Source organism: Triticum aestivum, chromosome 3A (assembly GCF_018294505.1).
Source record: "Triticum aestivum cultivar Chinese Spring chromosome 3A, IWGSC CS RefSeq v2.1, whole genome shotgun sequence".
Taxonomy (NCBI): domain Eukaryota; kingdom Viridiplantae; phylum Streptophyta; class Magnoliopsida; order Poales; family Poaceae; genus Triticum; species Triticum aestivum.
In genome coordinates, this window is record NC_057800.1 from 547,543,174 (window position 1) to 547,615,262 (window position 72,089).

A 72,089-nucleotide genomic window follows, 5' to 3' on the forward strand; every position below is an offset into this window, starting at 1 on the left:
GACGTACAGTTGTCACAGCAACTGGAAATGGTCCAACAAATCATTGTCTTCAACGAGTCACTGGTTTCATCTTCACTTCCCTTTACTTATTGTTACTCCTTGTGAAGTCATTGTATGTTTGCACTATCATTTGTCTTCACTGAGTGACTGCGTGTTCTGTTTGGCTTCACAATACCTTCCTACCTGATCCTTACTACCTAGCTGCTATTAGTCTTTGTGCTTTCACTTCATTGAATACTTGACTATGGTTTGCCTAGTGTAGTCTACCTTCCGCTGCATGGTAATAGGTTTAATTTTATCATTTGTCTTCAAAACTTCTATGTTCTGAAGACTTTCATAAAAATCGCCTATTCACCCCCCTCTAGTCGATATAACGCACTTTCATCATTACTCACTATTAATGTGGTGCAACGACCAGGCTGAGTCTCCCATGCGGTTGTGCACTACCTCCTCGGTTCTTAAATATACTCCAGAGTATTTGTGTTTCTAGAGATTTCAATGACTACTCTCTCTCTCTCTCTCAAATATTTGTCTTTTTAGAGATTTCAAATGGACTGGCACATACGGATGTATATAGACATATTTTAGAGTGTAGATTCACTCATTTTGCTCCGTATGTAGTCACTTGTTGAAATCTCTGTTAAGACGAATAGAATATTTAGGAATGGAGGGAGTACACATACGAAGCAAAATGAGTGAATCTACACTCTAAAATATGCCCGTTTGAAATTTGTAAAAAGACAAATATTTAGGAACGAAGGAGTATAATTTTGTGCACGGCACATGGACCCGGATGATGAAGAGGCTTCTGGCAATGCTATCAAGCTTCCATCATTTGTTTACATAATTGACGTACTATACAAATAATTTTCCAGCGACATGAAATTGTACAATGGTGTGAGCTTTCAGCTTTTGTTTCGCGTGTCTTGCCATCGATGCTCTTTCGGAAACAATAAAAAACTAACTTCCTTGCTAATGCATGTCAATTATTAGCAGATCAGAGCTAATAATTACATCACAACTGAAGACAAAGTTGTGAGAAGGTGTTAAATTAAAATTGATCCATGCTTTCATTGGCAGCAATGTCCCCCCAGCTCTGTCTAAATCAACAAGGCATGTTGGAAAAAAAAGTAGCTGTCTGGAGCATGCAACATTCCGATCATTTTCTGCAGTTCCACTAAAATAGAGCTGAGCGTCCCTGTTCCAAAGATATCAAGTGTGATTACGATAATAGAGGACTGCTGATGAAATAATAAACACACAAATAAAAGCCGGTCATCTTTGCAGTCTCTCTTAAGACTAACTAGTTGGAGAAGATTAGGCTGGGAGTTGGATGAGGAGGATAGAGTAAAACCAATCTCCCTTTGTGCAGTCGCACTGAAATGTAGGGGCGTTGCCCGTGTGACATTTTAGTACAACTGCACAAAACACTCTTAAGAAAAAGTGATTTGTGCAGTTCACCAAAAGGTCACAATAGCAATGACGTGAAATGGATAGCCCTGTTTGCAAAAAAGAGGTAGAAAGGAAATAATTACTAGCCAATAACAGTTGATGACACATGCGACGACAAAAAAGAAGCATATTCCTTGTCCTAAGGGAAGATAACAACACGGTTGTGTTTGTCTAAAACGGTGTGAGGACGAGAATGCAATATGGAAAGTACGTCGGACGAGCGACGTTTTGGGCAAAGAACTATGGAAGATCCACATGCAGCGACGTGGGAAAACGGGCAATGGAGCAAGGACGGAGGGGATACCTGGAGGTCGTCGAGATGTAACTAGGTGAGCGGCGGCGGGCGGAATCTGCGAGTAGGTGGCGTAGGCCCTGCCGCGCCGGAACTTGGTCAGAGAGAACGGCATGTACCGCAGATCGGGACGTGCTGCCTCGGCGCCGTCGAACGGAGAAACGATGCACTTCCTCCCTTTCCCCCGGTGGACGGGATGCGGCCGGATTAGTGACCAACGGTGAGAGAGAGAGAACACCGGAGCCTTGTGTGAGATACTCTGAAGAGCGGACTACCTTTTCCTCCATAAAAACCATTTTATATTCTGTGTACGTGCCATTGAGCGCTATAACTTTATTTAAAAATAATGCGGCAACGCGTCAAGTCGAACTTTGTTTCGTGCACGCGTGGTACACGACCTCCCTAGGTAAACAACCGCTACAGGCGTTCAAATTAGCACGTGGGCTGCCATTTTCGTAAAGAAATGAGCTCCACAGTGTACCCGCATGGGTGTGGCTGGGCACGAAGCGTGAGTACATGCACAGTGCACCTATTCTCTTCTTGTATACGTACACCACCTGCGTGGGGTTGTGTCAGAGAGATACAAACCTAGAGAGAGATATAGTGTGTGGGTTCTTGAGAGTTTTGGGGGGGGGGGGTCAATCAAAAAATTTAACATATGCAATGTGTGTGAAATAGAGTCCTGGATATAACATATATATAGAGGGGGCGATCCACGAGAAGAGAGTGGAGGTATCATCGGCTTGAGGTGTCCATAGAATCGAAGAGAGGGATGATGTGTGTGTGTGTGTGTGCGCGTGCGCGCTGTCGATAAAGAGTGCCATCGAATTTGTGTGTGCCCACGTCAAAGATATAGAGTGGTTGGTCTACTGGAACGTGAGATGGGACATGTGCAGTTTGTCTCTGTGGCATGGATACCTACCTGCAGCGCTCGACTATCGGTGTGTGGTGGGGGAAGAGGGAGGCCCAATTAACTATAGAGGTACAATGGCTGGTATATGTGTGGAGGAGGAGAGAGGCCTACCTCATGTATTAAGGAGATCGATCTGCCTCATGTATTAAGGGAGATCGATTGACATCCATGCATATGTGCAGGAGATGAATAAGGTTGGGAGAGAGACAGAGCTAGAGTGTTGGAGGGGGTGGTAGTGGAGTTGCTTCTAACAAATGGTGGGATAGGCTTGCTAGACAAACGGAGGGCACGCCCGCAATATCAATAAGAGAGGAGATGGCTGCTTGTTGTCTGTGCACGTGCGTGTGAGAGACGGGTCAGGAGGCATGCACGAATGATGAGGGGGGACAATGTGGCTGTGGTAAGCAGACATAACTACATAGGAAGATCAATCGCCCTTTGTAAGATAAAGGAGAGACATAACTTGTGAGGTACGTCGATCGATGGGGGGTAGTTAAAGTCGATCTAGGTATATGTTGGGAGATCGATCGGTATACATGCATGTGTGTGTTAGAAGAAAATGAGGCACGAGGAGAAGGATAGAGAGAGAGGGATGCATGTAGGAGGTGGTACGAGAGGCATACTATATCGAGGGGGAGGAGTGTGCGAGTAAGAGAACGATGAAAAGAGTGGTGGGAGTGAGGCATGGACGGTAATAAGAGAAGAGGGGAAGCTTGTGTTTGTTCTAGGCACACCTGGCTAGAGAGGCATATCGATCGATGTGTGTCGTAAAGAAGGAGCAGGGGGGCCTACACACACCGTGGGTGAACGACCTAAAGTGAAAAGACGAATTTGCGCGATGGAGCTAGAGAATGCTGAGGGAGGGTGAGAGGGATGCGGGCGTGTGCATGCACAAGAGAAAGTTAGTGCTAGCTACAAAGATAAGAGGGTTGTGTGTGTGTGTGTAAAAGACGAATAGAGATCATATATACTTCATTATAAAAAGTGAATTCAGATATTTGAAGAATTTATCATAGTGTTCAAACCGACGGATGTGTGAATATATATAACGATGATACACATGGTGTGGTTATGAACATGGTATACTGCATTTAATATGTTTTATCTCTACTCTTATAAAAAATGGAGTTGTTGATGATGGTGTGCCTGCCATCCTGCATTATAGACCGTCTGATTTATATCTGGCAGATAGCAAGGAAACTATGATGGTTGAAGTTGGCAACAATCATGATTGTAGATTCTTATTGAAATAGAGAAACGAATTCAAATTTAGTTCGAATTGTAGCGGTAGTATAGACATTTGGAATGCACTAAAATGTTGGTATGAGTAGGTTACATGCATTATACAGCAAGCGAAAAAATTTAATCGGACATAACATGGATTCATACTCCCTCCTTCCATCTATATAGGGCGTAATGAGATTTTTAAGACCACCTTTGACTATTGACAAGTTTAATAGTACATGACATGCACAATGTGAAAATTATATCATTGAAAGAACCTTTCTCAGATGAATTTAACGGTGTGCTTTGTGTAAGTTGCATGTCATATATCATTGCTCTAATATTTGGTCAAAGTTAGCATCAAAAAACGCATTAGGCCCTATATAGATGGAAGGAGGGAGTAGCTTTGAATAGCATTTGTATAGTAAAATGGGGCAAGACTCTATCTTTGTGTGGTGTGAATAGTTTTATTTTTTTCGTTTTCTTTTTGGTTGAGGGAAGTGCGAATTGATTTGATACGTACAAGCACAATATTACTACATGTTAGGCTTGTCCCTAAAATTCAACCCGCGTCTTGTTATATCTCGAAAATTCAGATATCGTGCTCCCAAAACTGGCGCCTTCACAACCCGCGCCTTGCTATCCCTAAATTACAACGCGCGCGAAAACTACCTCCTGCTGCCAAATCCTGACATGCGAAATCCCCCTTCTAACCCTGAGCCGAAAGGGCCGCTAGTTCAAATCGGTGGGGGGTACTTTTGTAACACACCCTACATTTTGACAAGCGCGTTCCTAAGTCATGCTTCACCCCCTCCCATCGCCCACTTCTCGCCATTCGAAATCCCAGGCCGCCATAACCTCTCCGCTCCAGCCGCGAAACCCCACCCTCCTCCGTCCGCCATGTCACCGCTGCCCAGCCGGAGCCTCTTCCCCGACGACGTCGTCCAGCGCAATAGCTCGACGTCCCTCGTCCACCTCCCCGGATGAGGATCATCGTCCATCTCGCCGTCCCGCCGGTTCAGCCGCCCCGTCCTCCACCTCCAAGGAGCTACTCCGACGATCGCCTCGTCTATCGCGGCTGCTCCATCCCCATAGCGCCGCCTTAACCTACTCCACCGGAACCGCAGCATCCTCACCGACTCCTCGGATGAAGCCGATGCCTACTCGGCACCACCAAAGAGGTTGTACACTCATCGCATCGCACCTTCTCCTCAACTCAACCTCCCGGCGCCGACGGTGCTCCATCCCGCACCCCCATGGAGCGGCTACCTTGAAGCCGGCGCCGCGGGCAACATCTCCACGGCGGCTCTCCCCCAGTGTGAGGCCCCTTCGGCGGCGGCGTCCATACCAGCTGGATCTGCTGCAGCTGCTCCGGCTCTCGCTCGATCGCTCGCTCGCCCAGCTGCTGCTGCTGCTCTCCCCCTCGCTCATGCTCCTGCTCTGCTCCGATTAAGCCGCACTTCAGTCGACTGAATTGACTTTTGGGTCAGTCAATTTTCAGGGGTTGGGGGGCTCGCCGGAGTTAAGGAAGAACCACCCGCAGTGGGGACGGGGGCTCGCCGGAGAGGTACCCCACTATCTATCTTAGGGTTCAGGGTGGGGGCGGGGGCCTAGAGGGCTGGCCGGGGCGGCGAGGCGACACTGGGGCCGGCGGTTCGGCCGGTGGTGGCTGGCAGCTCACGGGGTGCAGGTTGAAGATGAACTGTGGGCCCTCCCTAAACTACATGTCAAGTGCCTCTCTGCTACCATTGCGTTCAGTTTCAACAGTAGCATTCAGATTCCACAGTAAATTTTAGTTTCGACAGTTAAGTTCAGAGTCAACAGTTTTTACCTCATCTGTTGTAGTTAGGTGGTTTTTGGTGATGTTAATTTTACATCCATTTTACATCATCTATTGGAGATGCTATTAGAGTCCCACTTGAGATTGACGATGTCTGTCTTGTACTGCTTCAGCCTTGACGTCTTACGGCTCACCGGAGCTGCTCCAATGACAGAATGATCCGTCACAACAGAGCAGTGCCCTGGATGCCATCTACAGATTCCTCAGATCTTCCTCCACACCTCCGACAGCCACCTCTGCCTCAACTGCTTCAGTGACCAACCCAATGATGTTGAGGTCGACACGGCTACGGCAAAGACGTTGTACACTTGTTGCATCACTTATTACTATACATTCACGTCGATCCATTAGGGCTATTTTGGTTCAACGGAGAAACATCGATCCACTGGTTGTTACCATCACTCTAAATTTCTGCATGCTCTCCTTACATAATCTCACCATATTTTTTTTGTATGCATGTCAAATATTGTACACAGTCATGTTGAACATGTAGAGAAAAGAGAAGAGTTTTGCGCGGCAATACAATGTCATGCAGACATCGCTCCATGGTGGGTTCAATGGCAAACCCTCCCCACCCCTCTCTAGATTGTAATCCAGAGGAAGATATCTGTTTTGAGGTGGATTCGGATGCCGCTGACCACTCCTATTTACCCCCCAAGGTGTTTGCTCTACCTTGGCATGATGATGTTAGTCATATCATGCATATGTTGCCTTGCAGTGCCTACTTTTAACATCATATATGTCATCTGCTTAGTTTAGACATGTTCTGTAATGCCACCTGTTTAGTTTCTATATCATATATAGGAATTATGCGGTCTCATGTCTTTTAGCCAGCCATAATATATGTGAAATGTGGAATGCCATCCTGTTTAACCAGGCATCATATATTTGAATGATATCTTGCCCATCCTTTTCTTCATTACATTTCCATTTGTTGTCAATGTTTGTACATTAAACTACTCTTCCTGTGAATCAGCCATTTGGGTGGGAGATGGAAAAATCTGGAGTGAAAACAAGGCCTTCAGAGTAGACAGTGCCACTTGTCGAAGCTGATCTCTTGTTGGGTCCCGATAGCTCCTCAGAGATGGATTCAGAGACAGATGATCAGTCCTATTCCCCCACTGAGGTGTATGCTCTAACTTGGCACGGTTATACTACTCATATCATGCATACGGTGTCTTGCATTGCATAGTTTAGACATCATATACACAATATTCAACACCATGTTCTTAGTTCAGACATCATATCGAATGCCCTCTGTTTAGCATATAAATCACATATGTGAATTAAATGATGCGATCCTGATTACTTAGATAACATGTAGGTGAATTATGTCATGCGATCATGTTTAGTTATTCATCATATCTTTGAATTATGTTATGCTATGCTATCCAGTTTAGATAGACATCATATATGTGAAATTATGTCATGCTATCCGTTTTAGTTAAACAATATACATGTCAACTATTTCATGCCCTCTTTTTTCCACACTATCTATTGCATCTGTCTCTCATACAATGTCTGTACATTCAACTATGTTTCCTGTTTATTAGCCATTTGAATTGGAGCGGGTGATGCCAGTATCTAGCGGACTAAAAACATGGTCTTCAAATAAAATAGTGCTACCTCTTGGTGGAGATAGCACCCCGGTTGTACATGCACAAGAACCAGCCCTACCACACATAACCCAAACTCTCGCAGATTGTACCCCTACTACGATGGACAGAGAACCAGCTTCACCCAATCTAACCCCAACCCTAGCCGATAGTAACCCAGTTCCTGTTGACACAGCACCATCTCCACCACAGAGCTCCCAAACAAGAGCAGTTAGTAAGGCAGCTCCAGTGCCCATAGGGCGAGTACTATCACGGCGAACCCCAACTCCACTAGTTAGTACGCCTATTCCTGTGGAGGAAGCACAACCAGCTAGTCGTAGTTTAGCATCTATCGCATTTGATGTTGTTAAATCGTATGTGCATATCTTCCCATCTTGGAAATATTATACTGAAGATGAAGGAAAATGTCAGTTGCAGGTGTTTGTCCAGGAGTTATGTGTAAGTAATGTTATTCATGGCAATTACTTTGCTTCGTCCCATACATCCTACCTCCATGATGGTTATAATACAGCAAATTTTCCCATTTTTCTCTATAGAGAACGACCGATTTGGAAACTCAGGATGAGGTAACCTGTGCTAATACATCTGCTATCTTCAAGAATGCTTGGTGGCAGTATCGAAATTACCTGAAGAAAACGTACTTCACCGGCAAAGAAACTCATCAAATTCCCTTACACTCTCCCGAGACACATTTACTGGACGATGACTGGGAACGCCTTGTTCTGTACTGGTCCTGAACCAAGAATGTGGTAAGGTCTATGAGCTCATTTTCTATTTTTAAGTATTATATTCTTGCGTCTTACTGTACTCTGTTCATGTAGAACAAGTGCCTAAACCTGAAGAACAACTGTTCTAATTTAAGATTCCATTGCTACCATAGGACATAGATATATGTTTGTTTGATGCTTTTATTATGTACTAGTACTTGGCAATAGAAGACTTGGTAGTTTAATCCTGTCCACCTTACTAATGAACTGGTTCACCGAAATGAGTTTCATATACTAGTACATGCTAAACTTGTTATGTGTCTGCTTGTTTTTTCTTTTAGAATGCTGACAGAGTATTGGGGAAGAGTGCCTTATTAAGCAACAGTAAAGGAAGTAATGCAAATAAGGTTCAGGATAGTGACACATCCTGTCTTGGTTTAGTGTTGGAGTTACTGGCCACTACCGCTTGCACAAGCTATTCAAACTCACTGTCTGAATCAGTTCAGTTTCTTGAGTCTCAACTACAAGCTGAAAGACATCGATCAGTTGTGCTGCGACAAGAAGCGGAAGGACTGCGGAAGTCCCTGGAGCATTCAGATGCATACTTTCTAGTGCAACAACAAGCGTTGGAGGATTTTAGCGCCAAACAGGACAAAGCTAATCAGCTTGTTAAGCTTATTGCCAGCATGGTGGATACCCAGGATAATGTTTCTTGAGCTCTTCTGAAGTTGTTTCAGTTATGCTCTTGTTTTGCTACCGCGTTTATTTGCACTGGTGGCCAATTTTGACGGCCAGTGTATATGATATGTTGCTTTGTTCCCTTTATTTGCACTGGTGGCGAACTTTGATGCCCAGTGGATGTAATATGTGTAATAGCCGTGATAGCCTAGCGTTAGTTGCTTGCTTATTTATTTCCTTGTTGTCTTGTTTATTTGTTTGCTTGTAGTCATTGCAGTTTTTTTTCCGCGGTTAACTAGTGGCTGCAATAACCTATTTTTTAAAACTAGGCCACAATAACCATGGGCTAATATTTACTGTAGTGATACTGGGCCTCCTACGGGCCGTAGAAACAGTGGGCCTTCTACGGGCCGTAGAAACAGTAGGCCTTCTACGGGCCGTAGAAACAATGGGCCTTATACGGGTCGTATGATCAATTGGCCAAACATGGGCCAATAACAGGTCGCATTATGGCCGTAAACGGGCTAGAGTTGGAATCGTACGTTCATGGGTCGACCGTAACGGGCCATCGTTAATAGGCCGTATTTGATGACGCTATGAAAATGGCCCAACGTATTAACGGACCACAAACGGGCCGACTGTAACCACGGGCTGAATTTGGCCCACAAGCAGAAAATGACAGTAACGGGCCGTAAGTAAACGAATGCTGGAAATGAGCCCAAGATTAAATGGGCTCTGAGAAGGCCAAAAGATAACATGGGCTAGAAACGGCCCAACGGAATAATAGGCCGTTAATGGGTATAAAGTGATACACTGTTCATTACGGGCCAGTTTCACCACGGGCCTTTAATGGGTGTAAAGTGATACACTATTCATTACGGGCCAGTTTCACCACGGGCCGTTAATAGGCCAAGAGTTACATAGGGCCTCATATGGGCCGAAAGACGTCATGGGCCATACATGGGCCAGAAGTGAAAACGGGCTAGAATCATATTGGATGGCCCAGGTGACGCTACTGGGCCTAATTCGGATAGGGCATAACAGGCCTTGGGTTAGCGGGCTGTAAATGGGCTATTTGCGAATAGGTCGTTAACAGGCTTTCCATGGGCCGGCCCGTCACCTTTTGAATAAGTCAAACGGGCCGGCCTTTTCACAGGATGGGCCTCTGTTGGGTCGTGCCACGTGTCGACGTATCATAGGTGCCTTCCGTCCAATGAGTGGTTGACATCTGTCCCAACGATGAGCCGACATGTGTTTCCTCCAGCCAATGATGATTTTACACGTGGAAAATCCCCATTGGCCGGGGCTGTTAACGGGTTATCGAATCCAAAACCCGACCCGGGCGCTCCGTTAGAGTGGATGCCACGTGTCGGTCACCCTTGACGAAAGCACTTCTGTGACGCGCGATTTATCGTCAGCACAGGTATGACTATCGTCAGCACTTCTGTGGACACTTCCGTGATGATAATTTTCGTAATGTCATGGAACACTTCTATGACAGCACAGGTATGACTATCTTGATTCTGTCATAAATTTGTAATGGATGTACATGCATGACAAAAAAAGCGACCTACTATGACAAACACGTATCATCATGGAAGTGTATTTTTTTTGTAGTGTGTACCCATGAGATCCCATCTAGGGACCTTTTTCGGCACCTTGTTGGAGGGGGATTTGATCACAGAGGGCTTTTACATCAACTCTATTGCCCTTCCAATGAAGCGTGAGTAGTTTACCTTAGACCTACGGGTCCATAACTAGTAGCTAGATGGCTTCTTCTCTCTCTCTCTCTCTTTGATTCTCAATACCATGTTCTCCTCGATGTTCTTGGAGATCTATTCGATGTAATATTCTTTTGCGGTGTGTTTGTCGAGATTCGATGAATTGTGGATTTATGATCAGCTTATGTATGAATATTATTTGAACCTTCTCTGAATTCTTATATGCATGATTTGATATCTTTGTAATTCTTTTCGAATTATCGGTTTAGTTTGGCCAACTAGATAGGTTTTTCTTGCAATGGGAGAAGTGCTTAGCTTTGGGTTCAATATTGCGGTGTCCTTTCCCAGTGACAGTAGGGGCAGCAAGGCACGTATTGTATTGTTGCCATCGAGGATAAACAAATGCGATTTTCATCATATTGCTTGAGTTAATTCCTCTACATCATGTCATTTTACTTAATGCGTTACTCTGTTCTTCATGAACTTAATACTCTAGATGCAGGCAGGAGTCGATCGATGTGTGGAGTAATAGTAGTAGATGCAGAATCATTTCGGTCTACTTGACACGGACATGATGCCTATATTTCATAATCACTACCTTACGTCATAACTTTGCGCTTTTCTATCAATTGCTCGGCAGTAATTTGGTCACCCACTGTATTATTTGCTATCTTGAGAGAAGCCTCTAGTGAAACCTAAGGCCCCTGGGTCTATTTTCCATCATATAAGTTTCTGATCTACTATTTTCCTTCATATTAGTTTCCAATATACTATTTTGCAATATTTTACTTTCCGATCTATAAACCAAAAATACCAAACATATTTACTTTACCGTTTATCTATGTCTATCAGATATCACTTTTGCAAGTGACCGTGAAGGGATTGACAACCCCTTTATCGCATTGGGTGCAAGTTGTTTGATTGTATGTGCAGGTATTAGGTGATTTGTGCGTTGTTTCCTACTGGATTGATACCTTGGTTCTCAAATTGAGGGAAATACTTATCTCTAATTTGCTGCATAACCCTTTCCTCTTCAAGGGGAAAACCAATCACTACAAAAAAAGACACATCTGTGACATTTTGGGCCGAACAAAATTTTTTTCTATCATACTTATGACACTTCTATGATGATAATGGTGAAAAAACCTGGTATCATCATAGATGTGGTGGGCTCCTACTTCTATGACAAAAAGTCATGACAGAAAATGGGATTTTTGTCCTAGGCGGGCTGGAGACGCAGCTGCATGACATTCTTTGGGCCGTCCATGACGGAAAAAACTGTGGTAGAAGTGAGGGCGAGGAAATTTTCGGGGAGTTCCCGGTTATGGTGGGTGGTTGGGGGCCGAGCGATGCGCGTTTCTCTCGTACACATACGCGCGTGTGTGCGAGGCATTGGGCTCTAACTGAACCCGAGCGATTGCACTGCAGGCTACGCGTTACTGAACCCGAGTGATTCCTTCGCTACTGCTGCTAACTGAAGCCGATCAATGCTGCCTCTGGATGAACAGTGAGCATTGCTGGGGGGTTGGATGAACAGTTCCCGGTGCGGGTGGATGAACAGGACCCCGTGGTGTTGCCTCTGGATGAACATGACCTTGATCGATCGAGCCGGTTGGGGCTGGATGAACAAGACCTCGTGGAGGGCTGGATGAACAGTAGACGATGGAGGGCTGGATGAACAGTATCCCGTGGAGGGGTGGTTGAACAGGAGCCCGTGAAGAGGGCTGGTTGAACAGTAGCCGGGGGAGTAGCACGCGGTGGAGGCTAGATGAACAGGAGCCCGTGGATGAACAGTCGCAGGTGGAGGCTGGAGGAGGTCAACGGTGGATGAACAGTAGCCCGTGGAGGCTGGAGGGGGTCGACGGTGGAGATGAACAGTATCCCGTGGAGTCCCGTTTTGCGGTACGCCACACCCCTCCCGATGAACAGGACCCCTGTTTTGACCGTAGCACTCCAACACAACTCTGTTTCCTCTGTTTTGCGGTATGCCACACCCCTCCCAATGAACAGGACCCCCGTTTCGACTATAGGAGGTCCGTTTCCTCCGTTTTGAGGTACACCAGACCCCTTCTGATGAACAGGATCCCGTTTCGACCGTGGCTGGTCGAACACAAGGCCGTTACCTCCGTTCTGCGGTACGCCAGGCCTCGTTTCCATCGGCTGTTCCGTCCAAGCCCTCCCGATGAACACGACGACGCATTCCGTTCTGACCCAGCCGGTTGGCTCCCCATGAACACGACGACGACACTGTTTCTCTGTTCTGACCCAGCCATGTACATGAGCCCTGGCCGTACATATGCGCGAGTAGGCGTTCGAGACCCTGCCTGTATGTACGTATGTGGCTGTATTTTCTTTCTTGCACACTGGCCGTTGTACGTATGTGTACATGCTATGTGCGCGCCTCTACTACGACACGTGCGCACCTCTACATCGACCAGTATGTACGTACATGTTCGCGACCAGAATGACAACGCTACGTACGCTTCGACCAGGTGGGTCCCGGCTATCAGGCACTTGCGTGCGAAGATGTAGCGGTGGGTCCCAGCTGTCAGGGGGGCGGATCATTTTTTTTGCCCGAACACACTTCCTTGCGTGCGAAGATGTAGCTGGTAGGTCCTAGTAGTCAGGGGGGAAACGTTTTTTTCGTGAAATACGGTTGCCCATCCAGTGGGTCCCTGCTGTCAGGTGGAGGAATCATTATTTTCCACGTAATAAGGAGGCACTTCCTTGCTGCGGCGGTAGACCCAGCAGTCAGCCTCTCCACGTACAGTCCACGTCCAATGGAAGTCGTTTCTTGACCACTTTGACCACACCGCCGAGAGCACCAGGACGGTGGATGACGGCGAGGCCTAGGAAGGGGGCGACGCAGAGCCGGGGAAGACGCGGCAGTGGATGCCCACACGTAGAGGAGTATGAGGGTTCACTGGTTCGCTGCGGTGTGAGGCTGTCGTCGCCGCAGAATAACAGGGGGTGTGGGTGAGTAGATGGATGGCCTGGCCAGCAATGGGAGTAGTAGGGGCGGTGAGGCCTCCGCGGCATCGCAGCCGGCCACGGGAGGCAGGAGCACAAGGCACCTAGTTTGGGCGCCTGGAGCAAGAAGACCAGAGGTTGAAGAAGCACTACGGCCGTTGGATGGACATCGTACGGTCACTGGATCTAGAATCATGCATATTGACTAAGTTGACAAAGCCCTCCGTCCCCGTCAACTTAGTAGGCCCACAAGTCAGCCTCCCACTATAATAGGTCCCAGCTAGCAGAGGGAGTATTCATTTTCTTTGTGCGTAATAAGGAGGCAATTCCTTGCGTGCGAAGATATAGCTGGTGGGTCCGAGCTATCAGTGGTTGCAACATTTTTTCGCGAAATACAGAGGCCCTTTCGGTGGGTCCCAGATGTCAGGTGGAGGAATCATTATTTTGCGTGTAATAAGGAGGCATTTCCTTGCGTCCGGCCATGGACCCAACTGTCAGCCTCTCCACGTACAGTCCACTTCAGATGCATGTCGGTCGTTAACCACATTGACCAGGCCACGCTGAGAGCACCAGGGCGGTGGACGACGGCGAGGCCTAGGAAGGGAACGACACGGAGCCAGGGAAGACTCGGCAGTTGTTTCCCATGCGGAGGGGAGTACGACTGTACGAGGGTTTACTGGTTCGTCCGCCGTCACCGAAGAATAGCAGCAGGTGTGGGTAAGTAGAGGGATGGCTAGGCCAGCAATGGGAGTACGATGGGGCGGTGAGGCCTGCGCGGCAGCACAGCCGGCCGCGGAGAGGAGGGAGCAGGCAGTCCCGCCGGCGCTTGTTTGAGCGGTTGTAGCAGGAAGAGCAGATATTGAAGAAGCATGACGGCCGTTGGATGGACATCCAACACTCACTGCTTGTGCGTCAACCTTTTTTTGGAAAGCCTCAAATCTGTGGAAAACAACATACATCCCATCTGCCATTATTTCTAATAATTTACAGCCCATTTGCTCATTCTTAAGGGTTTTTTGAGCCCATATTGTTTTTATTAGCATTACAACCCATATTGTGGCCACGGTTAAAAAATTATACAAAATTTTGCATATTTCGGTGCGGTCCGAACTGTTTTTAATCCCGAAATCTCAAGTCACATTCAAACTGATTTTAAAAATAAATGTATATCAATACAAAATCCAACAAATTGTCCACGCATAAAAATCAATGCAATTTAAAATCTCGAAATTAAATAAAAGAAATTTGAAACTAATTGCATGTTTGATGTGTTTTAAAAAGGTACATCCCATTTCTCATTACTAATAGGACATTTTCTCGGCCAGCCGAATGAAGCTCTCCTCGTCTTGAAAGATTTGCAGCCCAACAGGCCTGACAAAGCGACTTACTTGGCAAATCACAAAAAAACTGGGCTATGGTCGTGGACCCAGTTGCGGCCGTGGACCCAGCTGTCAGCCTCTCCACGTACAGTACTCTTCCGATGGAAGTTGGTCATTGACCACATTGACCACGCCGCGCCGAGAGCACCAAGGCGGTGGACAACGGCGAGGCCTAGGAAGGGGACGATGCGGAGCCATGGAAGACACGGTAGTGGATGCCCACGCGGAGAGGAGTACGGGGGTTCACTGGTTCGGTTGCCATGTGAGGCTGCCGTCACCGCAAAATAACAGGGGGTGTGGGTGAGTAGAGTGATGGCCTGGCCAGTGGTGGGAGTAGTAGGGGCGGTGAGGCCTCCGCAGCATCGCAGCCGGCCACGTGAGGCAGGAACACGAGGCACGACCGACGCTGGTTTGGGCTGCTGGGGCAAGAAGACCAGAGGTTGAAGAAGCACTACAGCCGTTGGATGAACATCGTATGGTCACTGGAGCTAGAATCGTTCATATTGACTAAGTTGACAAAGCCCTCCGTCCCCATCAACTTGGTAGGCCCACAAGTCAGCCTCCCACTATGCTGGTTTCCAGCTAGCAGGGGGAGTATTCATTTTTTTTAGCGTAATAAGGAGGCACTTCCTTGCGTGTGAACATAGCTTGTGGGTCCAACCTGTCAGCGGGGAGCACGTTTTTTTTGCGAAATACAGAGGCCCTTCCGGTGGGTCCCAGATGCCAGCTGGAGGAATCGAAGACTTGAGAAGGCGTACAGAACAAGCTAGTGTACTAGTAAAGACATGTTGCTGAGTTTTAGAAAGAAGAGAGATGTGCTCCTGTAGCTGGTTTGAATCCAAACCTAGACTATGACTATATATGGTGCTATGCTACTCTGCAAGTAATGAAACTGACATATCCAACGTTCACTTCTCCTCTTCTCTACTTACTCTGCCTAGCATCAGAAGCTCTGGCCGCAACAACCATGTCCGCTGGCTGCTCGTCCACCTGCTCTTCAGCAGGCAACAACCAGATATGCGCCAAGTCGCCACCCGTACTATCGCCTGTGGGTCTCATCACACCCCCGCCGACACACGCACCGCAGTCGGTTGCTCATTGCAACCCGCTGCCATTGGTGTGGTGCCACTGCTGCAAATCACGCAGAGTCATCCGTCGCGTCTCAACCACAATCCTCAACCCTGGCCGAGTCTACTACAAATGCTCGAATCATGGTGTAATAATATGTTTAAGTGTTGTTGTGCTGCTTTCAGTTGTTGATTTTTTTAATAGTTTGGTTGATGATCTTCCAATTTGATTCGTGCAGAAAAGGGAAGATTCGTGTGATTTGTATTTCTGGGAAGTTGCTGATGTGGGGGAGTGCAACTATGCTGATTATTTGATTAGCCGAGGAATCTCAGTACCAGCAGGTTGGGGTGTTGGACAAGTAACTGAAGGAACGACAAAAGAGGAAGATGAAGAGCAGAAGGTTAAAGATGCAGTTCCTATGATCATGGCCAAGCAACAGCTGCTGAACGGCCTTGACAATAATGAGGAGAAGGAAGAGCTTGTGAAGATAATGGGCAAAATCGATGAGCTCTGTAGGATGATTGTCTATTTATTTGCAGTGTATGTAGCACTCGTGATGTATTTAGTGGCTATGACATGAGCACTTTGCTGAAACTAGTAATGAATGAAACATGTGTAGTAGGTTGGGCGTAGTGTTGAACATCTAATGATTTCTATTAACGGAAATAAGGGGGTATCCCCTTTTTCTCATAAATAAATAAATAGCAAAGGCCCTTTTGGTAATAAATAAATAAATTAGCAGAGGCCCTGTCAGGTCAGCTTTGTTCTCATTCGAAGACGTCGAGCAAATTGCAGTCCAACAACAAACTATGTCATCAAATTCTAGTTTCAAAGCCAAATATCCGTGGAAGAAGAACTAGAGCTACAAGAATTCCCACCTATGAAACTCCCGAACCTTTCCAGTTATGCAATCAGGTGTTGGGGATACAGAGGAAGCATAATATCTCACCCAAATCTAGCAAATCCTACATCCAGCTGTATCCATCCTTCAACACATAACCGAGAAAAACTTCGGAAATCGTCTGCCTCAACCTTCGAAAAGCATCCGTTATACAAGTTATGGCAATACTCCCGAACTCCCGCCCCAGTACTAGGTGGCGTCGAGGTTATCTCACCAACAACTGCATAAAAGAGATTTTTGATGTCGGCGAACCTAAACTCAGGTATTCCAGAACTGCAACAATAAAATTGTGACGACAACATCTCGGAGCTCAACTCCCCGGGACACTGCCACAACCCCTAAATGACAGGAGGCACCAAGAACAATGTTCTCATCACAAATCGATCGGAACGATTCCAAGATACCCGCGTGATCCTAATTTCTTTTTGTGAAATTTGAGAAGAGAAGAGTCAAAACTCTACGTCAGGATGCCTCACCAGAGCGATGAAGGGACTGGGGAGTAAAAAGAATTCCTAACTCTCTGATATATAATTCCTAAATGACTCAAAACATTTTTCTAGACTCAATAACGCCAGCTAATTCAATCAAGCAGGGGGGCTCCTAAGGTCGGGGAAGGCTCTGATTACCAACTTGTAACGCCCTCGATGCGGCTATATCTCCTACGTGTCGAAGCACGACTTAGAGGCATAACCGCATTGAAAGCAATGTCGCAAGTAAGGTAATCTTCACAACAACCCATGTAAATAGATAATGGGGGAAAAGGTACCTAGTTGGCTTACACTCGCCACGTCACACAAATACATGAATAACATTACAATCATCCAATACACTCATGGTCCGACTACAGTACCAAAATAAAAGATCAACCCCAACATGTGACACGGTCCCGATCGCCCCAACTGGGCACCACTACTGATCATCTGGGAAAGACACATAGTAACGGCGTGAGTCTTCGTCGAACTCCCACTTGAGCTCAAGCGCATCATCTGGAATGGAATCATCGGTCCCTGCATCTGGTTGGTAAGTAATCTGTGAGTCACGGGGACTCAGCAATCTCGCACCCTCGCGATCAAGACTATTTAAGCTTATAGGTAAGGCAAGGTAAGATGTGGAGCTGCAGCAAGCGACTAGCATATATGGTGGCTAACCTGTTCGCAAAAGAGAGCGAGAAGAGAAGGCAAAGCACGAACGAAGAACTATGATCAAGAAATGATCCTAGAACAACCTACGTCAAATATTACTCCAACACCGTGTTCACTTCCCGGACTCCGCCGAGAAGAGACCATCACGGTTACACACGCAGTTGATTCATTTTAATTAAGTTAAGTTTTATGTTATCTACAACCGGACATTAACAAATTCCCATCTGCCCATAACCGTGGGCATGGCTTTCGAAAGTTCAAATCCTTGCAGGGGAGTCCCAACTTAGCCCATCACAAGCTCCCACGGTCAACGAAGGATATTCCTTCTCCCAAGATGTTCCGATCAGACTCGGCATCCCGGTTCTACAAGACATCCTCGACAATGGTAAATCAAGTCCAGCAACACCGCCCGAATGTGCCGACAAATCCCGATAGGAGCTGCACATATCTCGTTCTCAGGGCACACTCAGATGAGACTAGCTACGAGTAAAACCAACCCTCAAGTTTCCCCGAGGTGGCCCCGTAGGCAGCTCAGTCGGACCAACACTCAGAGGAGCACTGGCCCAGGGGGGTTTAAATAAGATGACCCTCGGGCTCCGAAAACCCAAGGGAAAAAGAGGCTAGGTGGCAAATGGTAAAACCAAGGTTGGGCATTGCTGGAGGAGTTTTATTCAAGGCGAACTGTCAAGGGGTTCCCATTATCACCCAACCGCGTAAGGAACGCAAAATCCGGGAACATAACACCGATATGACGGAAACTAGGGCGGCAAGAGTGAAAAAAAAACACTAGGCAAAAGGCCGAGCCTTCCACCCTTTACCAAGTATATAGGTGCATTAAGATAAACAAGATAATATGGTGATATCCCAACAATAAACAAAGTTCCAACAAGGAACGATCTCCAATCTTCACCTGCAACTAGCAACGCTATAAGATGGGCTAGCAAAGCGGTAACATAGCCAAACAACGGTTTGCTAGGACATGGTGGGTTAGAGGTTTGACATGGCAATTTGGGAGGCATGATAAGCAAGTGGTAGGCATAGTAGCATAGGCATAGCAAAAGAGCGAGCAACTAGCAAGCAAAGATAGAAGTGATTTCGAGGGTATGATCATCTTGCCTGCAAAGTTGTCAGAGTTGATGTGATCCTCGTAAGCAAACTCAACGGGCTCCTCGTTAGCGAACTCGTCTCCCGGCTCTACCCAAACAATATAAACAAGCAAAAGGAACACAATCAACCACGTGCAATGCTCGAACAACATGATGCAAACATGGTATGCTATGCGGGATGCGATATGTGATGCATATGCAAGATTTGACAAGGAATGAGTGAACCTGGCCTCAACTTGGAAATCCAAGAGTTCCACTGAAAAGGTGAGATGATTTCAGTAGAAAACGATATAAAGATCACCGGAATCGGATGTATGGTTTGGAAATGGCAAGCGAAACAAATATGGCATCGGTCTGCGATAATCAGCAAGTAGCCATCTAAATGCATCAAGATAAATATGCTACAGCAATCAAACATGACAACCAAATACATGGCAGGAATCCACTCATGATTCTTGACAAAAGATGAACACTGAGCTACGGCCAATTCATCCATTAACAGGTTCAAACAAGCAAGGCAAAAGTGCAAACGATAACAGGTTTCAGACTTTGTGAAATTAACACAAGTCTGGAATTTAACATCAGGTAGCACACTTTGGATCATGAAAACTATATGCTACAGGAACTTAACATGGCAAAGCAAGGCATGGTATGAAGCTACTCAAAGCACTTAACAAAAGTCCCTTAGTTACCTTGAGCCAAAAGGGATCGGAAAATACAATTGCAAGCATGTGAACATCGCAAAAACATAAACAGATTACAGACTTGGTGAAAAACTGGAGCATGCAAATCTGTTAACGAGTAGGCATGTTTACGATCTCGATGCACTCGCTACAGAGCATGGCATGACAAACCAAGCATACACCCAGAAATAATACATGGCATAGAAGCTAGACATGGCAAGAACAACAACATAGCATGCACGGATCAATAACAACTTCCTCGGCAAAATCGCTAACAAGTCAACAATCTGCCAGGATTCACGAAATAGCAAAAGTAGAGCCCGATTAACTCAAGCTAAGGTGCTCCATAAATGCAAACAAAGACATGTATGGATAGAGCACCACAATGTTAACAAATCATACTTACTGATCATCCTCAAAAGAGGCACGGATCACTAGGAAACAACATGAACATATGGCATATTGACAAAGTCAGATCAAGGACTTAGTGAAATTCTAAGTCCCTGAAAACAGCATTAACGAATGCACTACTTTGCAAGCTTGTACTAGTCACCACGCATATCACAAAAATACATGGTAAGCACCTTTGTAAAGATGGCATGGCATATAACAAAACTCATGTAGAGCTCAGGAGCATATCATGCATACATTAATCATGGCAAAAATGACAAATAACTATTTGATGAAACAGATCTGACAATTTAACCACATAGCCCTCTTCCAACAGCATTTCGGGCATCAAGATGAGCTCAAATGAAAATGATGCAATGATATGAAATGATGTACTCTCTGAGTCGAACATTTCAATATGCTACACGCGCAAATCAGAGCTACGGATGCGGAGTTACGATGCGATGAACAAAGCTAAAAATAATGCAGACTTAGAGGAAAAACGAGGTCAACCCCTAAGGTTTCACTGTAGCAGATCTGGATCGGGGCATGCTGCTCGAGGATCGTCGGGGCTTCTCGCCGGAGTAGGGCGTGGAGGAGGCAGGAGTTGAGCTGTGGCCGGGGCGGAGGAACTCGTCGGGCGGAGTGGAGGTGCGCGCCGGCGCGGGATCCGGCGGCATTCCGGCGCGGCGGATGCGGTGGCGCGCCGCGGTGGAGCGGCGAGGTGGTGACGCTCACGGCGCCGGCGATGACGTCGCGGTGGCGGCGGTGGTCACCGATGGCGGCGGATGGCGGCGTCGGGCGGAAGAAGAAGCCCCGGGCGGCGGCGGAGGGGACCCTGGCCGCGGGGGCCGGACACGGGCCGAGCGGGCCCGCGCGGGATCGGCGGCGAAGTGAGGCACGCGCTGCCACTTGGCGCGCCGCAGTTGGCGGCGGTGACTTGTCCGGCTAGGGCGGACGTTGTCCGGCGGCGGCGAGGGGTTTTTTCTAGGGTAAGGGGGAAGAAGACCTGAAAATTTTGGATGAGGGTCTATTTATAGAGGTAGAGGGAGCTAGGAAGCTCCAAATGAGGTGCGGTTTTTGGCCACGCAATCGTGATCGAACGCTCTAGATGATGGAAGGGTCCTTGGTGGGTTTTGGGCCAAATTGGAAGGGTGTTGGGCTACAACACAAACGAGGCCCTCTCGGTCCCTCGGTTAACCGTTGGAATATCAAACGAAGTCCAAATGGTACGAAACTTGACAGGCGGTCTACCGGTAGTAAACCAAGGCCGCATGACAAGTCTCGGTCCAATCCGGAAATGTTTAACCCCCACACACGAAAACATGTAGAAAGGACCACCGGAGGAGATAGGAGCGCCGGAATGGAAAATGGACAACGGGGAAAATGCTCGGATGCATGAGACGAACACGTATGCAAATGCAATGCACATGATGACATGATATGAGATGCATGAAAAAGGCAACAACACACGGATACAAAAACCCGAACCCGGAAAATAAAAATAACTTAGCGCCGGAAACGGCAAGAGTTGGGATACATATAAGGTAAATTATATCCGGGGTGTTACAACGCTCCACCACTACGAAAGGATCTCGTCCCGAGATCTAGGACTGGAAAAATGTCGGGTACTCAGAAAGGAGGTGATCCTCGCGTTCCCAGGTGGCTTCACGATCGAAATGGTGTGACCACTTGACTTTGAGGAATTTGATTGACTTATTGCGAGTCATGCGTTCAGTCTCTTCAAGAATAGCAACTGGGTGCTCACGATAAGAGAGGTCTTCTTGGAGATCAATGTCTTCGAAGTTGACGGTGCGGTCAGGAGTCTTGAAGCACTTGCGGAGCTGAGAAATATGGAACACGTCGTGCACGTTAGCAAAGTTGGGAGGAAGCTCGAGTTGATAGGCGAGATCGCCTCACTTGCTGACGATCTTGAAAGGACCCACGTATCTAGGGGCAAGCTTCCCTTTGATACCGAAGCGACGAGTACCTTTCATTGGAGAGACGCGGAAGTAAACATGGTCTTCGATCTCGAAAGCCAAATCACGATGCTTACTATCATAGTACCCCTTCTGGCGCGATTGCACTGCTTTGAGGTTATCATGAATGACTTTGCACATTTCCTCTGCCTCTGTGATCAAGTCATTTCCAAGAAGTTGACGTTCGCCGGTCTCTGACCAGTTAAGAGGAGTACGGCACTTCCTGCCATAGAGAATTTCAAATGGGGCCTTGCCTGAACTTGCTTGAAAACTGTTGTTGTAGGAGAATTCGGCATATGGAAGACAGTCTTCCCACTTCATACCGAAGGAGATAACGCAAGCCCTGAGCATATCTTCGAGAATCTGATTGACACGCTCGACTTGACCGCTAGTTTGAGGATGAAAAGTTGTGCTGAAACAGATGTTGGTGCCCATGGCCTTCTGAAAAGAATCCCAAAACTTGAAGGTAAAGATGCTGCTACGGTCTAAAGAAATCAACAATGGAATGCCGTGCAGAGAGACAATCCGAGAGGTATAAAGCTCCACCAATTGAGCTGCAGTGATAGACTATTTGATAGGCAGAAAGTAAGCCACTTTAGTGAGTTTGTCGATGACAACGAATATAGCATCTTTGCCACGCTTGGACTTTGTAAATCCCATCATGAAGTCCATCTCAATGTGGTTAAACTTCCATTCTGGAATGGCAAGAGGTTGGAGGATACCAGCTGGTCGTTGGTGTTCTGCCTTCACTCTTCTGCAGACATCACATTCATTCACGAACTGAGCAATCTCGCGCTTCATTCGAGTCCACCAATAAGCCTGCTTGAGGTCCTGATACATCTTCGTACTCCTAGGGTGGATGGAGAGGAGTGAATTGTGAGCCTCGTTCATAATGACTTTACGAAGGTCACCTTTAGGCACAACAATGCGATCCTCGAAGAAGAGAGTATCCTTGTCATCAAGGTGATAGCACTTGTACTTGGGTTGACTCTTGGCAATCCCAATCTTCAACTTCTTCACCATAGCATCAAGAAGTTGAGCCTCGCGAATCTGATCTTCCAAAGTAGGAGAGACTTGAAGGTTGGCGAGGAAACCTTGAGGAACAACTTGCAGATTGAGTTTGCGGAAAGCTTCACAAAGCTCGGGTTGGTAGGGCTTGAGAATCAGATTGTTGCAGTACGCCTTCCTCCTCAAAGCATCAGCAATCACATTGGCCTTTCTTGGAGTATATTCGATACTTGGATTATACTCTTGAATCATTTCGACCCAACGAGTCTGCCTGAGGTTGAGATTAGGCCGAGTGAAGATGTACTTGAGACTCCTGTGGTCAGTGAAGATGTCCACTTTTCTTCCCAATAAGAGATGTCTCCAAGTCAAAAGAGCATGCACAACTGCCGCCAACTCGAGGTCATGAGTGTGGTAGTTCTTCTCGTTGGGCTTCAACTGGCGAGAGGTATAAGCCCCAACTTTCTTCTCTTGCATCAACACTGCACCAAGACCGTGAAGGGAGGCATCGCAGAAGACCTCGAACGGTTTGGATTCCTCAGGAGGAGTCAAAACTGGAGCAGTGATCAATTTCTCTTTCAAAGTGTTGAAAGCGATGTCACATTCCGGAGACCAAACGTACTTGACGTGTTTCTGGAGAAGGTTTGAAAGAGGCTTCGCGATCTTTGAATAGTTTTCAATGAACCTTCGACAGTAGCTTGCGAGACCAAGGAAGCTGCGGAGTTGCTTCACGTTCTGAGGTGGTTCCCAATTCACAATTGCAGACACCTTCTTAGGATTCATCGCTATGCCCTTGGCAGAGATGATATGCCCAAGATAGAGAACCTCATCGAGCCAAAACTCGCACTTTGAGAACTTGGCGTAGAACTGATGTTCCCTGAGCTTATCGAGCACCAAACGCAAGTGCTTGGCATGATCTTCCTTGTTCTTCGAAAATACCAGAATGTCATCGAGGTAGACCAAGACGAAGTCATTTGTCTAGGCATTGAAGATGAAGTTCATCATGCGAGAGAAAGTCGGAGGAGCGTTGACGAGGCCAAAACACATGACAGTGTATTCATATGAACCATAGCTTGTTCTAAAAGCCGTCTTGGGAATATCTTGCTCACGAATTTGAATCTGATGATAGCCCATACGGAGATCAAGCTTGGAGAATACTTGAGCACCTTTGAGTTGTTCGAACAGCTCATTGATGTTGGGAAGTGGGTACTTGTTCCTTATAGTCTTCTTGTTCAATGGACGGTAGTCAACACAAAGTCGGTCTGTTCCATCCTTCTTCTTCACAAAAAGAACTCCACAACCCCACGGAGAAGAACTAGGTCGGATGAGACCCATTCGCTCTTGAATATCGATTTGCTTCTTCAGCTCCTTCAACTCTTCAGGTCCAAGCTTGTAAGGACGTTTGCAAACAGGTTCCGTGCCAGGCTCAAGATCAATGACGAATTCAACTGGCCGGTGCGGAGGCATTCCTGGAAGCTCTTCTGGAAAGACATCTTGATATTCGCAAATGACTGGAATTTGAGAGATGGCATCCAGTTCACCCTTCTCATTGAGAGAAAACAGACAGATGGTATCATCACGAGCGGCAAAGACAATTACATCCTCAGATGAATGAGTCAATTGAATCTGCCTGGCTGCACAATCAAGCTGAGCCTTGTGCTTAGAAAGCCAATCCATTCCGAGAATAAGATCAATATCCGAGTTACCAAGGACCACTGGAGAGGATAGAAACTTGTAGTCGCCCAACGTGATAGTAACATCCGGGGCCATAGCGCTTGCATTCATGAATTTACCTGGAGAAACAACGGATAACTGTCTAGGCAACTCTTGTAAAGTCAACTCATGCTTAGAAACAAATGGTCTGGAGATGAAACAATGCGATGCACTAGTGTCAAAAAGAACTTTTGCAGGAATATCGTTAACAGGAAGGTTACCCATGATGACATCTGACGAGTCCTCTGCCTAAGCTGCATTCATCAAGTTGACCTTAGCAGACTTGGGGTTATGCTTGACCACAGCTGTACTTGCCGATCTCACAGGAGGAGGAGGAGGGATACGCCTCTGATTGAAGCATTTGTTGGCATAGTGACCCTTCTGTTGGCACTTGTTGCATGTGACCTCTGAAAGCGGGCGGTGATACGGAGCACTCGATCTTGGAGCTTGAGACAAAGTCTTGTTCTGAAAGCCAGGGTTGGGTGGGTGGGAATATCCACTGCCACCTTTGCTCTTCTGCTGATAAGGCTGACGGAACGGAGGAGGAGGAAGCCAATACTTCTGCTGCTTAGCCACTTGAGTTGAGGAAGAAGGAGTAGCATCTCTGACTCGCTTCTTGTAAGCATCGCACTTCAGTTGAGCAGTCTCTTGCTTCATTGCCATGTTGTAAAACTCATCGTACCTCTTGGGCTCAAAGAGAATGAGAGCTAGCTGGATCTCTTCTCTGAGACCACCCCTGAACTGGTATATCATGCTCTTCTCGTCAGGGACGTCCTGCTTAGCTAAACGGGCTAGCTTCTGAAACATCTTGTTGTACTCGTAGACAGACATAGAGCCTTGCTTCAGGTTGCGGAATTCCTCACGCTTGCTTTCAACCATGCTCTGAGGAATATGATGAGCTTTGAAGTCTTGGCGGAATTCATCCCAGGTAATCACACGGCCTCCTCTGGAATCTTTGTACTGCTGAAACCATTCTGCAGCTTGGTCTTTGAGTTGGAAGGAAGCGAACTTGACAAAGTCCTCAGGCCTGACGTTACTGCACTCGAAATGCTTGCATATGTCCACGAGCCAATCATCAGCGTCAGTTGCCTCAACACAATTGCTGAAGGTCTTTGGCTGGTTAGCAAGGAACTGGTTGAGTGTAGCAAAGTGATTCTGATTGTTGCCTTGACCCTGGTTCGCTTGGTTGCGCTCTTGAAGAAGTTGCATGATTAGCTGCGTGTTTGCATTGGTAGTAGCCATCACAACTTGCCATGCCTCCGGAGGTGGAGGTGGTGGTGGCGGATTAGGATTCGGAGTCGTGCGTGTTGGAGGAGCCATCCTGAAGAGGTTGGCATCCATTAGCACATTGACAGATAAATATTGAAGCTGAATCAAACGGGTTGAAATTGCAACATATAGTCTTCACATCCGAACAAAATGAACGAATGCATTCCAATTGAAATGGTCACATATCCATAAACTGAGAAGCCACTTAGAATTGAGGTAGAAGAATAAAACAAAAAAGGTACGGAACAAGAACGAATACTCGGTAAGGATCACCCCATCTCAAACCAAATATCCATGGAAGAAGAACTAGAGCTACAAGAATTCCCACCTATGAAACTCCCGAACCTTTCCGGTTATGCAATCAGGTGTTGGGGATACAGGGGAAGGATAATATCTCACCCAAATCTTGCAAATCCTACATCCAGCTGTATCCATCCTTCAACACATAACTGAGAAAAACTTCAGAAATCGTCTACCTCAACCTTCGAAAAGCATCCGTTATACAAGTTATGGCAATACTCCCGAACTCCCGCCCCAGTACTAGGTGGCGTCGAGGTTATCTCACCAACAACTGCATAAAAGAGATTTTCGATGTCGGCGAACCTAAACTCAGGTATTCCAGAACTACAACGATAAAATTGTGACGACAACACCTCGGAGCTCAACTCCCCGGGACACTGCCACAACCCCTAAATGACAGGAGGCACCAAGAACAATGTTCTTGTCACAAATTGATCGGAACGATTCCAAGATACCCGCGTGACCCTATTTTTTTGTGAAATTTGAGAAGAGAAGAGTCAAAACTCTACGTCAGGATGCCTCACCAGAGCGATGAAGGGACTGGGGAGTAAAAAGAATTCCTAACTCTCCGATATATAATTCCTAAATGACTCAAAACATTTTTCTAGACTCAACAACGCCAGCTAATTCGATCAAGCAGGGGGGCTCCTAAGGTCGGGGAAGGCTCTGATTACCAACTTGTAACGCCCTCGATGCGGCTATATCTCCTACGTGTCGAAGCACGACTTAGAGGCATAACCGCATTGAAAGTAATGTCGCAAGTAAGGTAATCTTCACAACAACCCATGTAAATAGATAATGGGGGAAAAGGTACATAGTTGGCTTACACTCGCCACGTCACACAAATACATGAATAACATTACAATCATCCAATACACTCATGGTCCGACTATAGTACCAAAATAAAAGATCAACCCCAACATACGACACGGTCCCGATCACCCCAACTGGGCACCACTACTGATCATCTGGGAAAGACACATAGTAACGGCGTGAGTCTTCATCGAACTCCCACTTGAGCTCAAGCGCATCATCTGGAATGGAATCATCGGTCCCTGCATCTGGTTTGGAAGTAATCTGTGAGTCACGGGGACTCAGCAATCTCGCACCCTCGCGATCAAGACTATTTAAGCTTATAGGTAAGGCAAGGTAATATGTGGAGCTGCAGCAAGCGACTAGCATATATGGTGGCTAACCTATTCGCAAAAGAGAGCGAGAAGAGAAGGCAAAGCACGAACAAAGAACTATGATCAAGAAATGATCCTAGAACAACCTACGTCAAATATTACTCCAACACCGTGTTCACTTCCCGGACTCCGTCGAGAAGAGACCATCACGGTTACACACGGAGTTGATTCATTTTAATTAAGTTAAGTTTCATGTTATCTACAACCGGACATTAACAAATTCCCATCTGCCCATAACCGCGGGCACGGCTTTCCAAAGTTCAAATCCCTGCAGGGGAGTCCCAACTTAGCCCATCACAAGCTCTCACGGTCAACGAAGGATATTCCTTCTCCCGAGACGTTCCGATCAGACTCGGCATCCCGGTTCTACAAGACATCCTCGACAATGGTAAAACAAGTCCAGCAACACCGCCCGAATGTGCCGACAAATCCCGATAGGAGCTGCAATATCTCGTTCTCAGGGCACACTCAGATGAGACTAGCTACAAGTAAAACCAACCCTCAAGTTTCCCCGAGGTGGCCCCGCAGGCAGCTTAGTCGGACCAACACTCAGAGGAGCACTGGCCCAGGGGGGTTTAAATAAGATGACCCTCGGGCTCCGGAAACCCAAGGGAAAAAGAGGCTAGGTGGCAAATGGTAAAACCAAGGTTGGGCATTGCTGGAGCAGTTTTATTCAAGGCGAACTGTCAAGGGGTTCCCATTATCACCCAGCCGCGTAAGGAATGCAAAATCCGGGAACATAACACGGATATGACGGAAACTAGGGCGGCAAGAGTGGAACAAAACACTAGGCAAAAGGCCGAGCCTTCCACCCTTTACCAAGTATATAGGTGCATTAAGATAAACAAGATAATATGGTGATGTCTCAACAATAAACAAAGTTCCAACAAGGAACGATCTCCAATCTTCACCTGCAACTAGCAACGCTATAAGAGGGGCTAAGCAAAGCGGTAACATAGCCAAACAATGGTTTGCTAGGACATGGTGGGTTAGAGGTTTGACATGGCAATTTCGGAGGCATGATAATCAAGTGGTAGGCATCATAGCATAGGCATAGCAAAAGAGCGAGCAACTAGCAAGCAAAGATAGAAGTGATTTCGAGGGTATGATCATCTTGCCTGCAAAGTTGTCAGAGTTGACGTGATCCTCGTAAGAAAACTCAATGGGCTCCTCGTTAGCGAACTCGTCTCCCGGCTCTACCCAAACAAGACAAACAAGCAAAAGGAACACAATCAACCATGTGCAATGCTCGAACAACATGATGCAAACATGGTATGCTATGCGGGATGCGATATGTGATGCATATGCAAGATTTGACAAGGAATGAGTGAACCTGGCCTCAACTTGGAAATCCAAGAGTGCCACTGGAAAGGTGAGGTGATTTCGGTAGAAATCGATATAAATATTACCGGAATTGGATGCACGGTTTGGAAATGGCAAGCGAAACAAATATGGCATCGGTCTGCGATAATCAGCAAGTAGCCATCTAAATGCATCAAGATAAATATGCTACAGCACTCAAACATGACAACCAAATACATGGCAGGGATCCACTCATGATGCTTGACAAAATATGAACACTGAGCTACGGTCAATTCATCCATTAACAAGTTCAAACAAGCAAGGTAAAAGTGCAAACGATAACAGGTTTCAGACTTGGTGAAATTAACACAAGTCTGGAATTTAACATCGGGTAGCACACTTTGGAGCATGATAACTATATGCTACAGGAACTTAACATGGCAAAGCAAGGCATGACATGAAGCTACTCAAAGCACTTAACAAAAGTCCCATAGTGACCTTGAGCCAAAAGGGATCAGAAAATACAATTGCAAGCATGTGAACATTGCAAAAACATAAACTGATTACAGACTGGAAAAATGCCGGGTACTCAGAACGGAGGTGATCCTCGCATTCCCAGGTGGCTTCACAGTCGGAATGGTGTGACCACTTGACTTTGAGGAATTTGATTGACTTATTGCGAGTCTTGCGTTCAGTCTCTTCAAGAATAGCAACTGAGTGCTCACGATAAGAGAGGTCTTCTTGGAGATCAATGTCTTCGAAGTTGACGGTGCGGTCAGGAGTCTTGAAGCACTTGCAGAGCTGAGAGACATGGAACACATCGTGCACGTTAGCAAAGTTGGGAGGAACCTCAAGTTGATAGGCGAGATTGCCTCTCTTGCTGACGATCTTGAAAGGACCCACGTATCTAGGGGCAAGCTTCTCTTTGATACCAAACCGACGAGTACCTTTCATTGGAGAGACGCGGAGGTAAACATGGTCTCCGATCTCGAAAGCCAAATCACGATGCTTACTATCATAGTAGCTCTTCTGGCACGATTGCGCTGCTTTGAGGTTATCACGAATGACTTTGCACATTTCCTCTCCCTCTGTGATCAAGTCATTTCCAAGAAGTTGACGTTCACCGGTCTCTGACCAGTTAAGAGGAGTACGACACTTCCTGCCATAGAGAATTTCAAATGGGGCCTTGCCCGAACTTGCTTGAAAACTGTTGTTGTAGGAGAATTCGGCATATGGAAGACAATCTTCCCACTTCATACCGAAGGAGATAATGCAAGCCCTGAGCATATCTTCGAGAATCTGATTGACACGCTCGACTTGACCGCTAGTTTGAAGATGAAAAGCTGTGCTGAAACGGATGTTGGTGCCCATGGCCTTCTGAAAAGAATCCCAAAACTTGAAGGTAAAGATGCTGCCACGGTCTGAAGAAATCAACTGTGGAATGCCGTCCAAAGAGACAATCCGAGAGGTATAAAGCTCTGCCAACTGAGCTGCAGTGATAGACTCTTTGATAGGTAGAAAGTGAGCCACTTTAGTGAGTTTGTCGATGACAACGAATATAGCATCATTGCCATGCTTGGACTTTGGAAATCCCGTCACGAAGTCCATCTCAATGTGGTCAAACTTCCATTCTGGAATGGCAAGAGGTTGGAGGAGACCATCTGGTCGTTGGTGTTCTGCCTTCACTCTTCTGCAGACATCACATTCATTCACGAATTGAGCAATCTCGCGCTTCATTCGAGTCCACCAATAAGCCTGCTTGAGGTCCTGGTACATCTTCATAGTCCCAGGGTGGATGGAGAGGAGTGAATTGTGAGCCTCGTTCATAATGACTTTACGAAGGTCACCTTTAGGCACAACAATGCGATCCTCGAAGAAGAGAGTATCCTTGTCGTCAAGGTGATAGCACTTGTACTTGGGTTGACTCTTGGCAATCCCAATCTTCAACTTCTTCACCATAGCATCAAGAAGTTGAGCCTCGCGAATCTGATCTTCCAAAGTAGGAGAGACTTGAAGGTTGGCGAGGAAACCTTGAGGAACAACTTGCAAATTGAGTTTGCGGAAAGCTTCACAAAGCTCGGGTTGGTAGGGCTTGAGAATCAGACTGTTGCAGTACGCCTTCCTGCTCAAAGCGTCAGTAATCACATTGGCCTTGCCTGGAGTATATTCGATACTCGGATTATACTCTTGAATCATTTCGACCCAATGAGTCTGCCTGAGGTTGAGATTAGGCTGAGTGAAGATGTACTTGAGACTCTTGTGGTCAGTGAAGATGTCCACTTTTCTTCCCAATAAGAGATGTCTCCAAGTCAAAAGAGCATGCACAACTGCCGCCAACTCGAGATCATGAGTGGGGTAGTTCTTCTCGTTGGGCTATAACTGGCAAGAGGTATAAGCCACAACTTTCTTCTCTTGCATCAACACTACACCAAGACCTTGAAGGGAGGCATCGCAGAAGACCTCGAACGGTTTGGATTCCTCAGGAGGAGTCAGAACTGTAGCAGTGATCAATTTCTCTTTCAAAGTGTTGAAAGCGATGTCACATTTCGGAGACCAAACGTACTTGACGTGTTTCTGGAGAAGGTTTGAAAGAGGCTTCGCGATCTTTGAAAAGTTCTCAACGAACCTTCGACAGTAGCTTGCGATACCAAGGAAGCTGCGGAGTTGCTTCATGTTCTGAGGTGGTTCCCAATTCACAATTTCAGACACCTTCTCAGGATTCACCGCTATGCCCTTGGCAAAGATGATATGCCCAAGATAGAGAACCTCATCGAGCCAAAACTCGCACTTTGAGAACTTGGCGTAGAACTGATGTTCCCTGAGCTTATCGAGCACCAAACGCAAGTGAGACGCGCGGGATCAGCGGCGAAGTGAGACGCGCGCTGCCACGTGGTGCGCCCCGGTTGGCGGCGGCGACTTTTCCGGCTAGGGCGGACGTTGTCCGGCGGCGGAGAGGGGTTTTTTCTAGGGTTAGGGGGAAGAAGACCCGAAAATTTCGGATGAGGGTCTATTTATAGAGGTAGAGGGAGCTAGGAAACTCCAAATGAGGTGCGGTTTTCGGCCACGCGATCGTGATCGAACGCTCTAGATGATGGAAGGATCCTTGGTGGGTTTTGGGCCAAATTGGAAGGGGTTGGGCTGCAACACAAACGAGGCCCTCTCGGTCCCTCGGTTAACCGTTGGAATATCAAACGAAGTCCAAATGGTACGAAACTTGACAGGCGGTCTACCGGTAGTAAACCAAGGCCGCATGACAAGTCTCGGTCCAATCCGGAAATGTTTAACCCCCACACACGAAAAAAGGCAGAAAGGACCACCGGAGGAGATAGGAGCGCCGGAATGCAAAACGGACAATGGGGAAAATGCTCAGATGCATGAGACGAACATGTATGCAAATGCAATGCACATGATGACATGATATGAGATGCATGACAAAGGCAACAACACACGGATACAAAAACCCGAACCCGAGGAAAATAAAAATAACTTAGCGTCGGAAACGGCAAGAGTTGGGGTACATATAGGGTAAATTACATCTGGGGTGTTACATAGTCGTCATGCAATCACCAAACACAAATCAGCATACATAACAAGTGATGTTCTCACAGGAAAGTACTAAACAACATGTTTATCAGATTTCAGTTGTCATAGCAAACACAATTTCACATAGTAGATAAAAAACTGTCTTCTAACAGGCAAATACGACAAAAGCAATGTAATCATCATCCGCAGCTGCAGCATCAACATCTTCGCCATGTGTATCAGTCTAAATCATAATTCCCCATACTGTCATCTTCTTCTTCGTCCTCAACATCCTCGAACGTTGGCTTCTTCTTGATCAACTCTTGTATGTCCACTACACGACAGGCAATCTTTTCGCCGGCATCATTGACGTGATGGTTCTCAAAGATATTAGGAACATCCGTGTTATCTTGTACATCAGGAGCAGTGTAAGCATCATCTTGTTGTGCAAGTTCATTAAACGAATTCCTTTGCTCAAACCTTTGCAATACTCTCCATTCATCGCTACGTGCAAATGTGTCTTCCAAGAAAAATATATGTGTTGCTTGATTTGCCAAAATAAAAGGCTCATTGGTCTGGTACGCCGCATTGACATTGATGGATTTGAAATAATCATCAGCTCTGGGTTTTGCGATCCTGGAAAACAGGTTATACTAACGACAGCACAATAGAACCACACACCGATGATCCTCGAAACTGGAGATATACTGCAGCTGAACAATGTCTGTTATGTTAGCATACATTTCACTTGTCTCTTTGTCATACGTATCCGTGCTCATGATGGCATTGTTTTGTGTCTTCCTGCCTTCGTCTCGTGCAAGGGTGTTGTAGCGCACATCTCCAACAATGCAAGATTCATAATGTCTTACCCGAGTATAAGGACCCATTGCTAGTGAGTAAAGGGCATCATCAACTGCCTGCCCATCCTTCCGCATCTTCTTAACCTATGGTTAGAAAATGGACAAGATGATCATCTTATGTACTCAATATATTAAAAAAACTGACAGTGCAATTCAGAAGCTTACATGGCTCTTGAACCATTTCCCAAATCCTGCCATAACCAGTTTGTCAATGTTTCTTGGATTTTGCGGTAGTAACTCCTTTTTGTAGATGTTGCACAACATAGTGATCGCGTCAAACATCTAAATATATAGGAATGTGCTGCAAGTTCAGTACATTATGATGTATAAGCTGTAGTACTTAGCACTTACTTGATATAAGGTAGTATCTCAGGACAGTTATTCAACACATACCAAACCATTTTGTCCAAATCTTTAGGTTTGTCCTCTTGTCGACTCTTCCCTGTAATTCGAATAGAATAATCGAAAACATTGAGCCCAGTGTCGGTGTCAAAACCGGCGGATCTCGGGTAGGGGGTCCCGAACTGTGCGTCTAGGCCAGATGGTAACAGGAGGCAAGGGACACGGAGTTTTACCCAAGTTCGGGCCCTCTCGATGGAGGTAAAACCCTACGTCCTGCTTGATTAATATTGATGATATGGGTAGTACAAGAGTAGATCTACCACGAGATTGAAGAGGCTAAACCCTAGAAGCTAGCCTATGGTATGATTGTTGTTGTTTATGTTATCCTACGGACTAAAACCCTCCGGTTTATATAGACACCGGAGAGGGTTAGGGTTACACAAAGTCGGTTACAATGGTAGGAGATCTACATATCCGTATCGCCAAGCTTGCCTTCCACGCCAAGGAAAGTCCCTTCCGGACACGGGACGGAGTCTTTAATCTTGTATCTTCATAGTCCAGGAGTCCGGCTGAAGGTATAGTCCGGCTATCCGAACACTCCCTAATCCAGGACTCCCTCAGTAGCCCCTGAACCAGGCTTCAATGACGACGAGTCCGGCGTGCATATTGTCTTCGGCATTGCAAGGCGGGTTCCTCCTCCAAGTACTTCATAGAAGATTTTGAACACAAAGATAGTGTCTGGCTCTACAAAATAAGTTTCCACATATTGCCATAGAGAGAATAATATTTACACCAATCTAATCTACTGACGTATTCCGTAGCGTGACACACCACGGCCAAGCCTTTACCCAAGTCGTTTTATTATCCCACCTCAGTGCGTCATGCGAGGCGGTTTCCTTGGCACGTCTTGTTAAAGCAGAGATCGTGTCCCCTTATCCCGGGATTCTCATCAATACGGGCGTGGGTAACCCAACCGCTTCTAGGACTCCTAGATTATAGGCAAGTCCAAACGGACACGGAGAGGACGCTTGATATTCACCCTCTTTATAAAGGGGACAAGGCTTTTTTTCCCTCCCGTGCTCAATCGAATCCTTCCCCCACCTCAAGCTCAAACGCCCGAAGTTCAGGTCAGGTGCTCCGAACCTTCAGTCATGTCCGGATCTAGCCTTCAAGGCCGATGGATGCCTTCCTCCGTCACGGAAGAAGACATCAAGAAGTTGAGGGAGGCCAGATATCTGACCGCCGAGATTTTTCATCGGCTGCCTCCCCGAGGGCAGGCCGTCCCCACCCCCGAACCCAATGAGAACGTCGTGTTCATTTCCCACTTCCTCCGAGGTCTAGGCCTTGCCCTGGATCCTTTCGTCAGGGGTTTGATGTTTTACTACGGGCTAGATTTTCATGATCTAGCTCCGGACTCCTTTCTTCATATCACGACATTTATTATCGTGTGCGAGGCCTTCCTCCGGGTTACCCCTCACTTTGGCCTATGGCTCAAGACCTTTGAAGTGAAGCCGAAGATGATCGAGGGGCAACATGCAGCGTGTGGAGGTGCCTCAATACGCAAGATGACGGGAGCTCCATGGCCTTCCATCCCAGAGGTGTCTGAATTGTGGCAACAGGAGTGGTTCTACATCACGGCTCCTAGAAGTGCCAAGTGGGCGGCCCCCCTATTTTCCGCTCGGGCCCTCCACCACAGCTGATGTCATGGATCAGCAGAGGTCTGAGCTGGGGTCTAGTCAAGGACGTGCCTATACTGCAAGGCCGCATTCGAGATCTCTTCAATGGAGATTTCAGTTTGGTTGCGGTAATACAGGTTATGCTGGTTCGTCAAGTCCAGTCTGGCAAATGCTGGCCTCTTCGCCTGTGGGAGTTCAATCCCGAGGGACCGCATGCCATTCAAAATTTTCTCGGCCTGACGCACGAGGAGATGTACAAGTCATTCTTCGGACCTCAGGTGGAGTGTCCGGAAATCACCGAGGACGTGGGCCTGAGTAGTAACCGCATCGCCGAACAGGTAAGGCATCTTCCGGCTGAACATACTATCTCTATTTGTTACGAAGTTATTTCTGAGAGTTCACTTTTTGACCAGGACTGGCTAACAAAGGCGAAGTTGATTCAGTGTTCAGCCCCCCTCCCTGAGGGTTTGGAAAATCCGGTATTGGAAAAGATGCTCCAGACCGCACCTTGCCCGGAGCCCTTGAAGGAAGATACTGTGGAGGATAATGCGGGCGGACGCAGACCCCCAACGCTGCGCATTCTAGCCGAGGGAGCAAGCATCTCCATGAGGGAAGGTGACCAGAAGAGGAAAAGGACTGCGCCCGGGGATTCAGAAGCTGAAGCTTCCAAACGGGAAAAGAAGTCTTCCACAGAGGGTCCTACCTTGGGGGGCGCTGTTGCCGCACAAAGTCCGCGGGAGGATCAATTCTCCCACGAGGCGTAAGCGACCCGAAATACTTTTAATAGTACAGACATGCCATCTTTTTCTTCTGAGAAAATAACCACCGCATATATTTTTGCAGTTCGGGCCTTAGCCCCTCTCAAATGAGCTCATCTTCGGGGGATCTTCTTCCAAAGATGATGGAGAGCGAAATGCCTCCTCCGGACTCCTCCGCTCCAGAAGTGGGCGACCCTAAAGTGTCATCGCGGAGGGCCTCTCCGAGTCCAGTGAGGCCAGAAGATAATCCCATTGACCCCCGAAGCTCCCAGTGTCCGGCTCCCGAAGAGAGCAGACAAAAGAGTCCGACACCGTCTAGTGTGCGATCGGATGTTCTGAGGGAGTTGGTGGGGCGAGCGGCCATCTCAGATGAACACCGTGTGATGATGAATACGGTGATGGAGAGAATATCGTCCGCCGAAAGTGGATTGCATGAAGCTTTTATGAGTCTACTGACAGGCTTTGAGGTACGTAAAAGAATGTATGATAATCCTACACATGCTAGGTGTGCCCTATGTAGATAGTAGCCCCTGAGACTCTGGTTGTCATCAGAAACGATGACGAACAGAGGATCATATTCCCAGGAAATAACCATACTGCCTCTATGTGCAGGTAATGGAAGCTCCGGTGGCTAGCCGGACTAGCGAGTTTGCCCATTTAGAACGGCAGTTGGATGCGGCAAACGCCGACATCGAGCTTGTTAACAAAAGGCTTGACGAGGCACAGGGTAAGTGTCAATATCTGGTAAACACCACATAGGAAGAGCGGCATGATGCCAGTATCTTTAATATGTTGTGACTGCAGATGGAGCTGCCACTGTTGAAGCCTTGCGGGCAAAACTTGCCCGAGCCAAGGAACAAGCGAGGTTGGGTAATGCGGCTGCTATGAAGGCGGTCGAAGAGTTGCAAGCCGAGAAGGCCGCGCATGGCGAGACCCAAGACAAGATGGCCAAGATGGCTATAGAATTAAAAGACGCCGCCGACCGTTGCCGGGTTCTTGAAAATGAAAACCAAGCGAAGGCATCGGACCTTGAGAAGGCTGTTGTGACGAAAAAGGATCTCTGCTCTGCTATGAGGGCAAAGAAGGAGGAGCTGCAGGAAGCCGGGGATATTGTAGCTGGGAAATCCTTTATGTTGCGGAGGAAATTTGGAGATCCACAGTATGCCCCTCTGGATCAACTGTGGAGTTCGGAGGATGTGTATATGGATTTGGCGGCGAGCGCTGCCGATGCGGCCAAGTACTTCCAGGGTCAGACGGACCGTGGAGTAGACCAGCTGTTCTGAAGACAATTCCATTCTCCCGAGCGTCCACTTTCATTGACTGACCAATTAGCCGAATGGGCCGAACTAAATAGGTTGTCCGGACTCTCTATGAGGTCTGTTGTGGATCAGCTATGGCCGGGAAGGTCAAAACCGAACAGCTATTTCAGCTTGGTGCAGCAGGTCCTTGACGTGGTGTCGCGCATTAATGCGATGAGGAGGTCGGCGTGCATAGAGGGCGCACGGATGGCCTTTGCCCGTGTTAAAGCATATTGGGCGGAGATGGATGCTACCAATGTTGCAGCGCGTGATTCGGCTATAGGTCGAAAGGCTGCCGAGCACTACTTTGAAGAAGTTCTTGAGGGTGCCCGTTTGATAGAGACCCAGTGCTCAAAAAATATTATGTTTGAGCGATATGTAATCTCATCGTAAGCGAAATGCTTTTACAAATTTTTTTTATAAGGCTATTTTTATACTTTTGCCCAAAAGTAATATGATGCCTCCTGGGCGGCCGTTTATGTATACATGTGTATAACCTGAAAGATTGCAGCTGTCGGCTTCAACCCTCACGCATATAATGCGGAGGTGCTTGCAAAAGCACGCATTCACACTTAACCCAATGTCTTGGTCCTATTAAGGAGGTGATAGCAGAGCGAGCGAGGCAACCGGACTATAATGCTTTAGCACTTTCACTTAGCCATAGGAGTTTGACAGTGGGGCTACTAGATAGCCCCTGGTGGCTCCGCACTCTCCCGATCTCGGGGTGCATACATGCCTAGCCGGGAAATGACCCTTCGTTAAGGCGGAGGAATTCTAACATTCCCACAGGTCATCGAGTGGTTGACCAGTCTCACGCTATATTATGACAGTCGGTTTTCGGCTTTCTCTACTGAGGTGCTCGTATGGATGAACTAGGGCACAATCACAGTAGTTCTCCTGGTGCTACCTTAGCCGGCAAGGCGGAACGTAAGGCACCAAAACACAGGAGCCGGGCAAACCCAACATTTGACCAAAGACAATGATTCAGAGCTGATGCATATAGGGCCAAACTCGCGACGCCGAACACTCCCTAAGGTATTCGGTCTTTGTGGTATAAACCGGGCCTAAATAGTGGCCTTTGTAAGAAGCCCCGTGTGTCCAGGTACGTGCATTGTTCTGGCGTGGCCACATGCCAAGACGTCAGCATCCTTCTCAATGGTGGATATGTATCAACAAGAGACAGTAAAAAAGGTTTACGCAGGGTCTTAATCTAAAAAGAATCCTTGGAGTGGGTCCCTGCTGCAGGTCTGCGCCTGTGTCTCTGTTGTGCCGTATCCTGGACGGGTGTAGCACGATGATCGTCTGTGAAAGAGAGGAAGTTAAGTGAAAAAGTTGTCGTGCAAAAGGATAGTTTTTAAAGAAACCATGTATAATTCAAGATGATAAGAAATTGCCACTTGTCTGCGTGCGTTGAGCCCCTTGTATTGACAAATAGGGTTGGACCACTTATTTCCGTATAAATAGCGGCGCCGGACTTGATTAGTTGTATCTGAGATCTTGACGACCTATTGGATGCTTTCGCTTGTCCGGGCGCCTTTAGTGTGCGGCGGCCAAGGCAGCCTCACTCTCTTCGGCGCGCAGAGATCGCTTGATATTTCCGTGCACTGTAATGATGCCACATGGACCGGGCATCTTGAGTGTGAGGGAGGCGTAGTGTGGTATTGCATTAAAGCGAGCGAAAGCTTTGCGTGCGAGCAGTGCTTGATAGCCACTTTGAAACGGAGCGATGTGAAAAGTTAAATGCTCGCGAAGGAAGTTATCGGGGGAGCCGAATGTAACTTGTAGTAGGAGGGAGCCTGTACAACGAGCCCCTGGGCCTGGCGTTACTCCTTTAAAGGTAGTATTGCTATGGCGAATTTGTGTTGGGTCTAACCCCATCCTGCGGATTGTATCCTGATATATTAGGTTTAGGCTACTGCCGCCGTCCATCAAGTCCCTTGTGAAGTGATATCCGCCAATTACTGGGTCTAATACCAGGGCAGCCCATCCTGCGTGTCGGATACTTGCTGAGTAATCGCGATAGTCGAAAGTGATCAGTTGAGATGACCAGTGGCAGGACTTCGTGGTGACAGGCACTTGGGTATACTTTCCTGGGAGTGCCGCATTGTTTTTTCCCTTGATTACGTGTAACACGTTTACTGTTTTGACTTCTGGTGGAAATTGCTTTTGTTCCCCCGTGTCTTGCTTGGGGGGCTCGTCCTCGTCTTCACTTGGTGTATCCTCCCCCTTGTGTACGGCGTTGAGCTTGCCGGACTGCTTGAAGACCCAACATTCTCTGTGGGTATGATTAGCAGGTTTACCAGGGGTACTATGAATCTGACATACTTGGTCCAGAATTTTGTTGAGGCTGGACAATTCTTCCCTGGTGCCTTTAGGGGCGGCTTTTGACCTGGCCGAGAGCTTTTGAATCCAGCATTTACTGTCGTGCCCTTCGTGTTGTCTTCTTTATTCCGGCGTTTGTTATTGCTGTTGCACCATGATTTCCCGTTTCCATCTCTAACTTCAGATGTACTGGGGTCACTGGTGTTGCATCTGGCTAGCCAGCTGTCCTCTCCCGCGCAAAAGCGGGTCATGAGGTTTGTTAATGCGGCCATCGTTCTCGGCTTATTTTGGCCGAGGTGTCTGGCGAGCCATTCGTCACGGACGCTATGCTTGAAAGCTGCTAAGGCTTCGGCGTCCGAACAGTCGACAATCTGGTTCTTTTTAGTAAGAAACCTGTTCCAAAGCTTTCGAGCTGAATCTCTGGGCTGTTGAGTTATATGACTCAAATCGTCCGCATCCGGAGGTCGGACATAAGTCCCTTGAAAATTTGCCCGGAAGGCATCTTCGAGCTCTTCCCAACTTCCAATGGAGCTTTCGGGGAGGCCTTTGAGCTAGTAATGAGCTGGCCCTTTGAGCTTGAGGGGTAGGTACTTGATGGCATGGAGATCATCTCCTCGAGCCATATGGATATGAAGGATGTAGTCCTCAATCCAGACCCCAGGGTCTGTTGTTCCGTCGTATGCCTCTATGTTTACGGGCTTGAATCCCTCTGGAAATTCATGGTCTGGCACCTCATCGGTGAAACATAGGGGGTGTGCGGCACCCCTGTAGCTGGGTGTACCGCGTTGTTCGGATGTTTGTTGTGTTGCATTGTATGCTGGGGCGCGCTTGCGTGGTCCATCGATGGATCTTGTTGCACCATCTTTGGGTGCGAGCCCTCGCATTGGTTGTGTGTTGTATGGTGAGCGGTGTTGTATGCCGCTCTGTGTTGGTAGAGGGATCGTCTATCCGACCAGGTGGCTGCTTTAATATTTGGTTGTGGGGGGTCTGAGGCCTCCTCATCGAATTCGGGTAGCAACTTCCGCTTTGGGTAGCTCTTGTAGGGGTGATTGTCGCTGTACCTTGCTGGTGTGTTGAGTATTTTACTCCATCTGATTTGGAGTGTGTCTTGCGCGGCCTTGAGCCTTTGCTTCTGCTTTTTCAGACTCCTCGCGGTGGCAACAAGCCTTTTACGGGCAGTCTGCTGCTCCGGGTGCCTGTCCAGCGTTATGTCGTCCGGACCATTATCCTTGATAGGATTTGTTTGTTCGGTTTGATTATCCGGATTGCCGTTGTCCAGCAGCGGTTCGCCCTACTCCAGCGTTGGGTCTGTGTGATCGTTATTTCTGTCGAGGCGGGATTTGGGGCGGCGCTTGCGTCACCGCTTTGACTTCTTTTTGAGGGAACAAGCCTTCGGTGCGTCCTTCCGCTCCTCGTCGTCATCTTTTGGTGCGTCCACCATGTATACGCCATATGACGAGGTGGCGTTCCAGGGCCCAATAGGCGCTGGTTCTTCATCGTCTCCTTCATCGGCGTCCATACCGTCGATGTCTTCGAAGTCGAGGTCGAGCATGTCGGTTAAATCGTCGACGGTGGCTACAAAGTGGGTGGTGGGTGGCTTTGAATTTCTTCATCGTCCATATCCCAATCTCGCTGACCGTAGTCCGGCCAGGGCTCTCCTGATAAAGAGAGAGACTTTAGTGATTTCATAATATCGCCGAAGGGCGAGTGCTGAAAGATGTCCGCGGTAGTAAACTCCATGATCGGCACCCAATCGGATTCGATCGGCAGAGGCGCGAATGGTTCGGAGTCCGGAGAGGAGTCCGGCTCCTTGGAATCATGAGTCTCGCGGAGTGCGGGGCTGGTGTTCGGCTCAATCACCATTAAGATCGCAGCCCCTGAGGCAGCGTCCAACCATCCGTCCTCGATCGGTGCGGTTGGCTCCGAATTAAGGGTCGAAGCTGATGCGGGTGCAGCCTCCAGGGCACTGTTCGGCGCCAGAGCTAGATCATGCCCATCGGGACAGTGCAGCGCGCTCGGCAGTGGCTCGAATCCGTCGAAGATCAAGTCCCCGCGGATGTCAGCCGTGTAGTTTAAACTTCCAAATCTGACCTAACGGCCAGGGGCGTAGCTTTCGATCTGCTCCAGACGGCCAAGTGAATTGGCCCGTAGTGCGAAGCCGCCAAAGACGAAGATCTGTCCGGGGAGGAAGGTCTCACCTTGGACTGCATCGCTGTTGATGATCGTAGGAGCCATCGAGCCTGACGGAGATGACACAGAGGAACTCTCAATGAAAGCACCAATGTCGGTGTCAAAACCGGCGGATCTCGGGTAGGGGGTCCCAAACTGTGCATCTAGGCCGGATGGTAACAGGAGGCAAGGGACACGAAGTTTTACCCAGGTTCGGGCCCTCTCGATGGAGGTAAAACCCTATGTCCTGCTTGATTAATATTGATGATATGGGTAATACAAGAGTAGATCTACCACGAGATCGAAGAGGCTAAACCCTAGAAGCTAGCCTATGGTATGATTGCAGTTGTTTATGTTGTCCTATGTACTAAAACCCTCCGGTTTATATAGACACCGGAGAGGGTTAGGGTTACACAAAGTCGGTTACAATGGTAGGAGATCTACATATCTGTATCACCAATCTTGCCTTCCACGCCAAGGAAAGTCCCTTCCGGACACGGGACGGAGTCTTTAATCTTGTATCTTCATAGTCCAGGAGTCCGGCTGAAGGTATAGTCCGTCTATCCGAACACCCCCTAATCCAGGACTCCCTCACCCGGAATTGTCTTCACCCACCTCTTTGCTAAGCTGATCAGCTGTTTCAATGTATTTTGAGCAGAATGTCAACGCTTCTGTAGCAATGTAGGCCTCTACAATGGAACCCTTGGGTCTAGATCTGTTCCTAACATAGCCCTTAAAAGTGCCTAGCTGCCTTTCAATAGGGTACATCCATCCATACTGTACTGGACCTCTAAGTAGTGCCTCATCAGGTAGATGAACAGCCAAATGTGCCATCACATCAAAGAAGGCTGGAGGATATATCTTCTCAAGGTCGCATAGGATAGTTGGTATCTTGTCTCTAAGATGCTCCAAAGCATCTATCCTGATATTTCTACTGCAGAGTTCCCTGAAGAATTGTCCCAACTCTGCAACTGCTCTATATAAGTCAGGGCGGCCCAATCCTCTAAGGATAACAGGTAAAACCCTTTGAAGTAGGACGTGGCAGTCATGAGTTTTCAACCCTTGTACCTTGTTTCCATCTGCACTGACTCTCCTTTCAGGGTTGGAAGCAAATCCATGTGGGAATCTCACACGTGACAGGACCTCGCATAATTCTTTTCTTTTTACCTTGCCCAAGACGTACACATCTGGTGCCATATCCCGTGGTTTACCTTCATATTGCACCCGCAAATCCTATCTGATACCCAGGTGTGTCAAATCAATCCTATATTTTAAGATATCTTTCGTCTTGCCTTCAATATTAAGAAGTGTGCCGATAATGCTGTCACATATATTATTCTCGATGTGCATCACATCAAGATTATGCCACAGATCCAAATCCTTCCAATACTCCAAGTCCCACAAAGTGGACCTGTGGGTAAACAATAATCTCTCTTCTGCCTTGCCATGCTTCCTTTTCCCGCTACTATTACCAGGATGGTTTTCTGGTGTAATATGCCTGACCTTCTCTAATTCCACTTGCAACTCATCGGCGGTGAGCCTCTTTGGCGCATCATGGTTTTCATGCTTTGCATTGAACACATGTCTTCGGTATTTTCTAGGATGCGGCTTGTCCTTGGCAAGGAAACGGTGGTGTCCAATGTAAGAGATCTTGCTAAGTATTGTGTATGACAGCGGATTCCTGTCACAGCGAACACATGCATTGTAACCATGTGTCGTTCGCCCTGACATAGTGCCCAAAGCCGGATAATCATGGATGCACAAATTATAACAGCACACAGAAAGAAATCAGCTGGTGGGCTGCTATATAGGTCCCGAGTGAGAACACCCCTCCATAGTTGTTGAAGTTCCTCCACAAGAGGCTCCATGGACAAATCAAAATCCTTTCTAGGACTTTTTGGACCTGGGATGAGCAAGGCCATCATGTAGTTTGATTCTTTGGTGCAGACATTTGGAGGCATGTTGTAAGGGATAACAAGCACTGGCCACATGCTATATGTGGCGCTCTAGTGGCCAAATGGGTTAAATCCATCTGAAGCTAAGCCAAGTCTAAAGTTTCTCGAGTCAGCAGCAAACTTTTCGTGTTTCTGATTGAAGCTTTTCCACTCACTACCATGCGATGGATGGCTCATTACATTCTGATCTCTATACTCCTAGTTCCTAGAATGCCATAGTACATCCTCTCTTGTTTCAGCATCATGAAACAACCTCTGCAATCTTGGTGTAATTGGAAAATGTCTTAGAACATTATGAGGAATCCTCTTCACAACATCGCCATCTTTCCATCTTGATGATTTGCATTTCGGGCATTCACTTAAGTTGGCATAATCCTTCCGGAATAGAACACAATTATTCTTACAAACATGGATCATATCATATCCAATTCCAACTGCACGAAGGAAATTCTTCATTTTGCTGTAGGTGTGTGGCAGCTCAAATGCATCTAGGAAAGCTTTGTGGAAAGCAGCCAACATCACATCGAATGATTTGTTTCTCATCCGCTCAGATGTCTTCACCTGAAGAAAGGTGACCATAGCTGAGAATACTGACAGCTTATTTCCTGGGGTGACAACCATGTTGCATTGTTCCAACATGCAGGCCCACCATTTTTCTTCTGCTGGTGAAAGTTCATGGAATGCACGACCATTTCGTAGCATTGTTTCAATGTTGGTCAGACTCACTAGTTCCGCCACCACCACCTCCTCCCCCTCTTCCACCTGAGCATCAGGCAGATCAAGATGGTGATCTTCTGCTTCCACGTAGTCAATAACATCGACTTTCACAGCTTCACCATGATGAACCCACCTAGTATATGTGACCGACATCCCATACAAGTGTAGATGATTTTGCATAGTTGACTGGGGTCTTGTAACTGAATTCATACAATTGCTACATGAGCAGAGCATATTTGATTTCGGACCACCGTACTCTGCTCTCATAAAGTTCATGAAGTTTTCAACCCCCTCGACATATGCAGCGGAGAATCTTCGAGCAGAAGTTATCCAAGTCATGTCCATCTATTAGACATACAAATTAGTTCTTCTACGAGATATTATAGGAAAAACATATATGCTTTTTTATGAAGTCCAGAAAAATAATACCTAGGTCGATGTCTCAAGCTATGGCAAGATGTTTGGACGAGCAGATCTAAGTAACGAAATATATGTAAAGCTAATTCGGCAAACAGATTTGAGTGCTAAATTATGGCAGGCTGTTTCAGCAGTCAATGAGGCCGAGCACACAGCCATCGAACTATCGAAGGCCATCGCAGCAACAAAGATCGAGTATAAAACGGTGTAGAGCTATTTCACCTAACAGATCGGCTACTAGACAATGGCAATCTACGTCACAATAAATATATGGCAGGATATTTTAGCAACTAATCGGCCTTGGCATGCCATCTCAGCTAAGCAGATTGAGTGCAGAACAGGGCAAGGAAGCTTCTTAAGCAGGGCATATTGACTGTAAACTACTTCGGCAAATAGTGAGATTAACAGCGTCTATCAGCTAACATTCAGCGCTACACCGACATGCACGGGGCCTCAGTCTAGAATGATCTCACCATAGGAGAAGCTGACCGTCGTGCGTCTCCACACGAACGTCGCCAGCAGTGGCGGCGCTGACCGCCGTGCGCCTCCACAAGAACGTCGCCAGCGGTGGCGGCGCGGCTAGAGGATGGCAGTCTACGAGAGCGTATTATGGGAGCGAGAGGATCGCCGTGCGTCCCCTCGATGAACCGCGGCACCAACGCATCGGCGCCGCAGGGAGGGCGGCTTTGGCGGAGTGAATGGAGTGGAGGGGGACGGGGGGTTGGGGAATATTATTGGCTAGTTGGCCGAAGGGCGGTTGAATCTAGGATTTGGGGGGAATTTTTGGGTGGGGGGAGGATTTTCGCGCGGTGGGCGGGGGGAGTTTGGCGCATGGTCGGTTTCTCCAAGTGCAGTCCCACGTGTCAGTGAAGAGGCAAGCTGAAGCGCGTTCCGTTTGCGTGAGCCGTGTGTAGGACCAAACATGTGTGGGGTGCAATGCGACCGCGACAGGGGTGCTGTGAGTGTACCGCCTTTTTTCCTTTCAAACTAGGTGCTTCGCCCCCTAAAAAACTAGTTGCTCTGCGCGATCCATCGATGCTACTACTAGTAATCTGGTAATCCCGACTAAAACGGCACGGCCGGGTCTTTTCCCGTGCGATATGCTGGGAGGTTGGCTTAGTTGGGTTTTTTAGGACGATTAATGCTACACCTAGGTAATCCCAGTTACGTAATTAACATGATGTGAAACGTGTGAGCTGTTGATTGTAGATTGGGGGATGGAGGGGCCCACCACCATGAAAATCAGGGGAGGAGAGAGAGAGGCAATTTACGTTAACCCTTTCGTAGGTTCCCGTAGATGTAGAAAGATGTGAAATGCGTGAATGTGTAGTGGACGTAATATTGGAGTTCCTAAGATAAATTGTGTATGCATAGACCCTATGTGCTTATTTTACTTCGCATGTTAGCTTTGTCTCGGTTCAATAAAAAGCAGAGTTGGTGATGATGGTGTGCCTGTCATCCTGCAATATAGGACGTCCGATCTATATCTAACGGATAGGAAGGAAACTATGACAATTTAACCGCACTCCTCTCCACATTTGTAGATAAGGCCTTCCCTCGTTCATCCTTTTCTCCCACAAGATCTTGGTCTTCCGTGCAACGCACCGGCATCTTGCTAGTACTCCTACAATATACTATATTATTGTGAAAGTTCATATACATCGGCTGAGATTAATGCAAACACGGCAGATTTTCATTACATTTCGAACTTTTATAGGACAAAAAATAAAAGAAACCCGACCCTAAACCTATTCTATGGCGGCGACCGACTTCCTCCATCTGCGATCTCTATGTACAGGGCGGGGTTCAGGACCCGTGAAGTGAAGGTGCGGTCTCCGGTGAGGAAGAGTAGAACATGGGATACGGACCAGCCAGTTGGAACACCATGCATGCCCTGCCCCTTCCATGCCCTACTCATCCTCGGAGGAGTCCCCGACCTCGGAGGTGCCGGACGTTGGACGGCGGCAAGTAGGACGCGTGGCTGACGGTGCTCCCGTCATCGGCCGCCAGCGTGGCCACCGCTTGTGTGGTCGCGTCCGCGTCCGCCTACACCGCTATTGTGTCGCGAGAGGCGGCTTGAGCGAGGGCAGCGACCTCGAGCTTCATCCCCGAAGACAAGCTCTCTCGCAGAGCGTTCGCGCTTGCAGTCATGGCGGATGTGGTGCCAGGTAGGAGGACGATGCGCTATGGTGTGGAGGTTAGCTGGGCATTGCCGCTTTAAGTAGCGCATTCCGATTAGGCCAAGCGTCCTGGTGCATCATTAAGTCGCCGGAGTTGGTTCCTCGGGCACCGAGCCTCTCAACAACGGCATACAAACGAACGACATGAATGCAGGCAGCTGGCGCCGGCTGGGAACGCACTGCGCAACGGCGCGAGGGACGAGGGTTTTTGGTGTGCCAGAGTAGTTAGCTGCGGTCGTGGCAACGTTGGAGATGCCCTTTGCTCACATGCGATCCCTGCATGTCATTGAAAAAGCAAGATGACCTGGCATGGTCTCAAGTCCTGAGGATGCAGTTGGCCGCGCTACACCACACCGCGGACGCGTCCCGGCACCCCGTGCATCCTAGACGAGCCGGGTGGTGGGGTGTGTTTGGATTATGGCCAAAGTGCACCTTACCAAAATTTTGGTCATGACCCAAAGATTGGTCTTTTTTGGATGGTTGCCATTTTTTGGCATGCCAATGAACTCTAGCCAACTCTAGTTCATTTTTCTTGCCAATGTCGGCCAAATCATGGGCAACCAAAACCTCAACCAAACTTTTGGCTACCCAATGCTTTGATGGGGCAACCTTGGGCACAAGCCAAACATACTGTTGGTCGTGCCAGCGCACTAACGCCACCCTTGGCACACTGAAACCGACCATGACTAGCGACGATTGATACGTCTCCATCGTATCTACTTTTCCAAACACTTTTGCCCTTGTTTTCGACTCTAACTTGCATGCTTTGAATGGAACTAACCCGGACTGACGCTGTTTTCAGCAGAATTGCCATAGTGTTATTTTTGTGCAAAAATAAAAGTTCTCAGAATGACTTGAAAATCCATGGAGAATAATTTTGGAATATATAAAAAGTACTGGAAGGAAGATCCACTTTAGGGGAGCCTCCACCTGTCCACGAGGGTGGAGGGCGCGCCCTACCCCCTAGGCATGCCCCCTGCCTCGTGGGCCCCCCTGACGCTCCACCGACCTCAACCTGGACTCCATATATTCACTTTCGGGGAGAAAAAAACCAGAGAGAAGGATTCATCGTGTTTTACGATACGGAGTCGCCGCCAAGCCCTAAACTCTCTCGGGAGGGCTGATCTGGAGTCCGGTCGGGGCTCTGGAGAGGGGAATCCGTCGCCATCGTCATCATCAACCATCCTCCATCACCAATTTCATGATGCTCACCGCCGTGCATGAGTAATTCCATCGTAGGCTTGCTGGACGGTGATGGGTTGGATGAGATTTATCATGTAATCGAGTTAGTTTTGTTAGGGTTTGATCCCTAGTATCCACTATGTTTTGAGATTGATCTTGCTATGACTTTGTTATGCTTAATGCTTGTCACTAGGGCCCGAGTGCCATGATTTCGGATCTGAACCTATTATGTTTTCATCAATATATGGGAGTTCTTGATCCTATCTTGCAAGTCTATAGTCACCTATTATGTGTTATGATCCATTAACCCCGAAGTGACAATAATCGGGATACTTACCGGTGATGACCGTAGTTTGAGGAGTTCGTGTATTCACTATGTGTTAATGCTTTGTTCCGGTACTCTATTAAAAGGAGGCCTTAATATCCCTTAGTTTCCATTAGGACCCCGCTGCCACGGGAGGGTAGGACAAAAGATGGCATGCAAGTTCTTTTCCATAAGCACGTATGACTATATTCAGAATACATGCCTGCATTACATTGATGAACTGGAGCTAGTTCTGTGTCACCCTAGGTTATGACTGTTACATGATGAACCGCATCCGGCATAATTCTCCATCACCGATCCATTGTTCTTCGCTTATTTACTTTTCCGTTATTATTGTTATCATCACTATAAAACACTAAAAATATTACTTTTGCTACCGTTACCCTTTACCACCATCGCCACTACTATCATATTACTTTGCTACTAAACACTTTGCTGCAGATACTAAGTTTCCAGGTGTGGTTGAATTGACAACTCAGCTGCTAATACTTGAGAATATTCTTTGGCTCCCCTTTTGTCGAATCAATAAATTTGGGTTGAATACTCTACCCTCGAAAACTGTTGCGATCAACTATACTTGTGGGTTATCAACGATGAGCGTGTCGCTCACCGCGGTCGCCGTGTCCAGAGGCGGTGCTGGAGCTGCGCCACGTTGTTGGCCCCTGAGGGAGTCCTGGATTAGGGGGTCCTCGGACAGCCGGACTATATACTTTGGTCGAACTGTTGGACTATGAAGATACAAGATTGAAGACTTCGTCCCGTGTCCGGGTGGGACTCTCCTTTGCATGGAAGGCAAGCTTGGCAATTCGGATATGTAGATCTCCTCTCTTGTAACCGACTCTGTGTAACCCTAGCCCCCTCCGATGTCTATATAAACCGGAGGGTTTAGTCCGTAGGACAACAACAACCATAATCATAGGCTAGCTTCTAGGGTTTAGCCTCTACGATATCGTGGTAGATCAACTCTTGTAATACTCATATCATCAAGATCAATCAAGCAGGAAGTAGGGTATTACCTCCATCGAGAGGGCCCAAACCTGGGTAAACATTGTGTCCCCCGCCTCCTGTTACCATCAGCATTAGACGCACAGTTCGGGACCCCCTACCCGAGATCCGCCGGTTTTGACAACGACATTGGTTCTTTCATTGAGAGTTCCACTGTGCCATCATGATAAAGGCGTGATGGCTACTTCGATCATCGGCAACGATGCGATCCAGGGTGAGGTTTTTCTCCCCGGACAGATCTTCGTATTCGGCAGCTTCGTACTGCGGGCCAACTCGCTTGGCCATCTGGAGCAGATCGAGAGCTACGCCCCTGGCCATTAGGTCAGGTTTGGAAGCTTGAACTATACTGCCGACATCCGCGGAGACTTGATCTTCGACGGATTCGAGACCATCTTAGGTGCGCCGCACAGTCACGACGAGCATGACTTAGCTCTACCGTTGGACGGTGTTTGGGAGATCACACCTGTGGCTACTCCGGCCCTCAATTCGGAGCAGATCGTGTCGTCCGAGGACGGGTGGTTGGACCCCACCAGGGAAGCCGCACACTCAACGGCGATAGAGCCGAATACTGACTTCACCTCCTATGAGACCTATGTTACCGGACCCTTGGATTCGTCCCCGGCCACAGGCTCTGAACCGCCTGCGTTCGTGCCTATCCAATCTGATTGGGCACCGATCATGGAGTTTACCTCCACAGATATTTTTCAGTACTCGCCCTTGGGTGATGTGCTAGATTCATTGAGGTCTCTCTCCTTGTGAGGAGACCCTCGGTTGAACTATGTCCAGCTCGAGTGGGAAGCGGACGATGAAGGAATTCGTTCCCCACCCACCACCCACTTAATAGCCACTATCGACGACTTAACCAACATGCTTGATTTCGACTCCGAAGACATCGATAGTATGGACGACGATGCAGGAGAGAAACAGGAACCACCGCCCACAGGGCGCTGGACAGCCACTTCATCACATGATATATACATGGTGGATACACCCATAGAAAACATCGACGAGGAACGGGAGGATGCAGCGAAGGATAGTCCCCTCGAGAAGCAACCAAAGCGACAACGTAGGCGCCACTCCAAATCCCGCGTCAGCAAAAACAACGATAACAACGCAAGAAAGAATAATACCCCGGTTGACTCCAAAGGAAACGACGACCACATGGAGCCAGCGATGGAGCAGGATGAGCCAGCAGACGGCGAACATAGTACAAAGCCACTGTCTGATCACGGCGACACCGAGGGTAAAGCTCACCAACCTGTCTCCAAAGAGGAGAACAGTCCGGACAACGATGCACACATCATCCCGGAAAGGTACTTGGAACAAGAGAACCTCCATAGAAGGCTTATCGCCACCATGAGGAGCCTGAAGAAACAGAAGCAAAGGCTTAAGGCCGCGCAGAATACGCTCAACAACAGATGGAACAAAGTGCTTGACACTGAAGAAAAGTATGGCGGCAGTCGCCACACAAAGAGCTATCCAAAGCGCAAGCTGCTGCATGAATTCGACGACGAGGCTTTAGAGCCCATTCAGCCAAAAAATAAAACGGCCGATCAGCCGGATCGACCACCCCGTGGCCACGACAGGGCGGCTAATGACGTTGCACACAAGTCAGCACACGATTTACGTGAAGACCTGCACAAAAAAGGCGGTATGACCAGGTCCATCTACCGATCTAGGAAGTGCGCTCCGGCACAGAATCATGGCCGCCCAAACGACTATACTGACCGAATAATAGCTCGAAATCAAAACCAAATGCTACAACCGTCCGAAGAATGCCATGACACATCAAAATACAGGGGTGCCGCGCACCCCCTATGCTTCACCGATGAGGTGCTGGACCATGAATTTCCAGACGGATTCAAACTTGTGAACATAGAGGCATACGACAGAACGACAAACACTGGGTTCTGGATTGAGGACTTTATCCTTCACATCCACATGGCTCACGGAGATGATCTCCACGCCATCAAATACCTGCCCCTCAAGTTGAAAGGACCAGCTCGGCACTGGCTGAAAAGCCCCCCCCCCTAAAACCTCAATTGGAAGCTGGGAAGAGCTTGAGGATGCTTTTAGGGCCAATTTTCAAGGGACCTATGTCCGACCTCCGGACACAGACGATTTAAGTCACATAATTCAACAGCCCAGAGAGTCAGCCCGAAAGCTTTGGAATAGATTTCTCACGAAGAAGAATCAAATCGTTGACTGCCCGGATGCCGAAGCCTTAGCGGCTTTCAAGCATAGTGTCCGGGGCGAATGGCTCGCCAGACACTGGATAGGAAAAACCAAGGACGATGACAGCCTTAACAAGCCTTATGACCTGCTTTTGCGCGGGCGAAGACAGTTGGCTAGCCCGTAGCGGCACCAGCAACCCAGTCACATCCGAAGTCAGGGATGGCAACGGGAAACCGTGACGCAATAAAAGCAAGCGTCGAAACAATGAAGACAGCCCAGACAACACGGTGGTAAACACCGGATTCAGGGGCTCTCGGCCCGGTCAATGGAAAAAGCCATTTAAAGGCAGCAGAGATGGACCGTCCAGCCTAAACAAGATTCTAGATAGATTATGTCAGATTCATGGCACCTCCAACAAACCACACCAACAGAGAATGCTAGGTCTTCAAGCAAGCCGGCAAGCTAAACGCCGAATACAAGGGGAGGGAGGCACCAAGCGAAGACGAGGATGAGCCTCGCCAGCCGGACACTGGGGGACAGAAAAATTTCCCACCAGAGCTCAAAACAGTGAACATGATTTACGCAACTCACATACCGAAGAGGAGGCGCCAGCGCACACCCTGAGACTTATATATAGCGGCAACTCACCAAGTTGTAAGCGCGGTGCTCGTCGTTGAACGAGAGACGGACGGGCATAAATTCCCATTTCAAAAGCCGATATATTATGTATCCACTGTCCTCACTCCATGCAAATCACGGTACCCACATTATCAAAAGATAGCATACGCGGTATTCATGGCATCCTGGAAACTACGACACTACTTTGAAGAGTGCTCAATTACGGTGGCCTCTGAAGTACCACTCAACGACATAATAAACAACCGTGATGCCACGGGATGGATTGCCGAATGGGCTATCGAGCTCCTCCCGTTCGACATAACATATAAACCACGGCGAGCCATTAAGTCGCAACTACTAGCCGATTTTGTAGCCGAATGGACAGAAGCCGAACTCCCTAAAGAGTACGGCGCATACTCCAATTGGATCATGCACTTCGACGGCTCTAAAATGCTGATTGGTCTGGGGGTTGGCATCATCCTGACGTCCCCCACCGGACATACAGTGCAATACGTACTCCAAATACTATATACAGACTCCAATAACGCAGCCGAATACGAGGCCCTATTACACGGTCTCCGGATGGCAGTTTCCATGGGCATTCGATGCCTGGAGGTGCGTGGGGACTCGAACCTCGCGATATCCCAAATAAGTGGAGATTTCGATGCCAAGGATCCGAAAATGGCAGCATATCGCAACGACGTCCTCAAAATGTCAGCTCGGTTCGAGGGGCTTGAATTCCACCATGTGGCTCGGGAAAACAACCAGGTGGTGGACATCCTCGCCCGTATCGGCGCTAAATGCGACCCTGTCCCACCTAACATCGTCCTGGAAAAATTGTTTAAGCCATCCGTGGTATGGGAAGGGGACACCGGCAACAATAGTCCGTACCTAGACACAACACCATATACCGAACACTCTGACACAATCAGAGGCTCTGCCATTGAAATAACACCTTCAGCCCATGAAATAATGACCGTCATCACCCCGTGGACAGAACCATTCCTGGCCTACCTAAGTAGGCAGGAACTACCCGAGGACCAAAATGAGGCACACTGCATAGTGCGGCGATCTAAAGCCTACAAGGTCCACGAGGGAGAGCTCTATAAGAAAAGCACTACCGAAGTCCTTGAAAGGTGCATCTCCGAAGAGGAAGGGCAGAAGCTTTTGGCAGAAACCCATGCCGGACTCGGCGGCCATCACGCCGCAGCCCGGGCCCTTGTAAGCAAGGCCTTCCGTACATGTTTCTATTGGCCGACGGCCTGGGCAGATGCGCAACATCTGGTCCAACATTGCGTCGGTTGCCAGCTTTTTGCAAACCAAAGCCATATGCCGCCTACAGCTCTCCATACAATCCCCATTACTTGGCCCTTTGCGGTCTGGGGGCTTGATATGGTCGGACCCCTTAAAGGGGGAACCCATAAGAAAAAATACTTACTGGTCATGGTGGATAAATTCACCAAATGGATAGAAGCCAAACCTGTCAAAACGGCTGAATCCGGACCAGTGATAGACTTCATATCCGGGGTCGTACACTGTTATGGCATCCCCCATAGCATCATCACTGACAACGGCACAAACTTATAGGCGACGAGGTGAAACTTTGGTGTAGCAGCATGGGCATCAAGCTCGATTATGCTTCTGTCTATCACCCGCAAACTAACGGTCAAGTCGAGCGAGCGAACGGTCTTATCATGAGCGGCATTAAACCTAGATTAGTGCGGTGCTTAAAGGAATCAAACACACACTGGGTAGAGGAGCTCGACTCCGTACTATGGGGGCTGCAGACCACGCCGAATCGCACTACTGGATACACACCGTTCTTCATGGTGTACGGCACAGAGGCGGTTCTGCCTTGTGATATAATTCATGACTCAGCTCGAGTGCGCATGTACAAAAAAAGAGAGGCCGAGCTCGATCGGCAGGACAGTTTGGATACCCTAGAAGAGGAGCGCGACGTGGCAAAAGCCCGTTCCGCATTTTATCAGCAACATGCTCGAAGGTATCAAAGCAGAGAAGTACGGGCCAAAACCTATAACGTTGGCGAACTAGTTCTACGCCTGCTGGAGAAGAAAAAGAACAAGCTCAAGCCCAAATGGGAAGGTCCTTTCATTATTGATCAGGTTCTGACCGGCGGAGCGTACCGTCTGCGGGATGCATCAGATAATCGACTCAAGCAAAAACCATGGAACGCAGCCAGACTCCGAAGATTCTATGCCTAGCGCCGGACTCTATGTTCGTCTCCTCACCTCCGTCAATTTTTTTGCATATCTGTCTTTTCTCTCTTTCTCTCTTTTTTTGTTACTCCCTTCAAGGCCCTAAAGGGCTAAACTTGTGTCTTTGTTACACAATCTTGACGCGCTAACCGCGCTCATTATACCTAGGGGCTTGTTACACAGAAGCTTAATCTAATTATTTTTCCGGGCTTTATGCCCCACACATGTGTTACTCTTCCGCATGTACCTTTTTCACCATTATATGCATCGATATGACTTAAGTTTTGGCCAAGCTGGGTTGCCTGGCTCTTGTATTTATGCCCTACGTTCCCGTTGATTCGGCTAGGGCATAAGGGGAGCACCTCTGTGATTGTTACTGCCGGGTCAGCCGGATGTGTACCTCAGGCTGGGTGAAGCCGAAAGCTAGCGTTCTTAAGAGAATATTCGGTCGGTGAAAAAAAGATGACTTTTATTTAATTCGACACATGCCCCCAGATGTTTATAACCCGCGTCTCTTTTCGCAGTTCGGACATGCACATTAGGGCATGCTTACCCAGGGAAAGGAACCCTTAACGGAACTATTCTCCCTGGAAGATGTTTCTTACTACCCATGTAATATAACATAACAAGTTGGATACTTGTCTGTTCAAGCACTTATGACCCCTATGCCTGGTCTCCATGCATACCCTAGTTTTTACATAACCGAGCGGGTATTCGGATACACTCCAGACTATCGAGTCCAGAGGTCGAAGCGAAAAGGTCCGCCATGACAAATGATTTACAATCCGGCTAGAGACATTACATATGTCACTTGAATTACACAGTCACTAAGACTGATTAAATTCTTCTTCTATACCATCCAACAGGCTGTCTATCCTACAATCCTATTGGGAATACTTTGCGGCTAATTCTACTTGATCATACACTAAACTGACGGGGATCTCTTTCCCATCAGGCCCCACAGGTCCGACCTCGGCCATGTGGTTTGGGTCCGCTTTGGTATAGCGCGTCTTCACCATAGCTCAGGCTTCCCTTGCACCTTGTCGGTAGGCGGATATCTTCCATAATCGGAAGCGCTATCGCGCCCCCTTGAGCTTCTCTATAAGCTCCCCTATGCCTCCTGGCGGGGACGCGGATAGCCACAAGGCTTGGGCAATACCCTACATCACCTACCGAACGTGTTCGTGCAGTTGTGAGAGCTCTGGTAGAAGATCACTCGAAGACTCGGGCATCTCCTCCGCGGGATGACTGGTCAGCATATATGCAGACATAACTCTGTTAGCCGGCTTCTTCGCCGAACTCCTTTAAAAGTTCGTTCAAGCACTCACTAAAAATGTCGCGCCGAAGTCGCTTATTCTCCTTCACGGAGTCTGCAAGCTAGGCTCGGATATCTTTCAGTTCCACGCCCAGCTGGATATTGGCGTCTTGGAGATCATTTTTCTCCTGCCTGACTCGCGTAAGCACGCACTCGCCAGCATCTAGCTGTCGATCAGCACGTGCCGCGTTCACCCCCACGGCCTCCGGATTCACTCTGGGGTCATCTGCAACATCTATTGTTAGATTTGCATGCATGTCGTATACTACCTGGTACCTGTATTCTTTGAACAGGAAACAAGTATTACCACAGGGACCCTTCTCGGACTCCTTCAACGCGGCAACAGCGGCCCCTAGTTTGGCCTTGCACTCTTCCAGCTCTTGAGTCAGTCGGAAATTCTTCTCTAAAAGAACCTACATAAATAATGATCCTTAAGTTAGTTGCGTCAACTTTTTCAAGTCTCAGGGGCTACTTATATACATAATCGTTAGATTTACCTACCCGTATATCCTTTACATACTGGTCTGTGGCTCTGGCAAGAACATTTTGAGCAGCGCGGATGTACGCATCTCCTGAGTTGAAGGCATCGAACGCCTCTTGGTAGAAACAAGCGTCACGGAGTACGGCCCGGCGACGCCTGTGATTCATGGCGCTCTCCACTTCGGAATAGGTAGAGGATAATATGTCCGCATCCTCTGTAGGAGGAACATCCGGCGTCTGCCCCGCGTTAGCTTCCGCCTCTGTGTCTGGCCCTGGAGCCCGACTGGTCGAGGCGTGATCGGCAGCCTCCCCGGATATAGTCCGGCGAGCGTTTTTTCTGCTAAGAAACATGGACGTCATTATATTTTAAGACAGACGACAACCATAGAGCGAGGTTTTGTGTCATACCTCTGCGCCGGCATCTCCGTCCTGACCGCCTTCCTTTTTGGCCTACCTGGCTTCGGTGCCACTTGTTGGCGAGCTGCTGCGGGTTCGGCACAGCGTCTCGAAGGCCTTCCCTGTAAAACACCATATGTGTACGTAAGGTGAAGTGCATACAGGGGAATCCTTTTGGGGAGTTGGGACTTTGGTTTTTCTTACGTGCGATGCAGGGAGTAGTCCGGGATAGTCGGTCGTTATGGCCACCATGGCGTCGTCGTAGCTCAATTGATAGAATTGCATGTCTATCAGCTCCACAAATATGTCCGGATCCTCTTTGAGTCTGGGATCGAGGGCCCAGTCAGGATCCTCCGGTCATGGAGGTGGGCTGCTGACCTCCCTTACAGCTTTTCGCAGTTCCTGCCGTGAAATGGCAAGGTGAGTATCTACAACGAAGAATGCGGGAAAGTTGGGAGTAAAGAGTGACGACTCACCCAGCTCGGAGGGTTGTACATGGAGAATCCATCTCGTGGCTTAATACAAATGAACTCCTCTTCCTCTCCCTTGAACAACTCGGACAGAATTTTCGCTAAAGCAGCAACAGAGTCCGGTCCCTTATGCCCGCAGCGGGTGGCATCATCTTCTCCATTAAAACACCACAGGGGGTGCCCTCAATATTGAAGCGGCTACACCCCCCGCACTATGCATATTGACATAACCTTGATTATTGTCAATCCTGATTGAGCCAGCACTTTAATCTGGTCCATCAGATAAAGGACTTCTCCATTATCTTCCTCCTGGGGGCTCCGTAGGCGCCAACTTCGGTGTTTCTTCAGAGGAGCATTGTTGAACTCGAGGAGACCCCTCCGAACAGGGTCCGGAAGGGGGACGTCCTCCATGTAAAACCACTCCGAAGGCCAGTCTTCGAAAGTCTTCTTCGGGGTAACGGACAGGTATCCGGTCTCGGTGATGTGCCATATTTTGGCTCCGCCACTTGATAAAGTGACCCCTCCTGTGTGCGGGGCACAAGGCAGAATAGCCTCTTCCACAGCTCGAAATGAGCCTCGCAGCCCAGAAACAGCTCACAAAGGGCAACATAACCGGTGATGTGTAATAGGGAAGCAAGGGTGAAATTATGCAACTGGAGGCCGTAAAACTCCAGGAACCCGTGGAGGAACGGATGAATTGGAAATCCGAGTCCCCTTAGTAAGTAAGGGACGAGGCATACCCGCTCCCCCTTGGAGGGATTGGGGAAGCTCTCCGCTTGCTCCCCACCATTATAGGTGGCGAGACCGTCTCGGACGGGGACCATATACGCTGGAGGAAGAAATCCTTGGGTCTGCAACTCTACTAATCGGTTGTGCGGGACGAAACACTTCTCCCAATCACCAGGCTTAGTGCTACGGGAGCGGGAGGAGGAGCTGCGATGGCCGGCCATGATGGAATGGATTTTTCCGAGCACGCTCTGATGGACTCTCGCCGTGGGAGGATGGTGTGGATTGGATCTAAGAATCCCCATCCCTTTAATAGATTATTTATTTACCTGGCTAGGGGGGCGAATGTAAAAACACCCTGGCTTCTCGCCTTCGCTCGCCATGTGGAAGATAGCCCGTATTGGGCGCAGAAGCCAAGAAGTGCAACATTTATGGGGAGCCGGGCACTACTTAGCAGATATTCAGGATTTAGAGAAGAACCCGCCTTGCAATGACTGCGCGTCGGACTCATCATCATTGAAGCCTGGTTCAGGGGCTACTGAGGGAGTCCTGTATTAGGGGGTCTTCGGACAGCCGGACTATATCCCTTGGCCGGACTGTTGGACTATGAAGATACAAGATTGAAGACTTAGTCCCGTGTCCGGATGGGACTTTCCTTGGCATGGAAGGCAAGCTTGGCAATATGGATATGTAGATCTCCTCCCTTGTAACCGACTCTGTGTAACCCTAGCCCCCTCCGATGTCTATATAAACCGGAGGGTTTAGTCCGTAGGACAAGACACAATCATACCATATGCTAGCTTCTAGGGTTTAGCCTCTACGATCTCGTGGTAGATCAACTCTTGTAATACTCATATCATCAAGAACAATCAAGCATGGCGTAGGGTATTACCTCCATCAAGAGGGCCCGAACCTGGGTAAACATCGTGTCCCCTGCCTCCTGTTACCATCCGCCTTAGACGCACAGTTCGGGACCCCCTACCCGAGATCCGCCAGTTTTGACACCGACACCCCCCTTATGGTAGGAGGCCGAATTGGAGAAGGAGAAGAGGGGTTCTCCCCCCCCTTCCTTCTCTTCTTCCCTCTTCCCTTTTTCCTTCCGGCAAATATGGTAGGGGAGGCCTAATTGGGGAGGACCCTGAGTAGGATTCGGCCTAATTGGGGCGCACCCTGAATGCTCCCCTCCCCCTCCCACCTATATATATGTGGGGAGTGGCGCCTGGAACACAGAACATCAATTGTTAGCCGTGTGCGGCGCCCCCCTCCACAGTTTACACCCTCGGTCATATTTTCGAGGTGCTTAGGCGAAGCCCTGCGAGAATCATTACACCATCACCGTCACCACGTCGTCGTGCTGACGGAACTCATCTACTTCCTCGACGTCTTGCTGGATCAAGAAGACGAGGGACGTCACTGAGTTGAACGTGTGCAGAACTCGGATGTGTCATACATTCGGTACTTGATCGGTCGGAGTTAGAAGAAGTTCGACTACATCAACCGCATAGTTAAAACGCTTCCACTTTCGGTCTACGAGGGTATATAGACATAATCTTCCCCTCGTTGCTATGCATCTCCATGGATAGCTCATTGCATGTGCGTAGAATTTTTTTTTGTTTTCCATGCAACGTTTCCCAACATATGTTAGGATCATGGATTGGTGTGTCGTGCACTAAATCTATGGATTGCACATCTGCACCCAATTTCTTTTGTCTTTTGCAAATAATGCAATGGTTGTGATGATAGAACAAAGATAAGAAGACTACACCCTGGCGAGAGGGGCAAGAGACATTACATATTTACTTTCTGTTTGGAAATGTAAGGTAAATTTTGTTTGGTCAAGACTTAAAATAAGACATCCATCAACGACGACTTGATTTGCATTTTGTTGTATAATATGATATCATAACCATAAGAGTTTTGTTTATAGTATGAATCTATTGACACGCAACTTTATGTCTCCTATATACACTACATGGTTAATACGATAGTCGTTGTTCAAACCATTATCTTAACAAAATAAAGCCCTCCAGAGGTTTGCGACAAGGGGATCCTCTTTCTCCTTATTTGTTCCTGTTATGTACTGAGGGTCTAACTTCTTTGTTGGTCTATGAAGAAGAGAGTGGACATCTTTCTGGTGTGAAGGTTTGTCGGGAGGCGCCATCTATATCTAACCTTCTATTTGCAGATGATTCTTTGATCCTCATGAAAGCAAATTTGGAAAATGCACATGCCTTGAAGAGAGTTCTTGATCCATATTATGCAGTGTCTGGGCAACTGGTTAGTATGGATAAATCAAGCATATTTTTTAGTCCCAATACTGATGTTGCCATGAAGGCAGATATGTGTTCTTTATTAAATATTATGATAGAAGCACTCAATGACAAATACCTAGGTCTCTCTACCAAGGTAGGGAAGGATAAAATAGATTGTTTTCAGTATTTGGTGGATCGGATTTTGAGCAGAGTTAATGGATGGAAAGAAAGACAACTATCCTTGGGTGGTAAGGAAGTTCTTAAATCAGTTGCACATGTTATACTATCATATGCAATGTCAGTCTTCAAAATTCCTAAACAGACATGTAAAGGAATATCTGACGCGATGTTCCATTACTGGTGGGGAGACAGCGACAACCAGAAGTGAAAGCATTGGATGGCTTGGTGGAAATTATGTGTGCCGAAGAGTAAAGGAGGATTGGGTGAGGGAGTCCTGGATTAAGGGGTCCTCGGGCATACGGGCTATGTGACGTGGGCCGGACTAATGGGCCATGAAGATACAAGACAGAAGACTTCTTCCCGTATCCGGATGGGACTCTCCTTTACGTGGAAAGCAAGCTTGGCGTTCGGATATGAAGATTCCTTCCTCTGTAAACCGACTCTATATAACCCTAGGTCCCTCCGGTGTCTATATAAACTGGAGGGTTTAGTCCGTAGAGGCAATCATAATCATACATGCTAGATGTCTAGGGTTTAGCCATTACGACCTCGAGGTAGATCAACTCTTGTAAACCCCATATTCATCCAAGATATTCAAGCAGGAAGTAGGGTATTACCTCCATCAAGAGGGCCCGAACCTGGGTAAACACCGTGTCCCTGTCTCCTGTTACCTTCGATCCTCAGACGCACAGTTCGGGACCCCCTACCCGAGATCTGCCGGTTTTGACACCGACATTGGTGCTTTCATTGAGTTTCGTAGTGTCATTGTCAGAAGGATCGATGGCTCCATCAGTCATCTACAATAATGCATCCCTGAGGGAGGTCTTTCTCCCCGGCCAGATCTTTGTGTTCGGCGGCTTCGCATTGTGGGCCAACCTGCTTAGCCATCTAGAGCAGATCGACAGCTACGCCCCAAGTCACCAGATTAGTTTTGGAAATCTAAATTATGTCACTGATATCCGAGGAGACTCGATCCTCCAAGGGTTCGTGACCCCAACCTCCACTCTGGCCTTAGATTCGGAGCGCGTCACCAGGTCCGAAGATGGGATTCCCGAGCCCGCCGGACTCTCTGCGGCTATTAAGCCTAGAGCTGGAGGAAGTAGCGTCACCGGCAATCATCATGCAGCCGGACTCTTCTCCAAACACTGGCTCCGAACCCTCGAAGTCAGCATCATGTGAGCCCGGCCAAGGAGTCTTCTTCTCGCCATACTCCATGAACTCTTTCCTCCCTGGCCAAACCTCGCCCTTAAGCGAGGCTCTGGACTTAATGCGATCCCTTGTTATTACAGAGGGGCAGCGTCTGAACTACGCCCAGCCTGGACTAGGGGCTGAGAGCGGGGAATTTTACGTCCCACTCAACACCCACTTCATAGCCACTGTCGAGGAATTAACCGACATGCTCGATTACGGCTCCGAAGACATCAACGGTATGGACGATGATGCCGGAGAAGAGCAGGCCCGAAACCCACCATTTATTGGAGCTGGACAGCCACATCTTCATATGACGTGTACCTGGTGGACACACCCAAAGAGGGTAACGGCGATAAAGAGAAAAATCCAGTTGAGAATACACCTCCTGAGACACAACCAAAGCGCCGATGTCAGTGGCGCCGCTCTAAATCACGCCGTGGAAAAGACAGCAATACCGGCACCGGAGACAACAATACTCCGGACGACACAGAAGACCAAGAAGACCCCGTCGAGCCAACCTCCGAACAGGACGGTCAGGAAGATGGGCAAATTAGCCCTGATGAACAGGCTGTAAATGAAGACTCGGAGGATAGTAACTATCTTCCACTCTCCGAGGATGAGGTGAGCCTCGGCGACGAAGACTCTATCGTACCTGAGGAACCCATTGAATAGGAGCGCTTTAAGCGCCAGCTAATAGCCACTGCAAGGAGCCTGAAAAAGAAGCAGCAGTAGCTTCGAGCTGACCAAGATCTGCTCAATGACTGGTGGACTGATGTCCTGGCCAAGGTAGTCAGAGTCGAGATTCAGAGTCGGATCGATTTTCCTCAGACGGAATCGATTCGTAAGATCGAGTCGTGGAATCGAGGATTCTACTAGATTTACTCAAATGAGATATTTGTATGCACACAAGAAATTTATATGGGTTCTATAGAGTTTTGACACTAAATATGGAGCAAAGAACATACACATCAATGCTAGTTGTATTCCACTTCTTTTTATGGCTAACCTACTATCTAGCTCTCATGTATGGAACATATATGAGAGGGAAATATATACAACATTTAAACCTTCAATGCACAAAATTTACTTATGTTCTTTTTAGAGTGTGTGAATAGTTGATCACTTGTCTATCTGACCTACAGTGCTAAACCTTGAAGGGTCTTGCTCTCCTTCTCCGATCAATCTTGAAGCATCCTCCTTTTCATGCAAATTCCATATGTCGACAAGCATGATCCTCAATTTTGATCAAGGGTTTCTGAGAGCTAGATCAAAGGTGTATGTGGCTGAGCGTTTGGACTTGGAAGGGGAATAAAGGTCCATGAGGTATATGAAATGGGTTTGGATGAGGGCATACTATTTCGCTACAACTAAACAAACGGCTTAGATAAGTTAGTAAAATCGGATGTAGTCCATAGCATAGCCGGAATTGTACAGTTTTGTATAGGATTCTATGATTTGGATCGCGGCTCAACATGGATTCTACTTGATCCGGATTCATAGTGGATCGACGTGCTTCCGTAGGGTCGTGAAGTCATAGGATTCTACCAGTCGAATCGGCATTCTGACTACCTTGGTCCTGGCAGCCGAGGAATACGGCCTCGGGCGCCCAACCAAGAGTTACCCGAAGCGCAAGTTGCTACCCCAATTCGACGACGAGGCGCTGGAGCCCATACCATCAGCACGTAATGCGGCCGACCGGCCACCACGTGGCCATGACAAAACAACAACTCAAGCCGAATACCAGCCCGTACTACCTCACCGAAAAATTAGAGACACAATAGCTCGGGGATATACGTATGACCTACGGAGGGACTTGGAAAATAGAGCAGGTCAGACCAGATCGATCTAAGGATCGCGGGGGCGTGCCCCGATGCACGAGGATGGCTATCTAGCCGGGCACGACAAGCATAACCACCTCCGGGCCAAAAACCGCAGACGGACTCCATCCGAGATGCGTCACGACTTGGCCTGATATAGAGGCGCCACACACCCCCTCTACTTCACTGGCAAAGTAATGGAGCACGAATTCCCAGAAGGGTTTAAACCAATGAATATCGAATAATATGATGGAACAACAGATCCCGCAGTATGGATTGAGGACTTTCTTATCCATATTCATATGGCTCGCGGTGATGATCTTCATGCCATCAAATACCTCCCGCTAAAGCTCAAAGGACCAACTCAGCACTGGTTAAACAGCCTGCCAGAAAACTCCATTGGCGGCTGGGAGGACTTGGAAGACGCCTTCCGCGACAACTTCCAGGGTACATACGTCCGACCTCCGGATGCCGATGACCTAAGTCACATAGTTCAACAGCCCGGAGAGTGGGCCAGGAAATTCTGGACTAGGTTCCTAACTAAAAAGAACCAGATCGTCGACTGCCCGGATGCTGAAGCCCTAGCGACCTTTAAGCATAGCATTCACGACGAATGGCTCGCCCGACATCTTGGCCAAGAAAAGCCGAAGTCCATGGCAGCCCTCACGTCACTTATGACCCGCTTTTGCGCGGGCGAAGATAGTTGGCTAGCCCATAGCAGCAAAAGTGCAAGCGAACCTGGCCCCTCTGAAGTCAGAAATAGCAACGGCAAGCCGCGACGCAATAGGCACAAGCGTCAAAACAATGGTGACAATACCGATGACACGGCGGTCAACGCCGGATTCAGTGGCTCCAAGTCCGGTCAGCGGAGGAAGCCATTTAAAAGAAGTAATCCGGGCTCATCCAGCTTGGACCGAATACTCGACCGACCATGTCAGATCCACGGCACCCCCGATAAACCCGCCAATCATACCAACAGAAGCTGTTGGGTCTCTAAACAAGCCAGTAAGTTAAATACCGAGAATAAGGAGAAGGGGTCGCCAAGTGAGGACGAAGACGAGGAGCCCCATCCACCGAACACAGGGGGACAGAAGAAATCCCCCCCTCCCAAGTCAAAACGGTGAACATGATATACGTTACCCATATCCCCAAGAGGGAGCGGAAACGCGCGCTCAAGGACGTCTATGCGGTAGAGCTAGTCGCCCCAAAATTCAATCCATGGTCATCTTGCCCGATCACTTTCGATTGCAGGGACCATCCGACCAGTATTCGTCACGGCGGCTCAGCCGCACTGGTCCTCGACCCAATCATTGATGGATTCCACCTCACACAGAGTCCTCATGGACGGTAGCAGCAGTCTTAACCTGCTCTATCAGGACACAGTCTGCAAGATGGGCATCGATCCATCAAGCATCAAGCCCACAAAAACTACCTTTAAAGGAGTAATACCAGGTGTAGAGGCCCATTGTACGGGCTCAATCACATTGTAAGTCGTCTTTGGATCGCCGGACAACTTCCGAAGCGAAGACTTGATCTTCGACATCGTCCCCTTCTGTAGTGGCTATCACGCACTGCTCAGACGAACCGCATTTGCTCGCTTCAATGTGGTGCCACACTATGCGTATCTCAAACTTAAGATGCCTGAACCACGCGGTGTAATAATGGTCAATGGAAACATGGAACGCTCCCTTTGTACCGAGGAGCACACCGCAGCCCTGGCAGCGGAAGTACAGGGCTACCTTATCAAGCAGAACATCAATTTAGCGGCCAAGCCCCCGGACACTATTTAGCGAGTCCAGACTACTCCGCAGCATGACAGTCCTGCTCGTCAGGAGTTCGACTAGCAATTCGGCCTCCGTCTCAGTCCCGACGGAACTGCGGCGTACGTACCGCGCGTACATAACTACGCACTGAAAATACCATGGGCAAAGACGGAGGCATAACTCGATCATGGTCCACAATACGGCTCGACCTTATTTGGGCACTCATACTTTCCCTTTTCCTTCTATCCTTTTCAGGTTTATTTTCCACAGGCCCCTCACGACGGCCTAATCATCGATCCTTTCGAAGGATAAACATAGCAAGGAGGGAAGCAGCATAGACGTGTGGCAGAATATCTAGATGATCTTCCTGACGATCACTTTGCCTATTTTCAGGACCCGCACGCAGCTTCCCCTTGGTCTTGGCATGTTAAATAGCCCTGTTGCTTATCACATTATTTGTACAAATACGCTTTGACATATCAATCAGATTATAACGGAAACAGTTTGCGGCCCAACATATGTGGCACTGGCTTACTCCTTCATTATATTTCACTATTTTTATCGATTGCACCATACACTTTGGTACGACTTAACTCGCCAGGGGCTCCACTATGCTCCATTCATTTGCAACAAGTCCGAACATTTTTTACAGTATAATTCGGTGCCCCGAATATAGCATTATATGCATCGGATCCGAATCATGTCTTTGGTCAATAGTTCGGTTGCCCGGCTCCTGTGCTTGCTACCTTACGTTCCGTCTTATCGACTAGGGTGGTAAAGGGAGAACTACTGCGATTGTGTTTCTGGTTTATCCAGATAAACAACTTAGTAGATAAAGCCAAAAACTGATTGTCATGATGTGGCGAGAGCTGGTCAGCTATTCGGTGGCTAAACATAAATCTCTTGCGATTTCTTCCGCATTATGCGACGGATCGTCCTCCACCCGATCAGGTGTCTAAAATGCCCTAGTCCGGATAAACAAACACTAACTAGGGGCTGCACCTACACTCCTATTGTCAAACTCCTATGGCTAAGTGAGAGTGATAAAGCCACATAGTCCGATTGCCTGGTTCACCGCACTAAACACCTCCTTCAAGGACTAAACTCTTGGGTCAAGTATGTTTAGGTTCCAACCCGAACACCCCCGTACTACCTACGTGGGGGCTGAAGCTGACGACTGGCCAACTCTCAGATTTAATAAAATGGCCGCACAGGAGGAAATATTTTCAAAACAAAAACAACAAGCAATATATTACATATAGGCTTTGTTCCATAATACAGGACCGGATAACACGAATACATTCATTCAAAGATAATGTCCTTCGCACAATGGCCCTCTACAATGCGGGATCCTTCCAGGACATCATCAAAATACCGCTTGGGCGTGCGGTGCTCTTTGCCCATAGGCGGTCCCTCGATCGCAAGCTTGACGGCGTCCATCTTCGCCCACTGTACCTTGACATGGACGAAGGCCATCCGCGCACCTTCAATACAAACCGACCGCTTTATGGCATCAAGCCATGGGCAGGCATCGACCAGCCGCTTCATGAGCCCGAAGTGGCTGCTGGGCATGGCTTCGGTAGGCCATAGACGGATTATCAAATCCCTCATGGCCAATCCGACCACCCTATGCAGTTCGGCCAGCAATTTCAGCTGATCGCTAAGGGGCACTGGATACTCTGGCGCACGGTATTGCGACCAGGACAGCTTCTTCGTTGAGCTCCCCTCTTCGGCTCGGAAGAACTCCGCAGCATCGGTAACACTGCGAGGTAGATCCGCAAACGCTCCTGGAGAACTCCAAATCTGGGTCAGTAAGAGGTACCTTTTCTTCACAAATTTGCTCTGCATAATAAAGGCCTTACCCACCGCAATCTGCTTGGCCTCCTAGATTTCCCGGAGGGCGCCCTGGGCTTCAACCCGGGCCTCTTGTGCGCTTTGGCGGGCCTTAGAAAGTTCGGACTCTTGGTCCGCAATCTTGCGCTCCAAGGACTCGCATTTCTTTGTGGCGTCCTTGAGCTCCTGCGGAACCTCCCCGACCCTTGACTCGTGTTTTTTGCGGGCGGCTTGTTCCTTCTCCGCTTTCTTCTGGGCCTCGGCCAACACATTCTTGAGGGACTCCACCTCGGCCATAGCTCCTATGAAACATCATAATAACATGATCAACACAAACAATTCATATCATTTTAGATCTGAATAGGCCATTGCATACCTTGCTTGTCCTCTAGTTGTTTTTTGACACGGCCGATCTCTTCATCGGCCTGCTCCAGACTCTGCTTTAGTTTAGAGACTTTGGCAAAATGGGAGGTCGCAGCCAGCATCAACGCCTGCTTATAGACATATCTGACTAGTCTCCTGCGAAAATTATTCGATCATTTGTCTGGCCTTTCTTTTCGAACATTGGACAGAGTCTCAGGGGCTATTGTCTGTACTACAACATTCTTTTTGCATAATTATGTCACATACCTCAAAGCCTGTTAGAAGGCTGGTGCAGGCTTTGGTCAGTCCACTCTTAGCAGATTGAACCCTCTCTACCACCGTACCCATAAGGATACGGTGTTCTTCTACAATGGAAGCACCTTGAAGCGCTTCCAGCAGAGTATCCGGTGTCTCTGGATATACAGAGGTCACTGGCGGAATAGGTGCACCTCCTTCTTACGAAGGAGGTTGCTTACCTGATTCCAGAGCCGTACGGGCCTCCAGAATAGTATTTGGTTGGGGGCCAAATTGGGTATGACCCCCATCGCCAGACTCCAGGGGGGTCCGCTCCCCCATGTGTCCGGTGGCCGAGGTATCACCCTCTAGTGACACCTTGACGGCCTCCTATACCTCTCCCTGGCCTGGGAGGGTCCTTCGGGACAACACTTCAGCGTCGTTCGTAGTCTTGGGGGAGGATGCCGGCGGAGGCGACCCACTGTCCATCACATTTGGATCTAGCGAATTCCCCGATGATGAGGATTGCTGGAGGTGGACTTGAGCCGGACTGCAGCGGATGATTCAACGTGTTAAAATCACGAAGTAAATGAGTTGGATATATACGTGCATAAGTGCCTTTGAGTACTTACGATCCGGCCAGGGGCTTCTCCCTGGGACGCCACTCAGGGTTGCTATCGGTGTCCGATTCGGAATTGTCCGCAAGGGAGATCCTCCCTTTCTTGGACGCCTCCGCCTCTGCCTCCAGATCTGTGGAGGCCGCCCTTTTCTTCCTTCCCCCCTCGGGGAGAGAATTGCCTTCCTCCTCCTCCTTGTCGTTATTGGCAAGGGAGGAGTGGGTTTTGGCATCTTCGGATGTGGCATCCGAAGTGCCTTTACGGCGGAGGCCGCTTCTTGCCTCCCGGCCCTTCTTCTTGGCCTTCTTCTCCGGCGCCTTATAGGGCGTCGGAACCGGCATCTTCGTTAGAAGTGGGATAGCTGGGTTTTCAGGCAGTGGAGCCGGACACTGGATCCGCTCCGCCCTCTTTATCCAACCCTGAAAAGACAAATGGAGAAGCTTAGACATCTTCCTTGAATGCACATGAAGAGATACACCTTGAAGTACTAAGAACTTACCGGACTGGCTGGATGAGTCAGGTTGTATCCGCAGTCTTCGGTCGTCTTCGGCCATGGCTGATTGGCCTTGAAAAGCACCTTCCAGATACCTGTGTGTGTGGAGCCGAAGAACTATCGCAAGGTCTAGTGCTTGGCCGGATCAAAGTCCCACAAATGGCAAGTCTGGCTTTGGCAAGAAAGGATTCGGCGAAAAAGCATCACCTGGATCACGTTGACGAGCTTGATGTTCTTGTCCACCATGCTCTTGATGCGCATCTGCAGCGCTGACACCTCGTCTGACGATGCCCAGTCCAGGCCCATGTTTAGCCAGGAGGTAAGCCGCATTGGGGGCCCAGACTTTAATTTGGAAGCCGTGGCCCAGGTGGTGTCACGGGGCTTTGTGACGTAGAACCACTGCTGTTGCCACCCTTTGACGGTCTCCACAAAGGTGCCAGTGGGCCATGTGACGTTGGACAGTTTGCTCACCATAGCGCCTCCGCACTCTGCATGTTGACCATCCACCACTTTCGGCTTCACATTGAAGATCTTTAGCCATAATCCGAAGTGGGGTGGGATGCGGAGGAAGGCCTCGCACACGACAATGAATGCTGAGATGTTGAGGAAAGAATTTGGAGCTAGATCGTGGAAATCTAGCCCATAGTAGAACATGAGTCCGCGGGTGAAGAGGTGGAGGGGAAATCCTAACCCGCGGATGAAGTGGGGGATGAATACCACCCTCTCGTTGGGCTCCGGGTGGGGACGATCTGCCCCTTGGCCGAAAGCCGGTGGGCGATTTCCTGGGCCAAGTACCCCGCTTCCTGAAGCTCCATAATGTTCTCCTCCGTGACGGAGGAGGCCATCCACTTGCCCTACGCTCCAGATCCGTACATGGTCGGAGTGCTTTTTGGGGGCGGAAAGGATGGAAGCTTGGACGCTGGAGCTCGAGAACGGATGGGCAGAGAGGAAGAAGGCATGGGTGAAAGAGTGGATATTTATCCTCTTATAAAGGCAGCAAATATCAAGCGCCTCCCGCCTCGCCTTAAAGCTCGCCTATTCCCCAAGGGTCATGCAGACGACGCGGTTGGATTACCCACACCCGTATTGATGAGAATCCCGCGATAAAGGAGACACGATCTCTGCTTCGACAAGATGTGCCAATGAAAACCGTGTCTCGAAACGTGGAGCGGGAGGCTAAAAAACGGTTCAAAATAATGACTGGGCAGGGATGTAACATCTCGCTACAAAAGTTGTCAGTAGATGGGACTTGTGAAATATTATACTCTTTGCGGCTGTGTGTGGTGCCTATTTTGCAGAGCCGGACACGTTTTTTGTGTTTGAAGACTACTTTGAAGTATTCGAAGGAGGAACCCGCCTTGCAATGCCGAAGACAATCTGCGCGTCGGACACATCGTCATTGAAACCTGGTTCAAGGGCTACTGAGGGAGTCCTGGATTAAGGGGTCCTCGGGCGTCCGAGCTATGTGACGTGGGCAGGACTAATGGGCCATGAAGATACAAGACAAAAGACTTCTTCCCGTGTCTGAATGGGACTCTCCTTTATGTGGAAAGCAAGCTTGGCGTTCGGATATGAAGATTCCTTCCTCTGTAAACCAACTCTGTATAACCCTAGGTCCCTCCGGTGTCTATATAAACTGGAGGGTTTAGTCCATAGAGGCAATCATAATCATACATGCTAGACGTCTAGGGTTTAGCCATTACGATCTCGAGGTAGATCAACTCTTGTAAACCCCATATTGATCCAAGATAATCAAGCAGGAAGTAGGGCATTACCTCCATCAAGAGGGCCCGAACCTGGGTAAACACCATGCCCCTGTCTCTTGTTACCTTCGATCCTTAGACGCACAGTTTGGGACCCCCTACCCGAGATCTGCCAGTTTTGACACCGACATTGGGCTTTAGGGATATCCATTGTTTTAACTTGGCACTCCTGGCTAAGCAAGCATGGAGTCTTATTGATAACGCAGACTCTTTGTGTGCAACGGTTCTTAAGGCTAAATATTTTCTAGATGGTGAGTTGATCAATGCCAAACTGAAGAAAGGTTCATCTTTTACATGGCAAAGTATAATGGCAGGCGTGAATACTCTAAAGCAGGGATGCATTTGGAGAGTAGGGGATGGACGGAAAATAAATATCTGGAATGATGCATGGCTACAAGGAACTCAAAATAGGAAGGTAATAACCCCACGAGGCAACCAGATCATATCTAAAGTTCATGATTTAATTGATCCCGGTACAGGCCAATGGGATGAGGAGCTTGTAAGACAAACGTTCTGGCATGTTGATTGCAACTGAATATTAGCTATACCATTACCAAACTACGACATGGAGGATTTCCTAGCATGGGGAATGTCAAAGAATTTCCAGTTCTTTGTCAAATCGGCGTACTATGTGGAATGGGATCACAAGTTTGGAAACAATCTCTGTTGGTCAAATGGCCAAGGTGCACCACAAAACGTGAGTGTGGAAGAAAGTTTGGGAACTAGACTGCCTGGCAAAAGTCAAAATTTTCACTTGGAAAGCGCTGCATGGTACCCTAGCATGTGGTGTCAATTTGGCCCAGAGACATATCAAGGTGTCGCCGCAATGCCCCTGTTGCAAGAGAGGGGCCAACACTACGGCTCATGTGTTGTTTCAATGCCCTGCCGCAATGAATGTTTGGAAAGAGCTTGCTCTGGAGAAACTAATTCAAAAGGCGTGTCTCATTGATAGGGCGGGCAAAAGTATATTTCGATTCCTATTGGAGATGCCACAACATGAAATGATGGGTCAGAAACAGGAAAAGATGCATGAAATGATACCAATAACCTGCTAGTACCTATGGTTGGAAAGGAGAAAGCTACGCCATGGAGAAAAGGTTCAAACTGCTAACCAGATTGCTACTTCTGTTAGAGTCCTTACAACTAATTACACTGTTGCGGTCGCTCCTAAAGCTAAGAGGAAAATAGGAGGATGGGAACTCTCGCCTAGAGGACATGTGAAATTGAATGTGGATGCCTTCTTTGATGATGATCTGCTTGTAGGGATGACAGATGCAATCATCAGAGATGACAGAGGTAATTTTATCAGCGCGGGTAATTGGAAACTTGATTTCTGTTATGATGTTCTTTTAGCCGAAGCAACTGCATTGCGATATGATTTATCTTTAGCACAAACTGTAGGCTGTAATAATATCATCATTAACTCTGATAATTTGGAAGTGGTGAATACTATGAATGAGGGAGGAAGATCGGCAGGACCAGTAGCAGCAATCTTCAACGACCGTTATCACATGGCATGTGATTTTCTTTATACTTCTTTTGTGCATTCCCCCATAAAGGCAAATATGGTCGCCCATGAACTGGCAAATTTGGCAAAGGCGGCTTTATGTAGTACTCCCTCC